Raw genomic sequence first — 60,948 nt, forward strand, 5'->3', positions numbered from 1 at the left:
CATCAGGAAGTTAGAGATGTAACAGATTTTATGCAAGTATAGAGACACAGAAAGGGGAGGAATGACGAATTTATTCTCCTCTCCTCTCCCACTCTGACCTTTTCATCCTCAGCCTCCGACACTTTAGTTTAGTTTAGTTTAGTTTAGAGATACAGCACTGAAACAGGCCCTTCGGCCCACCGAGTCTGTGCCGACCATCAACCACCCATTTATACGAATCCTACACTAATTCCATATTCCTACCACATCCCCACCTGTCTCTATATTTCCCTATCTATACTAGGGGCAATTTATAATGGCCAATTAACCTATCAACCTGCAAGTCTTTTGGCATGTGGGAGGAAACCGGAACACCCGGAGGAAACCCACGCAGACACTGGGAGAACTTGCAAACTCCACACAGGCAGTACCCGGAATTGAACCCGGGTCGCTGGAGCTGTGAGGCTGCGGTGCTAACCACTGCGGTGCTAACCACAGATGAGTCTAGAGGAGCAGTAAGTGGGAACCACAGAATCATCGACAGCTACAGTCTGAAGAAAATGGCAGCAGTAGTTATGATCTGAAATTGCTGAACTCAGTGTTCAGTTTGAAGGACTGCAAAGTGCCCAATTGAATGATGACATGATGTTCCCCGAGCTAACTTTGAGCTTCATCTGAACAGCTGATGCAACAGCTGATGTATGCGCGCACACTTCTGGCATACGTTGTGGTATGCAATGACATTTTCACACGCATGCACAAATTGGTCCTGGCAAGCCGGGTGCTGACATAAGCTGTGCATGCGCAGCACCGTACTGGCAGCAAGAGTCCGTTCTGCCCATTTTTCAAAGCTAGGAGCGCTCCAATGACGTTGGCACTGGGTTGTGTTGTCAGGAGTCACTTTGTTTTACTTAATGTGCCCCGGTGATCGGAGGGGTGAACTCTCCAGTAGCAGCATTGGAGCTGTGAGGCAACCATTGCCTCTGGGGTCCCCTCCGTGGGCCATGGAGCAGCATCAAGAAAAGCCCCGTCCCGGAATCCGTTGGAAGACCGCCATAGTTTACCTGCTGGTCTCCCCACATGGTGGATGCCTGTCCCAACACTGGTAGAATGCAAGTAGTGAGTAGGAATTGGCCTATTAATTTGTTTCATTGACCCACTGCCTCTGGTTGGCGGGCAGTCGTGCCACTGCCTTTACCACCGTTCAGAATATCCCGTGGTGGGAGTTGGGGGAGTGGTAGTGGAGACATCAGCCTCCCCTCCCGATGCCTTCCAGCACCATTTTACAAGGCCTCCCACCTCCCTGCCCATCTTCAGAGAGCTGGTAAAATCCAGTTGTACTGTTTATCTCTCTAAAGATGCTGCCTGACTGTCCAGCATTTTCTGTTTTCATTTCAAATTTCTAACTTTGTGCAGCTTCAAAATCCAGCCAAATATTCTATCATTTCTTTTTAAGACCTGGGGATTTAAAAAAAAAATCCACAAGGGTAAATAACTTCATGCCATTAGCTTATCTGCTGGAGTATTAGTGATATAGTAACAGATTACAGAGCTTTAACATTATGCCTCTTTTTTACTCAATGTGGGTGGCACTTGTGTTGTCACTGTGAGCTGTTTTAGTTCTTTATATGTATGTCCAACTATACCTGAAAAGTTATGCAGAGGTGACACCCAATAAGGAGTAATGCAAACCTTGTTTCTCAGCCTTAGTATTTCTGGGTGTGGAAGAGGAAAATCAACTAAGTTTTCTTACCTAATCATACCCACTGACACTTGCTGGAAGTGCTCATTTGTGGACGTTAGATGAAGACTGAGTCATGCTCAGCTAGAGTGGCTCCTTAAGAATATTAGGGCTCACACATGAAGAATGGCCTCTTGGCAAGGTTGTAGAGGGTTGTTGATTGTAGCCTAACGTGATTCCTGATCTTCAGCAAAGGAGATGGAAAAGAGAGGGAAAAAATTGGACAACTGAGTAAAACTTTCTGTCCTGTGTCAGCTTGGTGGCACTTTCACTTCAGTCAGGAAGTTGAGAGTTCTAACAGCTGCTTTCTGAATCTGAGAACTCTCAATTGTTCAATACAATTGAGAGAAGGCTGCATTGTCAGAATGCGATCTTTCACATGAGACACTAAAATGAAAGCCTCTCAATCTTTTCAGATGGGTATAAAAGATCCCATGGCACAATTAAAACAAAAAGCAGGCATTTCCCTTGGTCCTTGCTAAATCATCATAAAACTAGTTATCAGGTTATGCATTCGTTATTGGTAGGTCTTAGCTATGTGAAAATTGCTTGCCGTGTTTGCCGACATAACAACAGCAGTTCAAGAAATCATCTATTGGTTGTAAACTCCATTGGGTTGCAATAAGGCAAAGTCATTTCTTTCTGTATTAGGATTCAATTCAAATCCAAGCCCAGCAATTTAGAAGATGGTATTCAAACCTATCATTTTACCAGTGTTCTTATATCTATATCTCTTTATTGGTATTTGATTCAGAATTCCTATATCCCACCATTTAAGAGCATAAAAAAAGTTGGAGACAAGATCACTGAATGCATCTTGAAATGCCATATTTTCCCAACTACACCACTAGCCTCACACACTGCTCCAATCACCACACCCGCAACCACCAAACAACAATCTGTATCAATCGGGGCTCATACCTGACGTTCATATGCTTCACTGCATCCTCACACACTTAGCACTGCTACAAGCCTCACACCCACATCTCACAGCTTGCACACGCTGCCAGCTATTTAACCATGACAGCGACATCACCCAAACACATTGCACCAGACTCATTGACACACTCCCTTCTCTCTTTGCAGGATAAGCTGGTGCAGAACCAGAGGTAGCAGGAGCTAACCAGAGGGATCAGACACACCTGCATGTCCAACCAGCCCCCTCCCCCACCTGCCAGAGGAGACAGTGCTGTCATTTATTGGAACAGCCATTGATGAGGCCAAGGCTGAAACCATCAAAGATGATGCTATGCGGATACCTAATCCTCCTTCTCACATTCCACTTGCCCCTCATCACACACTCTCTTCTGATTTACAAGCTTCAGATGGTGTCAGCATGGACCCCTCACTTCCCCCACAACTCTCAACACAACTTTACCCTCGTGACTTTCTCCTTTCAGATACTCAAGAAGTGCAACCTGACCAGGCAGTGGAGGAACACAAACAAGTGAGCGTTGAGCACATAGCACTGTCACTTGATTTCACAATCACATCCACTAGTTCAGGTACTGATTCCGGACATAACTTAGAGGATTGATTATAGGCGAGATTGGAGACACCGAGCATGAGTGCACTGTAACCAGGGCACTATCCTGGTTAGTGAAGATCCCATCTCTCTGGAGAACAAGATGGCACGCAGATACTGCTGCAGAGGATTCAGATAAGGACTCCAGTACGGCAGCCCACAGAAGAAGCCTGATGGGTCTGCACAACAAAATGCTTGGTGCATTGGGAAGCCTGCAGTCAATGTCAAGGAGCTTAGAGGGGTCCAGCACCAACTTGGCACAGGGCTTAATCCAGAGTTTGGAGCCCATCCTTTCCAGCATGGAAGTGATGACCAAATCCATTAGCACACTTGTGGACCCAACCATGGAAGCTCAGGCTGCTGCCATGCAAGGTCATAGCTCTGGTGTTCAATCTGTCCGCCAACAGGTCACTAGGATTGCTGAGGCACTGCCCCTGGGGGAGCGGCAGCAGCTCAGGATGGGCAGAATCTCGACACCTTTAAATATAATCGCGAGGCCGCTCTAATGGGAGATGGCCACATCTGTGTCCACTGTCCAATTCAGGATGGTGGCGGGTTCCTCAGGTGCAGGCTCAATCAGAAGGCCAGCAGCCTTGGCCAGACGGCAGCCCCACTGGCAGAGGTGGGTACTGCCACTGTAGGTGGGGGACCAGGAGGACACCCCATCTTGACGTGCCCTTGGAAGAGGTTTGTAATTTTTTTTTAAATGAACTGTGTCCACAATTGCCAGGCCACCCCTATGGAGGTGAAGTCCCTCCACAGGATGGCCTGCGGCAGCAGCTATAGCCTGCTGAGCCATGCTGCTCTGGGTTGGTGGATGGCAGGGGGAAGGGTAGGAGTCTTTACAGGCCCCCGGGCAGACGCTGGCAAGCTGCCTCCAGGCACCTGCCGGGCTTTGGCCTCAGTGGGGGAAGTTCCCGGTGGTGTCCCCAATCTGCCCCTGTAGCTGCCTGGTGGGCAGCTGCTGCAGCCACTGGGGTAGTACTGCATAGGAACATTAGGACAGACAAAGGCACATGGAAAAGGCACAGGTACTAAGAGAATGCACAAGGGTGATTAGTTGACTTTTGTATGCAGTACAAATGATTTCATTTATAAATTTGGTTTGGAATGGTTATTTTGTGGTCGCTTTTATTTTTGCATTGTGGCCAACCAGATGCTGTGATGGTCAGTGACAGAGGGAAGGTAAGGCATGGGACTGTGGGAGAATCGTGAAGTGTGGTTGCAGCTACTGGTATCCTGCTCAAATTAATGTTTCACGCACAGTCTGCCCAAAAAGGTGCTATCTAGGTTGCCTCCTCCCTTTCTCTTCCTCCTCCTCTTCTTCCTCCTCAACTGCTCACTGGTGGCAAGGGCTGTAGGGCTGTCCCCTCATGATGGCCAAGTTGTGCAGCATACAACACCCACCACAAGTGTCACACCCATTCCACCAAGTACTGCAGGGCTCCTCCAGAGTGGTCCAGGCACCAGAAGCATCATTTCAGCAAACCAACCATCTCCTCTATCATATTTACGTGTGGCATCATGGCTTTTAATGTATGCATGCTGCACCTGTACATGAGCTGTGCACCAGAGTACAAGCCATGTGGTCAGCAGATAGCCCTTGTCTTCCAGTAGCCACCCTATCACTTGCCGTGGTGGCTCGAATGCAGATAGCACATTACCTGCCACAGAATGAAGACATCATGACTGCTGCCGGGATACAGCATTCACTTGCATGATTTGCTGCCTCCGATCACACACCAGATGAATGTTGAGAGAGTGAAATTCCTTTCAGTTCCAGTACACAGCAGAGTTGACATGCGGCGCTCACAAAGTGCAGTCAATGGCACCCTGCACCATGGGGAAACCTGCAATCCTAGCTGGTCTCTGGCAAGGGAGAATGAAATGTAGTTAAGTCTCTGTGAATAGAGAACCTCAGTGTGGGAGCAACTTTATGCAGAAGGCTTGAAATCAGGAAAAATTCCTTAAGCACCTGCTTCACCTCTTCCTGTAGACTTTTGCAAATTGAAAGAACTATGGAAAGCACCAGACTCGTGCAAACTTAGCAACAGCCAGAATATATCAACCAGCAACTAACAGGAAGTAGTTGATGATCCCTTTAAATTGTGCTGGTGAGTGGGTCCTTCCTACTGCTTAACATGTGTTCAGCTGTGCAAGATTAAGAGAAGGCATTGAGCTCCAAAATTGCACTACTGGCATCAAACCAACTTTGCACGCTGATTGGCGTCATGATCAGCCTGCTTGTGGCAAACATTGTCTACATGTGCACTAATGCCCTCACCAAGGTGCCATCCAGCACAATTTGTGCCAGAAGTGTGCACGCACGCATCAGATGCCAATTTGGTCCCTGAACGGCACCAATAGCCCCCAAACAATGGGCACTATCGAGCCTAATTTTATGTTATGTGTGTCTCAGTAAGGATTTTGCAAGCTGATTGGTTAAGGTGACAACATTGCTTGTTCTGTTCACATATCCTCTGTAGAGGGAGCCGCACAGTTCTGACTCCCTATTAACAGCAAGTTCACATGCAAAGGTCCACAAAAAATCATTGAGCAAGTGTAAGTGTAATGAATGCTGAGTGCCATTTGTTCGCCACTAACCGCAAAATCCAGGCCGCCCTGCTTGGCTGAATATTTAAGTTATTTTAAATTTACTTTTTTATGTACTTAATTTGCATTTTTCACTAGTAACATCACAAACTTAGTTTTCTGACATGGACTCAACAAACAGGAGCAGCAAAAACAAAACTCTACATTCTCAGCTTTTAATAATGGTAACAATGATTAGTAATTTAGTTCTCTGTGGGACTGGTGCAAAAATAGCCGAGGTTTTCTGCAACCTCCTCCCTCCCTGTTCTAGATTGCACCTCAGGTGCTGCTGTAGCAGCAGGAAGGAACAGTCTTTAAAAATATTAGCTAAAAATCATACTTTACCATATGGGACCAGTGCACAGGCCAATCCTCTCCTGTTGATCTGGTCATATGTCTCCCCAAATATGGCAGGTGTATTGTGGAACCAGCCCCCCCAGAAAAGAAAAGATGAGAATATGGTAGAGCAATTTTTAAAAATTCATTCTCTGGACATGGAGGTTGGTGGCAAGGCGGACATTTATTGCCTATTCCCTAGTTACCCTAAGAAGGTGGTGGTGGGTCTTCATAGCAGTTTGATACAACTGAGCGACCTGCTAGGCCACTTTCAGAGGACAGATAAGAATCAAGCATGTAGTTCTTGGACTGGAGTCACGTGTAGGTCAAACCCAGGTAAGGACAGCAGGTTTGCTTCCCTAAAAGGCATGAGTCAACCAGTTGGATTTTCTTTTAGCAATCCAACAGCTTCGCACTCACTTTACTGATACCAGCTACTTGTCTCCTCGAGCATCATTCCAGCTGCATCCAAACAGATTTGCTAAAAAAAAAAATCCGTGGGAGGGGAGAGGATTGTAATGCCTAGGCTAATGCACAGCAAAGGATAACAGCTTTCAGCACGGTGCAGTGCTCATTTTAAAAGAAGCATTCCTCATCAATCTTGCCTACATAGTGGTGAGAAAGAGCAAATCTTCATGCAAGTTATTTGATCCAGTGCTAACCTACCGGTCAGATAGTCTGAGCTAAAATGGCATTCTCGGCTGCTTAGGTGACAGCAGTAACCCCAGGTTAATGGAGTTCACCAACTCGTGTTTACACCCAGAAGGTTCTGAAGTATAAATTAGCAGACAGATCATTCCTGCTATGCAAACCGTTGAACAGTGCAAAGTGGAATTGATGCAAACTCTGCAGAAATCTGTGGTGCAGAACCAACTTACTTTCTCAGCTTTGGGAAATAGTACGAGAAAGCGCATATAAATGACAAGAGTGTTTCTCTCTTCCAAAATTGACACAGTTGGAAAGTCATGATATTTTGTTTGATTCATTATTCGACTCTATCCCCTACTCGGACTAACCACCTCAAACTCCCACAAACACAGGACTCTTTGGCTGATTTAAACATATCAAAAACAGCATTCAATCCAAATTCTATTCTTTTCCCCCCAACAGCAAAATACTGCAGATGCTGGAACTCTTAAATAAAAACTGAAAAAGCTGGAAACAGTCAGCAGGTCAGGCAATATCTCTGGAGAAAGGAAGGCAGGATGAACCTTTCAAACCTGACAGAAAGTAATTGACTTGAAATAGCAAACCCATCTTCTTCTCTCCATAGATACTGCCTGTCCTGCTGAGTGGTTCTATTATTTGTAATACATATTTGACATTAAAAGGTGTTCTGGCCGAGCCTCAAAGTTTGGGGTTCTGTCATGTAATATTAGATATGACCCTGCCAGAAATGAATTAATGTTTACTGGTTCATCCTACATGATCAAATATAAAAGACAAATATATATTGTTTTGGCACCAATGATTGTAAAATAAAAAAAGTCAATGAAAAACATAGCAGGTGATCTTATTGCTGAAACTTTTAATCTCTATATTTACTAGGATTCGTTGTTGATTCAAAGCTAGATGATAGAGGGAAACAGATCAAACAACAGTAGGCTGATAATTTTACTTTAAAAAATCAGCCACAAGATAACAGCATCTATTTAACTAATTAAGGTAGAAAGCTTATTAAAGAAGACAGCTGCAAAAATTGTTTCTGGACAGCTTTCAACTGGAACTGTCTCACTCTTACTAATGTGTTCCTTATTATCCTGACTGAAACTACAGCAAATTGCTAATTACAGTTACCATCACAATGATTAGTAGGGTGCAGAATCACTTTGATGAGAATGAAAATTGCATCATTAAGTAACAGACTCAAATTCAAATTGACAATCAATTAATATTCAGTCCATGCATAAGGAACCAGAGGACAGAAGACAGTTCTGATCTGAGGAAAATTCTCACTTATCAGCTTCATTACACATTTCTGTTACGCTATTAAGTAGATATAAACGAGCTAGAAGGTTCATTTTTTATGATTCAGGTAAATTTTTTCTGTTTGTTGCCATGACAGAAGTCTGATGTGGAATGGAGCACATTTCCATGTTTAGCATATTTTCCATTATGTAGTCCAGACTAATAGAATCAACTGAAAGAGTCACAGATGAAATTGGTTCAGGCAACTCTTGGAGAGCATATGATGGCAGCACAGTAATGTGCCCAACTCAACACAAATTAGCATAAAATTCCCAATTTCACTCAGTAGAGTCATCAATATCAAAGAAACATTTTACTCCACCCAACACAAATCAATCTAAAGCCTTTCATTAGTTATCATATTTTGGAAAGAACATAAAACATGATTATGTTTCACTGTATTGGGTAGCATTTGGAGCTACAACATTGTAACCCTGATTCTCCAACCCATGCTCACTGTGAGCACAGCTCCCTCCAGGAGTGTAAAGTCATGGAATGTACTTTTAAATCCACTTAGAAAAACCTTTTGAGGGCATCTGATACAGTCGACGTGTCATATTTGTTTCAGTTATGATTGTCAGTGTTTTTTTACAAAGTAATAAACGTATACAAAAAGAGAAAGAAATCCAGTTAATTGCTTCTGCTTTTTTTCTGACCTTGAGATAACCTATAAAGGTTGTGGAGCCATCAAGCAGCTGCTCACCTGGAGAAACATCCAACAGTAATTAGCCTTGAATTGACCTCATGATCTACTTATAAAGTTGTGGTGGACCTTCTTTGTGAGCCAGTTGTACCTTCAGGAGCATTAAGAGCCAAGTATCTAGTGTGGGGCAACAGTCACATATAGGCCATGCCATGTAAAAGTGGCAGATTCCCTTCTCTGTTGGATATTATTGCATCATTTGAGTTATAACAACAAAACAGTAGCTTTAGTCATTTGCTGGGGCCAATCCACCAATTTTGTTAAATTCCATTTCCGATTTGTGGGAATTGAATTCACTGTTACTGGAAGTATCAGCTGAAGACTAGCTGGGTGATTTCCTTGCAGAGTTTTATATCGGTTTACATTTTGGTGAAGTGATAGTACATTTTGCATGTACAATACGTGCAGGAGGTACACTTTTTTTTTTAGAGATGCAGCACTGAAACAGGCCCTTCGGCCCACCGAGTCTGTGCCGAACATCAACCACCCATTTATACTAATCCTACACTAATCCCATATTCCTACCAAACATCCCCACCTGTCCCTATATTTCCCTACCACCTACCTATACTAGTGGCAATTTATAATGGCCAATTTACCTATCAAACCTGCAAGTCTTTTGGCTTGTGGGAGGAAACCGGAGCACCCGGAGAAAACCCACGCAGACACAGGGAGAACTTGCAAACTCCACACAGGCAGTACCCGGAATCGAACCCGGGTCCCTGGAGCTGTGAGGCTGCGGTGCTAACCACTGCGCCTCTGTGCCGCCCAATGCAACTTATGCAATTAGGTTCTGAGTGTTATGTCTTTCACTGCATGAATTTTTATTCCCAGCACTTTCAGAAGTATAAATTAGTCCAACAAAAAATGCCTGCATTCAAAGTATAAGATAGCACACATTAAGAATCTTAAATAACATGTTTGCGCTTCTAGCTACAGAAAGTTTATGTAAAACAATTTTTTTTTTTAAGAGACCTCTCTGGACTTCCTTTCATGCTTTGTATAGCTCAGTGGATAAATACACAGTTTGGTGTAGTATTAAACAATACTGGCGAGGAAAGTTAGTGTTTTTTTTTCAAAAATGTACTTTATTCATAAAATTTGTAAAGTACATTACATAACAGTTTAAATTTGACATTATATAAAGTGCAAGACAGATCAGTTTCTTTCAATACAGTACATCAGGTGCCTCACTACACTTGCCGTTCCAAGTTATATTTACAATGTACATTTATATTTCATGTGAAACATTATCTGCTGCATACAGCTCAAGGGCTTTTACACTGGTTCCAGACTCTCCGGGTACTATGACCCATTAAACAGTGGCGTTTCCACATTGAGCCTTTGCAGCTGCTGCCCCAAGTTCCATCTCTGTTCTCTGGAAGGAGCATATCTTAGTTGAGATGAATAATCTGTTTCTGTGCTGCAAGCCCTATGTAACTCTGTATGAATCAATGTAGCCGCTTTAACTGATCTTTGCCAGGGAGCAGAAAGGTGCTTCATATTTGTCCTACTTAGAAGTAGTTTGGCATTCACGGTAGTAGTATCAGAATCCCTAATCACAACTGTCTATGGTGGTTTTGGCAGAGCACAAGATGAAGTCACATTGACCTTTGGGTGCTTCAATAGCAAAAGGTAAATGTGTGGATCATTCATGTATTACTTACAGCTTCTTTGCTTCTTACGTCCGATATCCAGATAGGATCCTCAATGTTTAGTCTTGGTAGTTTCATAGCACTCAGTCATGAATTGAAATTTCCATCTTGGCATTTTTACATTCATCCTCTTTTTCCCTTTAGGTGTGATACGAACTTGCCTAGTTGGTTCACTATACCTAGGAATCGAAGCTCAGGGATAATAATTGACAGAGACATGATATTAATTGTTTACTTTCTCAGAGTCCATCTTAATTCCTGGCAAGTCGATCACATCTCATCAGAACTGTACATTGGCCTTTGAGAATTCACACTTGTCATTAATTTTGAAGATTACCACGGCTTGACTTGATTCAGCAATCAAGTTTAACTTTAATCTCCCCTTAGGCCAGAATATCATCCTTTAGACAGTGTCTTCCAATTCTTTGACCGCTGCTGTGTGCAGTTTGGCCGCTGCATTTCCCTAAATTACAACAGTAACTAAACTTGAAAAATATTTCATTTGCTGTGAAGCATTTTGGGATGAACTGAGGTCATGAAATGCACTATATAAATGCAATTTTTCCCTCCTATTTCTACTGAATCTGTATTACATGTAATTACATAGCATCATTTGGATTCAAATGGCTGAAAGCGCTTTGTAAAATGAACCATTTTAAGTGCAGTGACTATTATATATGCAGACCTGGTGACCATTTTGCACCAACAATGTCTCATGAGATGATTCATCATATTGATTTTTAAAGGAATATTGTCCAAGTGAACTTGTTGGGCACCTATCCAAGGACTTGAATCATTGGGAAGCTTAACAGTGTTACTTGGCAATCACACACAGCATAGATTTCTTCTTCTATCATTTGCTCTTTAAACACATATTCAACTTACCATTTACATCCAGTGAATTATGTCTTGATCCAGATAGGACTTTGGTCACTTTCTGTAGCAAAACTTTTTATAATGTAGTCACTAGCTTTTCCAAGCTTTGTGAAATGAGTGACAAATCCACTTGCGTCATTGTTGAAATTCTTTACACAGACAGTAGTTAGAATGTGGAACTTGCTACCACATGGAGATGTTGAGGAGTCCATCATAGATGCATTTAAGGGGAAACTAGATAAGTACCTGAGGGAGAAAGGGATAGAAGGATATGCTGATAGGGTTAGATGTAGACTGGGAGGAAGTGTGTGTGGAGTCTAATCACCAGCAGAAACCAGTTGGACAGAATGGACTGTTTCAGGGCTGTAAATTCTAAGTAATTGAGACATTATTAAGAAGGACCCTCACTGTCCAGGGATTCTGTTTTTTTGTTGTTCTTCAGTCAGAAACATATATCATATTTTCATTCCCTTCAATGATGGCAACAGCTTTCTGTCTCTGAAGACTGATTGGAAATGTTCCTACTGTGCAATATGTGACACCTGCTATTTCCATCTGGGGACACACCTCTAAGATTTGGGTTGAATGTGAATAGCCTTTGCAGGCTTTTATGAACTTCTCTCTCAAACGTGGCTTTAGTTCAGAATAAATTTTCGCTGGATGCTTATTAAGCTGCTGATATTTTCTCTAAGCTTTCAGCTTGTTTTTCATTTAGCAGGTTTCTAAATCCCAGCTTCACTTGGTCTTGTTTGTTGCAATACATTGTTAAACAATAAAGGATGGTTACAAAATAGTCTAAAGCATTCCTCCCTATTTATATTGTTTACATTTCAACTCCATTCTCAAAAGTTATATTTCTGCACACCACAAAATGCTTCTCAAATCTTTTGATATGTGTCTTTTGGTCTGTCATCTTTCTCGATTAAATGAATGGAGAATAGTTTCTGCTTCCTCCCTGCCCGCCCAGCTAGATATCTATTACTGAGCAGATATAAATCACTTCATCCCTTTCACATAAACAAGAAGTATTATCCTGTTTCTCTCCTGTTCAAATCTTTGAATAAAAGTTGCCTATTCCTTCGACTTTTTGAAATGAATAGCGTGATTATAAAATCCTCTTTCCTGGGATCAGATTGAATCACAATGCATATTTTGCCAGGAAACCACATGTAGTTTTATGACATTAAAACAATTTTGCACACTCACTGTGCTTATTGGCCCAGGTGCAAGGAGCAATGGGGGACCAAGATACGCAGCAAACCGCATGCTCTTAAAGGACACTGCTTGATTTAAAGGGAAGCTGTTATGAACACCTGGAAAAGTGGATTTAAGTTACAGGGGAATGAGGGGAGACGTCAAAGCAGCACTAACCCATTTGAGAACGCTTCCTAGACATGTTGCTCTAAAGGAACTTTGATATTTTCAGAGCCATGGGTATCCTCCTATCAGGGGAAGTTGTGCAAAATGCCTAGATGGAAATAGCTAAGTAAATGAATGCAATCTCCATAAACCATAGGTTGTGGGAGCTAATGCAGAAAAAGGGTTCAGGAAAATTTCCAGAACAGAGGTAGCAAGAATTTGGCTACTGTAAATAGTCTCCAGGAAGCAAAAAGCCCTCTCTTAACATACTACAGTTGCATTGAGTCAACATGCAAATCAGGCAACCTTTCAGCAATTTCAGGCGTGCACAACCACGTCCCTTTCCCTACACAGCAAACTTTGTTGGGACACTGAAGTAGCCTTCAAATGTTGCACATAGATATTAGAAATTGAGAACACCTAGTACACAGTCAACAAAAACTACTTGCATGCTGCATTTTCATGGAATCAACCCACTGGGTGACACTGGGGATGAATTTCTTCAGAGCTTCTCCCACTCTCATCCCCAATGTCACTGCTCCTCCAAATTCCAAAATTGCGCATTTTCTAGCTACTTACATGAAACTGCCAGCCGGCCCGTATTCATGTGGGAAATCAGTTATTCCAGTCCCAATAAACACGTGGTACCCTGGGAAACAGCTGTTTTAAGGATTGATTGCAGTCACTCCATAATACACAGCAGAGCACCTCTTCTGAGACATGATGAAACATTCATTCCAGTCCAATTTCCAAAATGGCTGAATTTGGCTTCAACGATTTAAGTTGTTCAGTGCATTCTTGGAAAATGGCACAGGCAAGTGTGTATTCACATAAATTGTGACAGTTCAATAAGGACATTGCACAGATCATCTCAGTCAGTGGACAATACACTCTCTGTTCATCAGGTGAGAAACAGATCTGGGCAAACCGGAGTCCAAGCTAGAGATCGGCACAAGCCCTGGATAGATGTTTACATGAGGTTTCCACCAACCTTCTGCCGAAGTTACTGCAAGAGATTGGGAAAACCCCCAAGGAACCTCTTGGTACATGTTTCAATCTTTATCTTACTTGATAAAATAAGGAAGAAGCCACTTAGAGCCAAGATGAGAAGAAATTTCTTTACTCAGAGGGTTGTGAATCTTTGGATTCTCTATCTCAGAAGGCTGTGGGAGCTCAGTCATTGAGCATGTTTAAAAGCAGAGATTGACAGATTTCTAAATACCAATGACATAAAGGGATATGGGGATAGTGTGGGAAAAAGGCATTGAAGTGGATGATCAGCCATGATTGTATTGAATGGCAGAGCAGGCTCAATGGGCTGAATGGCCTACTCCTGCTCCTATGTTCCAATGAAGCCTCTTATACTAGGCTTCCATCCTGTGGGGATTTCCTGATCTTTGTTCTCTGTTTCCCACGCCTATTCCCTTATCCAGAAGGTTCAGTGCTCGGACCTCAGCTATTACAATCGATATTCATGACTCAGGCAAAGAGACGAAAAATAATATTTCTACATTTGCTGACAATGCAAAGGTAGGTGGGAATGTAAGCTGTGAGGAGGACACAAAGAGGCTGCAAAGAGATTATAGACAGATTAAGTGAGTGGGCAACAAAGTGGCAGATAGAGTATAATGTGGGGAAGTAGGAGGTTATTCACTTCATAGTAAGAATAGAAAAGTAGAATATTTTTTAAAAGGCATGAAACTTTTAAATGTTGATGTTCAGAGAGATTTGGGTGTACTCATGCAAGGAACACAGAATGCTAGCATGCAATTTGGAAGGCAAATAGCATGTTGGTCTTCATTGCAAAGGGGTTGGAATACAAGTATAAGGAATTCCACGAGGTTGTTTCCCCTGGCTGGAGAATCTAGAACAAAGGAACACAGCCTCAAGATAAAGGGTCACTTATTTAGGATTTATTTATATTCAAGGCTGAGATTTTGATCTCTCAGGGAATCAAGGGACATGGGGAGTGGTCGGGAAAGTGGAGTTGAGGCACAAGAGCAGCCATGATTGTATTGAATGGTGGAGGAGCCTCAAGGGGCTGAATGGTCTACTCCTGCCCTTATTAAAAAATTAAATCTTAAACCTAAATTGTGGGGAATCAGGAGCATGACCCCACACCCTTGCTTTTCATACCTGAATATATCAGAAGTTTTCCAGTGCTCTTCTAGGCAAGAACACACAGTTCCAATGCGGAGTTCTATTTACCAAACTGCTTCTTCACCAACCCATCATACACATGCCTTTTATGAGTAGCAAGAGAGCAATGTCATTTAAGAAAAATAATGCACTGCTGGAGTTTTTTTTGAAGTAACGCTTACTTTAATATCGCACCTCGCCATGCTCAGAAACATCTCAAAGTGAAATGAAAATAAAATACTTTGAAGATTACATGACGATTACATAGACAAATGTTACCAAATGTATAAAAACTTTATAAATGTGTTTATAATTTCACTGCACTTTGCGACTGGAGGAAATGCTCACCTCAATCTTTAATAATCTTGGGCTAAATTCAATGGCCCCCCCAAAAGACAGGTTCAGATGCTGGGGGGCCCATAGAATTGCGGCAGGAGGCAGAGGGCAGAGGGTCTGCCGCCTTCCCATAACATCATAATTTAGTTGGGGGCAGGATAGGCTGATGACGACTTTCCTGCCCAGAGGCCAGTTGAGGCTCTTAAGTGGCCTATTACCATCCACTTAAGGGCCTCTTCCTGCCGCCACTGAGATTTAACCAATGGCGGAGGGGGGCCTCCACCATGCCGAGGTTGCCCAGTAAAACGAGGTGACCTCCCTTTCGGCTTGGGGGTGCCCTCCTCCATGGGCAATCTGTGGCCTATGGAGGGCCCCCACTGGGAAACACCATCTACGTGAACTACCCCCCCCCCCCTCCCCGGGGCCTGCCAGTCTGGCCCCACTGAACCCGCCTCATTTACCTTGGGTCAGGATCTTATGATTGGCTGGCGGCTCTTGGAAGTGAGTTCCCCATCCTTAAAGGGGCAGGAACCATGGTTCCAGGCAGTTAATTGCCCGAGTGCTGTTAATTAGAGCAGGGGGGTGTCTCTAAAGGGCCAAGATGGGTTTCGCTTCCCCTTTTAGGCCCAGCTTAGGGAACCCCACCGGCTCCATTAAATTCAAGTCTGTGACCTTTCCCCACAGATGCTGCCAGACCTGCTGAGTGTCTCTGGCATTTTCTGTTTTTATTTCAGATTTCCAGCATCCGCAGTATTTTGCTTTAGTATTTTCAATAACTGGTGCATTAATGTCTAGCACAAATGTACAAAAGGGAGGTTTCATGAAATCTTATACAGCATATTGTTCTCCAATATTTTCTTTCTCTGATCAGTCCCCAGACTTTGCAACAGATAGCTTACTATATCAAGAAAATTACCTCCTATATTTTATCACCCAATGGCCTAATACCACATCCACATAATAACTTCTTTGATGTTCAGAATGGGTTAAAACCACCATTAAAATAAAACCAGTTGAAAAAACTATGCTCTTGGTATTTTAAACATTCACTTTGATAAACAAGTTGCTGCTTGTTCTTTCTTGTTTGCTACCATTGACTGCCTTTTAATTCCAATACAATCCTACCCAAAATAACCACCAAATCCCTTTCTTTGTTCTACATAGTTGAGATTCAAATTAATACAAATATGTAAATCAGATCATTAGACTTCCCTCGTTATCATTCAAACCAGTTGACTTTCCAGTGCCTTATGTAAATCAGTTTGTTGCAGTCTCCTGACTGCCCTGTCTGGTTCACCACCCCACCGTCTGGTTCACCACCCCACTGTCTGATTCACCACCCCAGCGTCTGGTTCACCACCCCACTGTCTGATTCACCACCCCACCGTCTGGTTCACCACCCCACTGTCTGATTCACCACCCCACCGTCTGGTTCACCACCCCACTGTCTGGTTCACTACCCACTGTTGCTTATAGAGATATCACTAAATTCTACAGGCAAAGTTGACAAATGATTTGACAAGTCTCAAGCCCAAATTAACTCAGAAATCATATATTGAAGCTGGTAAACCACAATTTAAGCCCATAATTAAATATCACTGTATTACCTAGATTAGATGAGATACACTCAAGAATCATAGAAACAGTCAAGGCTGTAGTCAGCAGGGTAGCCACTGATGGACCTCAAACACTGGAGACCCCTGCCAGCTCCCAAGCACATATGCATTTGTGCACTTTTTTAATTAAAATAAATTAATAATGGTAACTAGTGATTTGAATCTTTTGCTGAAACAAGTGAGAATGTCAGCATGCAGGTGAAGCAAGCAATTAGGAAGACAAATGGAATGTTGACCTTTATTGCAAGGGAGATGGAGTATGAGAGCAGGAAAGTCATGTTAACAACTGTATAGGGCATTGATGAGACAGCATCTAGAGTACTGTGTACAGTTTTGGTCTCCTTATTTAAAGAGAGACATACTTGCACTGGAAGCAGTTCAGAGAAGGTTCACTAGGTTGATTCCTGAGATGAGGGGTTTGTCTTATGAGGAAAAGTTGAGCAGGTTGAGCCTATACTCATTGGAGTTTAGAAGAATGAGAGGTAATCTTATTGAAACGTATAAGTTTCTGAGGGGGCTTGACAGGGTAGATGCTGAGAGGATGTTTCCCCTCATGCAGGAATCTAGAACTAGGGGGCACAGTTTCAAATTAAGGGGTCTCCCATTTAAGATGGAGATGAAGAGGAATTTTTCCTCTCAGAGGGTCATTAGTGTTTGGAATTCTCTTCCCCAGTGGGTAGTGGTGGCTAGGTCATTGAATATACTTCAGGCTGAGTTAGACAGATTTTAATTGACAAGGGGGTCAAGGGTTATGGGGGGGGCAGGCAAGAAAGTGGAGTTAAGGCCACAATCAGATCAGCCATCAGGCTCGAGGGGCCGAATGACTGACTCCTGCTCCTATTGCTTATGATTTTACCTTACATAATGAACCCAGGGTCTTATAGTGAGCTGAATTTGGGGAGCTTGTACATTTCCAGCTTATAATGAACTTTGGAGGAGCTAAAGCAAGTTAAAAAATAATTGAATGATGCTGTTAATCAGGAACTTGTGTAAAAAATGTTGACACTGCCTAGTTACCTGATCCATTTTTTGGGCAGCAATATCCAGGTTGAGAATAGGAGCAAGGCACAAACAGACCTTGAGAGTTTTTAACCAGGCTGTTCCCTCATGGCAGCTACTCAAGAGCAGCGTGCATCAGTGTGGCTCTACGTCCATGTTAATCACAGTGCAAGTGATGTAGCAATGTAGCACGACGGTGGCATAAGCCTGCACACACAGATAGGCCTGATAGGATCTTTGTGGGGCTGCTACAGTGGCCATGGGCCAGGCCTTCACAGGCATAGGCAGGACCAATAATTACAATTTTAAATGCTTCCCTTGAGGCTGGATGTTTCAAACTAAAAATACCGACAATAAGGCATCTGGTTCAAATCAGATACTGGACAGGGGCCAGACCACCTGAAAACTGGACTGTCTGGTATAAAGCCAGATAAATGGCCTTCTTAGTGGTCAGCATTTTTAGAAGCTTCACAAATAAATATATAATTAACAAGTCACTTGGATCTATTGAAGCCAAATACTACTGTTGGAATCAAACGAAAAGATTCCACTGAGCAAAGCCCTTAAAACCTAACTTTTAAAAATCAAGATATCCCTTCATGGCCTCCTCCCTCGCTTGCTCGCTTGATAACCAGGATGGTTAATGTAATCCCAAGATTTGAATTATTTTCCCGTTACTTCAAAATTAATAGTGCAGAAAATGCAAGTATTTTACGGATGCTATAAATTTTTGTCTGAAGAAAAAGACCAAAAAGTGAAGTTTCTGTGCTGGAAATACTATGTAATTTTGGGTATTTTACAATTAAAGTTGAATTTAACCCCTAAGAAGCTTTGACAAACGCAAGAATGATTCGAGAATCTGGATCTCCAAGTTAAGAAGGGAAGTAGGTTATCAAAAGTAGTTAATGCCAAGTAACTCCTTTAAAAAGGAGATGGATAAATATCTGCTTAAGAACAGGATTCAGTCTCTAACACAATGGTCCCAGACCCATTGGGACCATGGCAATATTAATAGGGAAAAATAATGTAGATCGTAGCATTAAATAACTCAGGATTTAAAATGTATCCTCATTCAGGATTAAGGAGAATGTTCAGACTTTTACCTATGGTTCCTTATCTTCCACAAAAAATGTAATAAATTGGAATTGTGCATATGGTCTATCAGAAGGAATACACTCAATAGCTAAATAGCATTTCTTCATCCCATTCTTTCTTATGCGGTATCCTTTCTCTAGTGGCTTGGCCATGTGAGCCGCATGGAAGATGGCAGGATCCCCAAAGACACATTGTACAGCGAGCTCGCCACTGGTATCAGACCCACCGGCCGTCCATGTCTCCGCTTTAAAGACGTCTGCAAACGCGACATGAAGTCCTGTGACATTGATCACAAGTCGTGGAAGTCAGTTGCCAGCGTTCGCCAGAGCTGGCGGGCAGCCATAAAGGTGGGGCTAAAGTGTGGCAAGTCGAAGAGACTTAGCAGTTGGCAGGAAAAAAGACAGAGGCGCATGGGGAGAGCCAACTGTGTAACAGCCCCGACAAACAAATTTCTCTGCAGCACCTGTGGAAGAGCCTGTCACTCTAGAATTGGCCTTTATAGCCACTCCAGGCGTTGCTCCACACACTACTGACCACCTCCAGGTACTTACCCATTGTCTCTCGAGATAAGGAGGCCAAAGAAGATCCTTTCTCTAGTGGTCTAAAGATGGTTGGACATCTAACTAGCCTTTGCTCTGAAAATATGTGAGTAGTATTCATTGGTAGGATAGGCAACTTTTTCTGGTGCTTTGTGTTTTTCTCTGTTCAAACCCTTGTGCAGTAACAAAAGCAATTTCCAATATTGGACTGAGATGATTTCTCTGTTGGAGAAATAGATGCCAGTTGGCTGAATTTCAATCTCAGGCTAAAATTATTCTCTGTCTTTGTCTACACTGCAAGAATAAACATTGTTTTCTATGTGTACATTTTAACTAGATGTAGCAATTTTTATGCTGTATAATTAACAAGTCACTTGGATCTATTGAACCCAAATAATAGTGTCATGCAGAACATCCCCCCCCCCCCAAACCTGCCAAGAATGAGGCATATTAATTTTGTCACATGAATATTGATTTTAAACTGTTGCTGGAGCGAGGAAATGACTTGTTAAACAGATCAGCCGTGGCTGGAAAAAAAAACATTTGCAGACTAGCAGACCATGCTTGGAGGAACAAAGGGGCTATTCCCTGCTCCAGTTTAACCCACAATGGACTTTGAGCACCAGGTATTGTGCGTAAGAAGAGACATTCCAGGGTCAGTTAAGACAAGAGAATCCACAAACAGACATGCTCAGACCAGCTAGTCACATGACTAACCTGCTTGGCAACCTGGGTTTTCCTGAATTGTACAAAGAGTTTGAACTAGAGAGACTGCAGAATGCTCCTGGATTGGGAAGACCTCTCCTGTCTGCTCCCATCTCTTTCTCGCAAGTCTCTGGACCCAGTGAGGACACACGAACTTCAAGAGAGAAAAGTCTCCTACATCGTACAAGGTTTACGAAGAATACTGGGCCCCAGCAAAAAGCAAGACCTGCAATCAAAGACTTTACAGCGAGCTCAAAGAACAGTAACCAAAACCATCTTCAGATATTGCCTCAAACTTTTTCACTTTATTTCTTCTGCTCTTTTCTGCCTCTATCTGCATGTGTGTATCGCGTATGCATGCTAGCATGGGTGCGTCATGTATCTGTAGGCGTTAACCGAATTAGAGGTTAAGTTTAATAAAGTTCAACCTTTTTTCGTTAAACCTAAGAAAACCTGTTTGGCTAGTTTATTTGCCTTATAATTGGAAGTTAGTGAACAAGGATTCACTAAGGGGGAGCTAAAAAAAATGGTGTGTTTAAAATAAAACCCTGTTACGGTAAAACCAGGTGAAGGCTGAAAGGGAAGCCTAGACCCCTTTCTCACCGGGTTGCAACAATTGCTTGAATCAAACAAAAAGATTCCAATAAGCAAAGCCATTAAACCCTAACTTTTAAAAGTCAAGATATCTTAACTTTGGTTTATTTCTTCATATTCAAGTCTCTTCGTGGCCTCCTCCCTCACTATCTCTATAACCTCCTGCAACCCTACAATCCTCAAAGAACTCTTCCAACTCTGACCTCTTATGAATCTCCCACTGTTTGTCCCAACACTGGCAGGCACACCTTCTTTTGTCTGGGCTTTAAGATCTGCAATTCCCTTGCTAAACCTCTCTGCCTCGCCAACTCTCGTACCTTTAAGATGGTTCTTAAAATCTCTGACTCTTTGACCAAGATTTTAGTCCCCTATCCTTATATCTCCTCCTTTGGCTTAATGTCAGTTATTGTCACATTTCCTTCCTATGACTTGCCTTGGGATGTTATCCTGCATTAAAGGCACCATATAAATGCAAGATGTTATTGGTATGCTGGTGCTTGCAAGTGTTGGTGAGAGTGATCTAGGGTGCTGTCCTTTCCTGGCTGTGCTGGCAGGCTGCTCCTCCAGGACTGCAATGACAGAAAAATAATAAATGTTATAATGCCGATTCCGAGAGACACTCTCCAACACAGCTCGTATTACAGTATATTAACCGAGTGCTGCTTGTGTAATTGTGTATTTGCCTGTGTGATAGTAAATGAGAAGCAGGCCAATACTTATGACACCAGTTGCAGCTTATATTTGGCCAATGCTGCAATATAACAATAAACATTTAAAGAGTTTTAAGGTTGTTTGAAGCTTTGGATCGCAATTAATCTGTGATAGGTTATGATGAAATAATTTGGGGTATGCATGCCATTGGGAACAAATGGCAATGAAACAATAGCTTGACAGCTTTCTTCAAATCTTCCATCCTTTGCACATTTGAAGCCAAGTTCTTTCAGTTGTTGTTAGCATTCAGTGTTAGTTATCTCCTGCTAGGTTTGCTGCACTAGATGGTTTGTGGCTGAATGCCCTTCAGTTCCAAATAAGACACCTTACTTCCCCTCACATCCTGCAGCATGAGCTACATTGCAGCAAGACTGAAAGAAAAAAAAACTGCAAAGGCTGGAAATCTGAAATGTAAAAGAAAAATATTGGAAATGCACATGTAAAGGAGAAGGTACATTACTGTTTCACAAGTCTATACTTCTTCTGACTCTTTCTCCAGTTCTGAAGAAGTTTATACACCTGAAACATTAATTTGTCTTTTGTCTTACAAATTCTGATGGACCTGCTATGAATTTGCTGCGTTTTCTGTTTTTAGTCAGTTTGAGTAGAGCGTTGCCATCATATCTCCATTGGCCACAAATTTTGAAGCTGAAAGCCTTTCATGTTTGCAGGCAAGATTGCAGCATTGCAATCGGCTGCTGGAGCCCAGAAGATGGGCCTCTGCTGCTGACCTCATGTGAAGACTCCTTTAAGCTGTGTAAGGGGAAGCTAGCACTGAATAGGAAAAATATATGCTAACCCCCAAATATCAGGAATGACCAATTGTGTCAGTGCAATCACGGGAGCATTTCCAATACACCATTTAATCCAAATTTGTACCCCACCAAGTTCATTTCCAGGCTCACCTGAGAGTCTCAGACACACACAAGGACAAAGAAGCATAGACGCACACAGGGCAGGCAAACATGCACACAGGACAAACTGAACCACGGAGACAGACAGGACAGAGACAGAATCATAGGCATACACAGCAGTGGGAAAATTACAGACACATACACAGAATCAGAGAGAAAATCTCAGACACAGAGACTGAGAGAAAACCACACCCATCTATAGGGACGGAGAGAGAATCACAGACACAGAGTGACAGGGTTTTTGTCATTCATTGTCAAGGATGGACGTCATCTGAATGAACTGGCCGGGGGTGGGCTTACAAAATATTTTAAAATCATTTTGACCCAACAAAATTAAGAGTGTTCACCAGCGTTACAGCTTTTAGGACAATGGAGCCAGTCAGTTCTCCCTACCTTCCCTTCACAACTGCAATTTATTTATACACATGATTCTACCTTCAACAAATGACATTATTCAGAAAAGAGGAATGGCACCGCATTACTGGCAACTTGATGATGTGCAGCCTCTGAACATCTGCCTGGCTCAGGCCACTGGGAAGTGATAAAGGTGTGATGTGAGAGCGGAGATATTGCAGTCTCACCACCGCATCTGTTGAAAGCTTCACATCCTCTCAGCAGTATTACAGAATTAACCGGAGCCAAACTTTAAAACGTCTTCACATGAATCCATTCTTAAACTGAAAATTCTGGAACATGCACAACCAATTACAAGTCCGTGCGATATTTGGATTCGTGTGAGCACTCGAGAAGCTTTTATTTAATTGAGGATAGCATCGACGATCTTTACAACATTTTCAATACCTGGGAGAATATTTTTGGCATTCTGTAGTATTCCAGTATTGGATGACATTCTCCTTGTAAGAACGTGGGCGAGCATTATAACAGGTAATACAATTCATTGCTTATACTAGAATAAAAACTGACTTGGATTAATATAACACAGGGGGTTACAGTTTAATAACATGCTTTCCCGGGTATTCTGTGAATGTCCACGCTTCTAAACCGAATTAAAATTCGTAATTCTTGCCGGGAATGTATTTCCAGTCATCAAAGGGAACGTATATATTTAACTTAAATTTTAACACATTGCAATACAATCGTTACTTAAAGTTAATGTTAAATTGTGTCTGCTGAAACGTTGGTTAAAATAGGGAAATTTCTATAATTTTTTGGTATAATGACTCCAATTAATTCCCAATGGTTAACTGATCGGTTCCTTGGGATATTTTGCAGAAACGAAGACTTACAGGAACCTGCTATAAACAGCAAGAAAACTCCAGTAGTCAGTGTTATGGCCTGTGCGCTTAAACTCTCAAACACAGGCGTTTTACCAGATTCCCCAAAGAACAACTTCAGAGCATCAATTACGGGACAGAAATAAAAGTGCAATTTTTTATCGCTCCCAGGACCTTAAATGTTAAATACAAGTCAGAAGACCAGCAACTACAACCACCCCCCCCCCCCACCTTTTTCAGGGACTACTCGGTTTAAGTAAAGAGATTTTAATCCATATTTAATCTCCGAATAAAAAAGCTATTGGATATGATCAAATGAAAACCCTGCGGAATTTGCAACCATCTAAATAAATCCTACTGGGAACCATTTTAAACTGACTGCAATAGGAACACCCAAAAAATGGTTGTGAGGTTTTGATTGACACTTGGGAAGTGTCAATCACAGGTAGTACAAAGTGATGAGTTCCATTAACTGAGGTTAATATATAAACTGCTCAGCCCTGGGAGAAGAGGATGGGTGCAATTCAGAGTGCGCTGTCATTTTGGGAAGAGCTTTGAAATATTGCACCGTTTTCTGAAAGTTTCCATTTGTCTTTTAGTTAAAATAAAAGCAAAATGCTGCGGATCAGTTAAAGTCACTTGAGCCAATGAAGCTGGAAGTTGCAGAACATTGGAAAAGGTGGAAATAACATTTGGAATGAAAACAATTTAAAAGATAAAATACAGCAAATTATTGCATGTGTTCTGATGAAAGGTCACAGACCTGAAGCATTAACTCTGTTTCACTCTCCACAGACGCTGCCAGCCCTGCTGAGTATTTCCAGCATCTTCTGTTTTTATTTGTAAGGTACAAGCTGTCGGAAAGTTTAGATCAAGAAAAGTGCAGAGCTGAAGAAGACTCTAAGTTAGATGTAGGAGTTGCAGCTGATGCAGTCCTTACCCACTGGCAAGGACTGAACAGTTAACCTCAAAGTATGAAATTGCTATTTCTGCCTCTCTACTTCTCTCCTCTCACCACCTGCCCCCCTTTACCTGCCTTTAAAATACTCCGTATGTCCAAGCTTTTGGTTATCTGTCCTAGTATCTCCTTATATGGCTCTGTATTAAAATTTCTTTGATCACACTCTTGAAAAGCACCTTTGGACATTTTACTGCTTTGAAGGCGCTACATAAATGCATAAGAACATAGGAATTAGGAGCAAGAGTAGGCCATTCGGCCCCTCAAGCCTGCCCCACCATTCAATAACATCATGGCTGATCTGCCCCAGACCTCAACTCCTCTTTCGTGCCAGCTCCTCATAGCACTCAACTCCCCGATATTTTAAAAATCTATCTACCTCCTCTTGAAATACTTTCAGTGATTTGGCCTCCACAACTCGTTGGGTAGAGAATTCCAGACATTCACTACCCTCAGAGAAGAAATTCCTTCGCATCTCAGTTTTAAATCAGTGTCCCCTTATTCTATAACTATTTCCCCTAGTTTGAGACTCCCCCAGTAGTGGGAACATCTTCTCAACATCTACCCTGTCAAGCCTCCTCAGAATCTCGTACGTTTCAATAAGATCACCCCTCATTCTTCTAAACTCTAATGAATAAAGGCCTAACCTGTTTAGCCGTTCTTGATAAATCAACCCCTTCATCCCAGGAATCAGCCTCGTGAATCTTTTTTGAACTGCCTCCAATGCCAGTATACCCTTATGCAAGATGTGAATTGAATCATTTGACCCCTTCCTGAGGAGCACAGCTGTCAGGGTTGATTCATTAGACAGATTACAGCCAAGGTTCTATGCTCAACAGTCATTAGTACCTTTAACTACCCTTTATCCTACAGGATCAAGACACAGACAGACATTATTGCCTTCAGGAAACTCGGCCATAATGTATATTCTCTGCAACCAGTAGATGCAGATGGAGGTAACCCGGTTTAAACCTGTTTATGATGTGACCAGAAAGAAATAATGCAGCATGAACAAAAATGCTTCACTTTCGTCACACTTTAATATAATGAAACATGTGAAACAGTAATAGGTGTAGACGCAGCCAGGAAGACTACCTGCACCATAATCAATTTGACCACAACTCTCAAAGGAACTGTAACATAACCAACCATCTCACTTCTAGCCAAAGTTCTAAAGATGTACTGCACAATAGACTTTCCAGCTGTTTGTACTGTGCAACTGCTATGGCAACACAGCAACCCCAGTAATAAGTATTTAGGTCAAATACCTATAGTTACTGCATATATTTGTTAAAGAGGACAATATCTGGGCAATTTGAGCTTCATTTATTTCTAGTTTCACACCTATGCTTACTTTTTTTTTACTCGTTTGTAGGATGTGGGTGTCGCTGGCTAGGGCAGCATTTATTGCCCATCCCTAATTGCTCTTGAACTGAGTGGCTTGCTAGGCCATTTCAGAGAGCATTTTTTAAAGAGTCAACCACATTGCTATGGGTCTGGAGCCACATGTAGCCCAGACCAGGTAAGGACAGCAGATTTCCTTCCCTAAAGGACATTGGTGAACCAGATGGGTTTTTATAGCAATTGACAATGGTTTCGTGGTCACCATTAGACTAGCTTTTAATTCCAGATTTATCAATTGAATTCTAATTTCTCCATCTGCCGTGGTGGGAATCGAACCCACATCCCCAGATCATTAGCCTGGGCTCTGGATTACCATTCTAGTGACATTACATTGTACAAGGTAGATGGTTTTCTATCCTCCAGATTACAAGTGATAGTTCAATTAACCTCCTCTGGATTGAGATCCAAACTTTATTCTGGCCTATATAACACACATAGAGTCATGTGTTGTACCTGTTTTCTACATTTCTGTCGGTGCCATCTTTTGTGTGGTTCAATTCTATATACTAGAAAGCTTTACCTAGACATCATATCGTTATATATAAATATATGCATATATATTTACAAACATATGTTGCTTATAATGAAAAATTGTGTTTTTAAAAATCAAATATGATGCATTTTGCAGCCCAATTCTAGGCTCTGACTGCCTTTGTCATCAGAATAACAAGATTGGAATTGTCTTAATGTTATTAAATAAAACTGTAAATTCACTTTTAAATTTCTGTTTACTCCTGTGGCAGTTTTTATTTTTATTGTACATCAAATATATTAAAATCTCTTATTTCAAATTGTTTAGCACTGTCAGTATTATGATGCAGGATTTGTAATATTACCAGGTTAATTTTTTTAATGTCAATGGAAGCAAAATAGAAATCTTTGCGACATCATATAAATGCACAAGAGTATGTGTTTAACATACAGAGATTCATTGAAACAATTGCCTTTTACCCACGTTTAGTATTGAGGTCAATGTTCAGCTTGAATTCCAGTGACTATCATTGAAATCAAATTTTCACATTCAATTAGAAGTTTTAATTGCAAAGTATTCTCCAACATTTACAATGTGAATTATATTAGAGATACTGATGTTGCATCTGTGGTTACCAATGCTGAATTAGCTGTAGCCCATCCTGTAGTTTTAGGAACTGTCCCAACTTATATATTTATATTTCAGACACTCATGTTTGACATTCTGAAAGCTATTAAGCGCTGGGCACAAAAAATAGCCAGTTTCTCCACAGGGTTGAACAAACCCAAATAAACTGTAACAGCTACATTATAGAGAAAAGGGTAGTGCAGAGTGGTGGGATATAGGCTTGATCCAATACTGAGAGCCTGATTTTGCTAGATTGAAGACCCCAAGCACAGAGGAAAACAGACAGCAGATAAACCTGCATAGGTCTTCTGCCATCCATATGTTGTGACAAAAGCACAGTGTAATTGACATAAATGCCTGCAAATCCTTCTGGTCAGAAAATGGTGCTTATCCTAAGAAACCCAAAGATGAAATAAAAATGTAGTCTAAATCATTTGACATTCTATGTGGTACAATTACCAGAGACAGAATATAAGGTACAATTGATAGCATTTATTTTCAAGCCCAGACAACGATGACAGATTCAATAGGTACTGTGCAATGAATATTGCAAAGCAAATTGAAATAGTCTCGTAGTGTGCAGGTCAGGGTCAAACTAAGAGCTGAAGCTGAAATGAGATTGCAGTGAATTTGTTCAGTGTATTATGTACGCAGGATTGAAATTCCATTGTGACAATTAGTTGAAATTTAGACATGAATGGCATAACCATGAAGGTTAGAAAGTGGAAAATAATGAAAGTTTATAATTTGGGGCAATTCTTCTTCAAGAATTTAGGTTTAAATTAAGTCATGTTCTCAACTATGTTAGATAACTTAGAAAAGTGCAAAAAAGTGAGCATCACCATTAGTGATAGCAAAATATCTCTCAGTAAATGAAGGTTTATATTATATTGCTGGAAATAGAGACATGTTGTTGAAGCTTTTCATCTTGCACTCATCAGGACAATCGCAAGAATAACCAATGTAAGGGAAAACAACAACTTATACTGCATGAGAAGAGAGTGCTGATTGGTAGAGACGTTGCCAAAAAGACGTTCTGCCTAGCACACAAATGAGTAACATGAGATATAAATTTCAATGCCAGTGTGATGCTAGGTATATAGGCCGTACGTCCCAAAGACTGGTGGATCATATCAAACAATATGTCCCTTCTGCTGTTCACAACAGGCAAGGTACGGGCCGTACCCAATCAGCCCATGCTTGCAAAACTCAAAGCACAGTGTCCAACATTAGATGTGATTCTACGATTGGACAACATTTGCTAAATATTCCACAGTGAGCTAAAAATTATGCTGACAATCAATTTATGATTGTCAGCAGGGCTCGCAGTGTGGCACATTTGCACATACTGGAAGCTACGTATATTAATACACAGGGCCCTGTTCTTTGCAGACAGCAAGAATATGTACAAACATTGAGCCTGTTTCAGCTGAATAAAATAAGTGACAACCATTCACTGGTTCATTCCTCAGGACAATGCCTTGACCAATCAGAGTCAAGCTGCCTGATTTAAATTTTAAACAAAGCTTGGCATTTAACTTTCAGTCACCATAAACTGGTGCACTCACCATGGCAACACCTCTACCAATCAGAGTTCACTTGACAACTAATCAGCACTCTCTTCTCCATGTCTATATTTTCAGCAATACTACTAAACGCCTATTTGCTTATTCTTTTGGGCCTCCTTATCTCGAGAGACAATGGATACGCGCCTGGAGGTGGTCAGTGGTTTGTGAAGCAGCGCCTGGAGTGGCTATAAAGGCCAATTCTGGAGTGACAGGCTCTTCCACAGGTGCTGCAGAGAAATTTGTTTGTCGGGGCTGTTGCACAGTTGGCTCTCCCCTTGCGCCTCTGTCTTTTTTCCTGCCAACTACTAAGTCTCTTCGACTCGCCACAATTTAGCCCTGTCTTTATGGCTGCCCGCCAGCTCTGGCGAATGCTGGCAACTGACTCCCACGACTTGTGATCAATGTCACACGATTTCATGTCGCGTTTGCAGACGTCTTTATAGCGGAGACATGGACATTTGCTTATATTATAACTGATTTATGCAGTAGCTTGCAGTTAACATTGTAGAAGATGTGGACTTAGCACTCACAGTAGAACAGAAATATTTTTAGATTCATATATTGTCCTGGATTTAGGGGTCAGCGGTGAAAGAACAGCGCTCGTTTTTCATTCCACTTAGAGCTGCCGACCCAACATTTTGTGGGTTTTTGAGTGACAACTTATGGTTACTAGCATGGCGCCCTCTCCAGGGGGTCTGTGGTGGGGGTGAGCAGGACAAACAACAGTGTGCCTCTTCAACCGATCAGATTGAAGAATCCACTGAGAAACGTGGGCTGCAAAATTCGGTTATGTAGCGACCATACTTTCGGCATTACGGGTGGTGTTTTGGGACTAAAATGGTTTTAGCGGTGCACATGAACAGTCCTCATGCTGCCATGTCAGCTGCCATTTTGGGAAGGGTGTTAGCACGGGTGCAGGGAGCATGTGCTGAAAGTATGTAGTGTAGGCAGAATGTGACGTCAGTCAGCGTGTAGCATTGATGTGATGCCAGCGTGCGATTTTTGAACTGAAAACTCCAGCTAATGCCCTCTCTTAAACTTGCACAGCTGGAGATGCGTTCAGGAGCAGGAAGGGCCACTGCTATTTAAGAGGATCATCAACTACATTCAGGTTAGATGCTGATTGATTTCTACTGGCTATTGCTATGTTAGTAGAAATGTTTGGTGGTTTGTACTACTATTTAAAGTTGTTGACATCTACAGGGAGCAGTGTAGCACATGCTGAAGGCCTTAGTTCTGAGTTCAAGGGTTCTGCTCAGACCACTTGCTCTCAGACACGAGTGCAGTGGTTTATGTTCTGTTTGTTCTGGTTTGTTGGGTCTGCAAGTGTTCCCATGGAGTTGGCCAGCACTTCCATGCTGGAGAGAATAGCCCCCAAGCTCTGCCACAAAGCCCTGTACAGAGTTGATGCCAGACTCCTCCATGCTCCATGACATTGACCACAGGATTTCCGGCAGACCTGCCAATGCACCAAGCATTTCATTCTGCATAACCATCAGCCTTTTTCTCCAGCTGAACTCGTGTGACTTTGCCCTCTGGTGAGCTGCGACCTGTGCTGCCATTGTCCCCTGCCCAGATTCGGGGAAGGTTCCATTAGATTGGAAAATAGAGAATGTAACTCGTTTAATCAAAAAGGGAGACAGAAAGCAGGAAACTACAAGCCAGTTAGCTTAACATCTGTCTTAGGGAAAATGTTAGAAGCTATTATTAAAGATGTTATAGCAGGGTATTTAGAAAAATTCAAGGTAACCAGGCAGTCAACATGGTTTTGTGAAAGAGAAATCATGTTTAACCAATTTATTGGCGTTCTTTGAGGGAGTCACATGTGCTGTGGATAAAGGGGAACTGGTGATGTATTGTACTTAGATTTCCAGAAGGCATTTGATAAGGTGCCACATCAAAGATTATTGCAGAAAATAAAAGCTTATGGTGTGGGGGTAACAAATTGGCATGGATAGAAAATAGAATGTAGAACAGTACAGCACAGTACAGGCCCTTCGGCCCACGATGTTGTGCCGACCCTTTAACCTACTCTAAGATCAAACTACCTACATACCCTTCATTCTACTATCATCCATGTACCTATCCAAGAGTCACTTAAATGTCCCTAATGTATCTGCTTCTGCTACCACCGCTGGCAGTGCATTCCACGCACCCACCACTCTCTGTGTAAAGAACCTACCTCTGACATCTCCCCGAAACCTTCCTCCAATCACCTTAAAATTATGCCCCCTGGTGATAGCCCTTTCCGCCCTGGGAAAAATTCTCTGGCTATCCACTCTATCTATGCCTCTCATCATCTTGTACCCCTCTATCAAGTCACCTCTCATCCTTCTTCGCTCCAATGAAAAAGCCCTAGCTCCCTCAACCTTTCTTCGTAAGACATGCCCTCCAGTCCAGGCAGCATCCTGGTAAATCTCCTCTGCACCCTCTCTAAAGCTTCCACATCCTTCCTATAATGAGGCGACCAGAACTGAACACAATATTCCAAGTGTGGTCTAACCAGGGCTTTATAGAGCTGCAGCATAACCTCGCGGCTCTTAAACTCAATACCCCTGTTAATGAAAGCCAACACCCCATATGCCTTCTTAACAACCCTATCAACTTGGGTGGCAACTTTGAGGGATCTATGGACGTGGACCCCAAGATCCCTCTGTTCCTCACACTGCCAAGAAGCCTGTCTTTAAGCCTGTATTCTGCATTCAAATTCAACCTTCCAAAATGAATCACTTCACACTTTTCCAGGTTGAACTCCATCCGCCACTTCTCAGCCCAGCTCTGCATCCTGTCGATGTCCCGTTGCAACCTACAACAGCCCTCCACACTATCCACAACTCCAGCAACCTTTGTGTCATCGGCAAACTTACTAACCCAGCCTTCCACTTCCTCATCCAAGTCATTTATAAAAATCACAAAGAGCAGAGGTCCCAGAACAGATCCCTGCGGAACACCACTGGTCACCGAGCTCCAGGCTGAATACTTTCCATCTACTATCACCCTCTGTCTTCTATGGGCCAGCCAATTCTGTATCCAAACAGCCAAATTTCCCTGTATCCCATGCCTCCTTACTTTCTGAATGAGCCTACCATGGGGAACCTTATCAAACGCCTTGCTAAAATCCATATACACCACATCCACCGCTCTTCCTTCATCAATGTGTTTTGTCACATCCTCAAAGAATTCAATAAGGCTTGTGAGGTATGACCTGCCCCTCACAAAGCCATGCTGACTATCTGTAATCAAACTATGCTTTTCCAAATAATCTTCCAAAGAAGATTGACTAGCTAACAGGAAACAGAGAGTAGGCATAAATGGGTCATTTTCTGGTTGTCAAGATGTAACGAGTGGTGTACTACAGGGATCAGTGCTGGGACCGCAACTTTTTACAATTTATATAAATGACTTAGATGAAGGGACCGAAGGTATGGCTGCTAAATTTGTTGATGACACGATGATAGGTAGGAAAGTAACTTGTGAAGAGGACATAAGGAGGCTACATAGGGATATAGATAGGCTAAGTGAGTGGGCAAAGACCTGGCAAATGGAGTATAATGTGGGAACGTGTGAAATTGTCCACTTTGGCAGGAAGAATAAAAAAAGAAGCATATTATCTGAATGGTGAGAGATTGCAGAGCTCCGAGATGCAGAGGGATCTGGGTGTCCTAGTGCATGAATCACAAAAGGTTAGTATGCAGGTACAGCACATAATTAGGAAAGCTAACAGAATATTATTGTTTATCGTGAGAAGAATTGAATACAAAAGTAGGGAGGTTATGCTTCCGCTATACAGAGCATTGGTGAGCCCACATCTGGAGTACTGTGTATAGTGCTGGTCTCCTTATTTAAGGAAAGATGTAAATGCGTTGGAGGCAGTACAGAGAAGGTTTACTAGACTAATACCTGGAATGGACGGGCTGGCTTACGAAGAAAGATTGGACAGGCTAGGCTTGTATCCGCTGGAATTTAGAAGAATAAGAGGCGACTTGATTGAAACATATAAGATCCTGAGGGGTCTTGACAGGGTGGATGAGGAAAGGATGTTTCTCCTTGTGGGAGAATCTAGAACTAGGGGTCACTGTTTAAAAATAAGGGGTCGCCCATTTAAGACAGAGATGAGGATAAATTTTTCTCTCAGAGGGTCATGAGTCTTTCTCAAAAGGCGGTGGAAGCAGAGTTTTTGAATATTTTTAATGCAGAGGTAGATGGATTCTTGATAAGCAAGGGGTTGGAAGTTTATCGTCGGTAGGTGGAAATGTGGAGTAATCAGTTCAGCCATTAACTTATTGAATGGCGCTGCAGGCTCGGAGGGCCGAGTGGCCTACTCCTGCTCCTAATTCGTATGTTCGTATGTTCACCACATGCAGATCCTGCCTCTAAGCCACCCTCTAAAGTACCCACAGTGTCAGTATCTAAGCTGGTGGCTACTGGTGTCAGAGCAAGTGATAGTGTTTCTTCTTCATCATTGTCTTCTTGCTCTTCCATCTCTTGCTATTCCACCATTGCTTGGCTTGGTGGCGGTGCTTGGGTACCTGGAAGGAGAAGAGCACAAGGTTGGGGTTGTGATGGGAGGAGGGAGGAAAAGCAAGAGGTGCAAACTTACACCATCTACAACTTGTAAATCAGGAAAGATTGTGGGGTGAGAGGGGAATTGGGATGAGAGATTAGGTTTGAGGGTACCATTATCTTCAATGGTTTCAGCCGCGCCATTGGCCATGGCCTCAGTCATGGTTGCTCCAATGAAAGGGAGCACCATCTCCTCTATGGGGGTGAGGACATGATGCCGTGTCTGTCCCCTGCCGGTTAAGTGTTGCTGCCTCTGCTTGTGCACCACGTTGGCCAAACTTTATGTGGCAGCGGAGGCCCCACCCACCAGCTTAAAAGTCGGGGGCAAGCATGCCTTCACCAGGCCTGGAAGCTACGTAGCAATTTTGTATATCCCAGGCTCTTAATTGGGCTCAGGCAGGACTTCTGCAGGGAGTCCCATCTCTAAGAGCTGCTGGACAATTAGCAGGCCACAGCTCCACAGTCCCAGCAGCACCACTGGGAGGGTTCTAACCAGAAGTCACAGACGTAAAACATTAATTCTGTTTCTCTCTCCACAGATGCTGCCAGACCTGCTGAGTATTTCCAGCACTTTCTGTTTTTATTTCAGTTTTGCAGCATCTGTAGTATTTTGCAGTTAGCTTTCAGTAGTGCTAGCCTCGCATGAATCTGGTCCCTGCTGAGATGTACAGCAGTGCGTTTAGTGCTGGGCTGCACACAGCTATCATGAAAAATCAGTAGACAGGGTGCTGCCTGCTTCAGAAGGACCGGGCATGGTTTAATAGCGCATCGCAATCCTCACTCCCATTTTCAGGTGCTATCGAATTTTGCTCCTGCAGAGTCTAAACCAAGAAGTATAAATTAGATTATTTAATTCAATGGAAAATTATGTACAGAAAGTGAAAAAAAACTGAGGGAAATAAAGATGGGATTAAGAGAGATAAAAGAGACAGAAAGGAAAAGTTTAAAAAGTGAATTTTTAAAATCTCCAACAATAATTAAAATCTGAAGAAGCAAGACTTTACACTTGTAAAATTAAATTTTCAGGGCCAGAGAGGTTATTTGTCAGTAATTAAGACTTATCACGCTGTTAAAAATTCATTTGCACCTGAATGCACAAGCCCCAACTTTTGCTGGCGTATTTAGTGTATAACTAGTGGGCAAGTACCACAGATTGATGCCGCTCATGTATTTTAATGCCAGATCTATCAGCACGATACCATTGAAGCAAAGCTTGTGGAGGAGCAGAGAAAATCAACAGCAACTTCCTAATTTAACTGCTCATATGCAGACATTGTTGTCTGATTTTATCCATAATAAAGGTGAGCGCTGTTTCTCCACTATTATTTCTACCACAAAATCTGGGCCATTGATAGCCAAAACTACAATGAATTTAGACACAATGCCATCTGCATACTGGGAAATATTGGACTAGATGAGCTTTATGAGCTTCTAAGACTCCAAGAGTTGACAAATACAAACAAAAAAATTATAACTATCTTCACAGCAAACAGAGATGTAACATTTCAAACCCTCAGAATATTCTGTTGTACAAGTGTTAGATTTCCACTGACAAATTTCATTCACATGGTGACACAGTGCTCTACAGATCAAGTCCAAAGAATGACTTAATTCATCATTTTAAAGTAGAGGCTTGAAATATCAGACCGCTTTGTCAGAAAGCTGGCTGTAAATAGCTCCACAACATAGGGAATACTGAGTCCCAAATATTCATATGCTGACATTTTCAGTGTATAGTTGTTATTATCTTCACATTCTGTTATGCTATGTGTTTAGGAAATTGATTTGTTAAATCCATCAGTCCCATTTCACCAGAAGCAATAAGGCTGTATCACCTACATTTTCAATCATTATTCATTGCCTAAAATATCTATATAAAATCATATTTCACTGCATTTTACCTACTTTGATCTCAAAATAGTACATCCAGGTACAGGTTAATTTTACCTAACATGATACTTTTTTTAGTTGAAGAAAGCCAGACCTACAGAATCTCTGAATAATATGTGCACTTCATATTAGCATCTGACCTAAGTGTCTTCCCTCTGCTCTGGTTGTTGTGTGCTGACTTTTTCTTGTGATTCTTCCAATCATCGGATTCACAATTAATGACCCATTAGTAAGATTGCATTCAACATTGCTGACAAAGTTGTGTAAAGGTTAAATTTCAGCTCGTCCTAAAACATTAGAAACCTGCAAATGGCCATCGTAACATTAATACTCACAATATCCAGTGACTCTAGCCAGTCAGGGTGACAATGACCAGGAATTTCATATTTACGACAAATCTTGATCATAGCTTGTTTTATGAAGCTGATTATAATGCTGTATTGGTTGTTTTAAGGGCTACTCGGAAATGGATTCCAGTTTGATGGTATAGTCCAAAATATATTGATTCTAGAAATTCTTCCTAATTTTCTTTCTTTTAGGTTTTTGTGGAGTCTATCTAAGTAATTCTCTCACTGACACCATAATATTGGAGACGAGTTGTGCTGATATGTTCACCAATACCAGGGATACAAATGGATATTTTAATGGGACTTTCTATGTGTCTAATCTGACTGCTCCGATCTCTAATGTGACACACATAGTAAGAGCCAGCGCAGACAATGATGATGAATTTCTGCAGTACATATGGAGAGAGTATCTATATCCCAAACAGTACGAGTGGGTCTTTATTATCGGATACATTATCGTCTTTATGGTGGCGCTCGTTGGAAATATTTTAGGTAGGTCAAAGACTTTTAAATAAAATAAATCCACATGTCTTCGAAAAGCTGAGGAATTTTACTGCTGCTAAACTGAACCTTACTTTCCAAATTTTGACCTAGTGACGATATCACCCGCACCAGGTTTTCGCAACTTAACCGGACTTCAGGTGTGTGCACATTCCCCAGCATAACCGTATTTCCTACACTCACTGCCTTTATAAACTGTCTTGCCAAGATTGTTGAAAGTGAACCGACGAACGTCAGACCTCATGTTTTAGTCAAACAACATCTGGATTCCGTAGATCTGCTTAGAAACATCAATATTTTCTGCATTGTAAGGCGACTTGGTTACAATCTGATACCACAATCCCACTGAACGCTGAGCTAGGTGGAGCTCATACCACTGAACGATAGAGAGTGAATCATACTCATTGCCATTTCCAACTTAGTTTCTTCCTCTGAAATCATCCAGATCCGCAAATGAGTCATATGTACAGTGGGTCTGTGCAACGACTGCCAGAGATTTATTCAGGATTCCTGCTCAATCATTTTGCACTGAAAATGTTATTTTAATTCACCAAATATGTAGGCGTATATTTATTTTATTTATTTAGAGATACAGCACTGAAACAGGCCCTTCGGCCCACCGAGTCTGTGCCGACCATCAACCACCCATTTACACTAATCCTACACTAATCCGATATTCCTACCACATCCCCACCTTCCCTCAATTCCCCTATATATTCTTCCTTTAGAAATAATTCATAAATTACACCAGTGTTCCGCATGAATACTTCTGTGACAGAAAGATGAGGTTGCTAAATGTATTAGTCATGATTTTGATTGTCACACTCGGCAAAAAGTGGACAAAAATATTTCTGCAACGAACACTTGTCCAGTACTTCTGACCAACCATTTTCCTATGGAATTTCCTACATCGTCACCACCTGATTTTCCTGTATTCGCAGCCAATCCAATATGCCCCTGAATGTATGTCCATCAGTAAGAAATTTAGCAATTATAAAAATCATTTGCAAGGAACTGTTAGAAATATGTTGCTTCTAATTTGCCTTTGTTGTGATTCATGGAAATCACCACGTCTCTGCACAACTTGACAAGGCTCATAGTCCCAGAGAGATGCTGAAACCTATAGGCTGGCAACGTCCCATTCACCACCGCTTCCGTATCGCTGCTATTCTGCCGAGGACACAAACTTAGAGGGGAACTTTATCAAAATATCAAAATAGTTAAGAAGCAACAAGCTGAAATATTTAAAATAAGCAAAAGGCAATCTGAAGCTGAAGATATTCAGATGGCTTCCACATAGTTGTCTGTCAAAAATAAACTTTGTTTGAGCTGATTCAACATTTTGAGAAAATGCTGAAAGAGCCATCTAGACAAGGGTGCACTGGTTAAAAATCTGCTGCCCCTTTCCCATCCCCAATAACAATAACATTCATTATTTGCCCTTTTCTCCCCCAACCCCGAAGCACTTAACTTCCCCACTTGACCTTCCCCCTCCCCCCGCCGCCAAACTGAACAAAGTGCACAGGTCACCCCTTCCCACCAGCCCCAACACTAATGATGTGAATTTGACTCCGTTTCCCTCCCCCTTTCCCCACCACTGCGGCACCTGCTTTCCCCCCAGTCAGGAAGGTGCATGAGTGCCGGCCGCCGCTCAGAAGATCACGGCCCAACGGTATAATTGGAGTCAATTTTATTTCAATGTATGCTTTCTGCTAATTTCAATATTTTAATCCGGGACCCGTCACCCAGCAGCGGGGGTCACCACGGAGCCTCGCCGCCGCCAGGAGAATCGGGCCTGGCCCTCCCGGCATCGGGCTCCATGGCGGGCTGCTGCCAGAACGATCTTCCAGCCACCTCATCCCAGCCACGCAACCCGACGTCGGGAGCTTTGTAAAATCCCGGCCTAAGTTTGTATAAAGAATCGAGTGTTCCCATAGTTTTAGACTGCTGACTGATTGCTGCAAGGTTTGATTGCCTTCTTGTGGTAGAACTGGGTTATGAACCTGACAACATTCAGAAATATTATTGTACCCACTTCCCACTAAAAAGTTCCTGTTCTCAATGAATGGAATGTGGCCAAAATAAATGATTGATGAACACGATTAGACAAATTCAAAACTCACATACTATTCTTCATTTGAAAATCGCTGGTTCGACAAAGACACTAATATAATACTTTAGCAGTGAATTTCCTATGCATCGCCCAATCTATTACTTCAGCAAAGGAGCCACAGAAATTCATCCCTTTTATTTCTCACCATTTTCATATGCTACTCCATCATTTACCATGCTAATGCAGAATGGTACTGTTTCTCATGCTGATCCACTGCAGAATTCTCATTTGCACATTTCAAAAGAGGCATTTATTCCTGTTCTGTAAAATGTGAGCATCCATTTCTATTTACAATCAGAAAGAAAATGCCCCAATCCTGATCTTTATAATATCTTTACTTGTCCTGCTCTTATCGCTTTAAGAGAACTAAGCTCCAGTTATGAAACTTATTTTTGAGAGAAATCTGGCAGTTATCATTCATTATGCAGTATTAAGGACTTAACTATAACAGATATTTGTAATAAAATTAATGGAGTAGGGCTGGTAAAAGTTATGATTGACTGTATAAATCGTGGTTGTCTTGTTCTCTGGCGTTAGTTTAATTCTCCATATTTGATAACTCTACTTGATTTTGTAAATAAGTTTGATCGGGTGTTTTCTCCCGCTGATTATTTCCTCACTACCTGAAGGAGCAGAACACATATAATTAACACAGCAGCAGCGTAACAAATGAGATCACTGCTACACACCATTCACTCTGGTCCAGACATTGATGGTGGAGAAAGCAAAACATGTAGATTTCAGGTTGTAAGTGCCAAAAATTCTAGGCAGACTTTAATAAGGTACGTAAAAGAATCTGAAACTCAAAATGCTGAAAATACAAAATAGGCCAATCAGCATCAGAGAGAGGAACATTGATTAATATTTTGGATGGAATTCTTTTGTACTGACTGACCTTTACTGTGTTCTAGTGTGCTTTGCAGTGTGGAAGAATCATCACATGCAGACTGTGACAAACTACTTCATTGTGAACCTATCACTAGCAGACGTGCTGGTCACTACTATCTGTCTTCCTGCCAGCCTGGTGGTGGATATCACTGAGACCTGGTTTTTTGGTCAAACCCTTTGCAAAGTGATACCCTATTTACAGGTAAGGCTCTCTCGACTCAATTACAGCTATTTAACATTTAACCTCTCTGTCCTTGACATTACAAGTGTGTGAAGACATTTCAACAGAGGCATTAAACCATTTAAAATAAATGAAATATTACCTCCATTAAAATAGCACAGAAAAGAATTTCCTTTAAATGTGCCTGTATCCTACAGCTTAATTTGAGGCTTCGGACTTTCATTTAACACTAACTATCAGTTGACTATGTAAAAATAAATTATAATCACCACTCCTTCCCCTTCTAGGTCCTTTTTACTTTCTTCTACATGGAATGTATGGGATGGTTCAGGCTGTAGGCTCTTTACAGCTGTTTTCTGACTGACAGTTGTCTGTCCATCTCAGCACATGGCTCTCCCACTTGACTCAACCTCAGCAGCTTAAAAGACAACTTGGAAAATGACAGTTTGTCAGTCAAAATGGAGCCTTGAACTCCCACTCTTTAAATGGAGAGTCAAATCTCCACTCCAGTGTTGCATGTGAAAAGGCCTGCAAACCAAATCCAGTCAACTACATCATTTAATCTGTCTTTCAGAATTTTTTAAAATATATTTTGCAACACTGTCCAATCAATGGCTCTTTCAGGTCAACTAGAAGCAATTCAAGCCTGAGGCCAGCCCAACTGAACTGCCTGTTCAGATAGGTTTGAGTTTTAAATTACAGTCCAATACTCATCCCTTCATCTGACTCTGACTGCAACATTCCCAATGTAAACTGAGGAAAACCACTTTACGCCAACTATCTTGTTGCTAGATCAGCGAATGGAGCAGCATATATCCTGATAATCTAAATATGGCCTTACCACTGAGCTCAAGGGTAAAACCTCGCCAGTGGATATCAATAATTAAAGTTTTGATTTAAAGCTGCTTTTCCATTCGTTGTGGAGGGGAGTTGCCATCACTGGTTGCCATCAAGTGGGGCCCACATGTTCAATAGCAGCCCCAATATAAATTTGTCAGATTCACTGAAACCAATTAACATCAATGCAATAGTCATCTTATAACAAGAATGCAACTTAATAAAAACATATATTTTTAAAAAAAATTTTACAGAAAAGCTCACAAAATAGGATTAATGTAAATTACTGCTACTAAAGCAGATTGAAGTGGTTTCAGATTTACAACAGGACAATTGTGTATTGGTTTAATTCTGATGATCTTTCTTTTTCAGACAGTGTCAGTGTGTGTGTCAGCCCTGACTCTCAGCTTCATAGCTCTTGATCGCTGGTATGCAATTTGCCACCCCTTAATGTTCAAAAGCACAGCAAAGCGGGCTCGGAACAGTGTCATTGTTATCTGGATCATATCCTTTGTGATAATGATTCCTCAAGCTATTGTAATGGAATACAGCAGCATGATCCCAGAACTAGCCAACAAAACCCTGCTTTTCACAGTCTGTGATGAGCGCTGGGGAGGTGAGTACAGAATCCACCATTGGACTGTATTGTATGATAGTGGAATTGTACAGGCTTTCAGGTCTAAAAGACTTCTGTATGTTTGAAGAGGAAGCACATGGTTTAGTTAACCATTATCTCCTGTCCAAGTAACCACACTAAAATGAGCAGCATCTTTCACCCACATTGCTATCCTTTTTTATATTTGTGACCGTAACTATGAGCAGAAAGTCAAAATTACTTTATAAACTCATTAAAAAATTGCCTTAATTTGAGAGAAAGGTTTCACTTTCGGGTAAAAAAGAAATTCTGGCCTCCCAGGCTAGATAGCACAGATCTGTTGTGCAATCCTGGCAGAGGGTGGCACATTTTGGGCAGAGCCTGGATAGGTTGGGTTTCTATCCCCAACATTGCTCCAACACAATTATAGTCCAGGGCGCCACTTCTTTGGAGCATCCCCATTACAGGAAGATCCAGCGTTGGACATGCTTGCAGACCTGGGAATTCAGCCCACTCACCCTGATAGACACAGCAGATTCTATGCCAGCAATGGGTTCTTGGCCTTCTAAAGGACCCAATCAGCCAGATGATGCCTTTTGGGTGCCCCCTTCAGACTGGAAGGGTGCCACTCTGACTGCTGCCTTTTCAGCAGGTGAGGTGGACGGTTTCTTCTACATTGCAGGTGCAGGTGCCCACCCTGAGTATTCAAATGACCCCCACCTCGAACTTTAAAATGGGATAGATGCAACGGTGTAGTGGCAGACAGAAACCTGCCTCATCTCACCACATCTTGTCCCCTTCAGAGACACTGAGGGATCACCAGGCTTGGAATTCAAATGTAGTTTTACAAAGCAAATTCACATTAGTTCAGACACTGTACATAGTAGCAGCTGCTATAAAACATTTGGTTGGTGGAAATCAAGTTCAGAGATCAGGGGATGTGGTACATTTGTAAACATGCACTGGGAGCGAATCTTAGAAGTAAGGTCTGTTGCCCATAAATGTTTGATATGAAGGGGAGGTTAGGTTTGCATTTATTATAATGAGAGATTGGTACAGTATCAGATTAATTGGGTTAAACAATTAAACACAGCTGAATTAAATAGGCACCACATTTATTTATTTTTAGTGAAAATTCAATGCTCTAACTGAAGGAGAAATATAGGCAGGAGGACATTTAAGGCTTATCTTTTATTTCATCCATTCGGAAAAGCAGACATAACCAACCCCTTTTTCCCACTCCCTTGGCAAATAATACCCTCGCCTGTCCCTGCCATTTGGAGCTAGCCTGCATGTCATTGTGTCATTATGACACAGGCAGAGGCCAGTCAGCCCATCGAGTCCATGCCGCTTCTGTCGAGCAATCCAGTCAGCCCTTTTCATTAATCAAAAAAGAAGAAAATAAACATTTTTACTTTTTTGGGGGGGAAAGTTTAATTTCTATGGCAAGGTATGTCAATAATGGGAAATGAAACATTTTCTCATTTTGGGCACTCAGTGTCGCTATCAAACACTTCCAAATCAAGTATAGGAGAATCAGCTGAATATTAAAAGTCCCTCTACTCTGTCCCAACAGCATGACTTAATCTGACCATCAAAGGAGCACCTCCTCCTGCACCAATGTGAGTTTTTTGATTTCCGGCACAAGCCATCTCTTTGATTTGGATTATTAATTAGTCCTTTTACTCACATGAAATTTTTTTTTAAACTATTCGAACAGATTTCTCTTTCAGCATGACAAGGCACTGAGTACATTGTTACTTATTTCTCAAAGAGAGACTGCTGCTCTGTTAAGGAGCGCTTAGGCAGGCTTAGTATTGGGTCAGTCCGCTATGAAAACACGACCACATGTTGAACATTGCAACATGTTTACACAATATATGTTGGAGGACAAACATTTCCACGTATTTTTATGAATAAAATGGTAGCAAGAAGTATCATCAGCAATCACCTCACTGGACCTCTATAGTATCTAAGCCACAGTGAAGTATCTTGTAAGATATTTTATTATAATAAAACTGCCCATTTAAGTGTATCAATGCAAGTTGGTATTTCTCATCCAACAAATGCACCCCTTTCCTGATGACTGTGATCTAAACCTAATGGTTTGCCTTTTGCACAAGTGTTCCATTCAAATAATTCTGTGTGCATCAGAAAAGTAACAACAGCAGCAAAATTTTTTGTAAAGTGAAAACTGGTGACTTCTTTTAGAGTAATGGATGGATGGAGCTTTAAAGCAATCTACAACAAATATATAAAACTTGTCAGTCATAAATAGCAGCCAACAAGAAGGAAAGTTTAAATTTTGTTTCCGAGCAATTGATGTCCTTTAGAGGTCATCGTGAGCATCCTGCATCTAGCTGTAGGAAGGTCTACCACCCCACAGGAAAGCATTGATTGAACAAGGAGCATTAATTTCTTATTGAGATCCTGGATGAAGGATGAAGGCCTGCAGTGCAGGACAGGCTTAGAGCTCAGGACATCACCAAGGCTGTAAAGGCCAATGAAGATAGTGTAAATGTAGAAGTAGTAGTTAGATGATGCCAAGCCAGAGCTTTAAAATTCTGTCAACTAGAGGAGGAAGCAAAGACTGAAGAAGTAAAAGTTCCCTAGTTACATAAACAATAATGTTACCCATTGACAGTAACATCTGTATTTTTCTATTTCCAGATGACGTCTACCCCAAGGTCTATCACATTTGCTTTTGTATCGTAACCTACATGGCTCCTTTATGTTTGATGTTTCTGGCATATTTTCAAATATTTAGAAAGCTTTGGAGTAGACAGGTAAGTGCCTGAACAGCATTTGGAAAGTCAGCATTTTAACATCTACAAAAAAAGGAACAGATCATTTTCTAAGTAAAGCAATGAAAACTGGTGTAAACTGTGAAAACGTTATGATGCGTGTTCCACAAAAAGCACTAAGAAAGAAAACTATTTGTACAAACGGAGCTAAGTATTTATTACGAAATTTGATGTTACTTTGGTGAAGTGCATAGATGTCAAAATCTGTTCGTTCGTTCCAAAAATGGCCAATTCCTCGAGTTTAGTAAGAACTTCAGCCACCAAAAATATTTGTCAAAACAACAACTTGTATTTATACAAAAGAAAAATACTGCAGACGCTGGAAGTCTAAAACAAAAACAGAAAATGCTGTAAAAACCCAGCAGGGCAGGCAGCATCTGTGGAGAGAGAAACAGAGTTAATGTTTCACACAGACCTGAAACATTAACTCTGTTTTTTTCTTTCCACTTGTACTTATATAGTGGGCTGAAATTTATACTTCTGCCACCGATTACGGTGGCGGACCACCTGTATGGGCCGCACATCACGGAGCCGCGGCGATATTAAGTATGGTGGCTCATTTAAATAGCTGGGGTGGATCGCCCACTCCAGTGACATGGAGGGGGCAGACTGTCTGTCCCCAGCAATGGCATCAGCCGCCTTTGCGCAGGCGTTGACGCCATTTTTAAAGGGCTCCGAGCCCTACATTTCAATTTAAATATTTAAAGCTGGATTGATTTAAAAAAATAAAATAAATTGATCTTGACCCTCTCCCACCTCCCCCCCGCAAAATAACCATAGAATTAATTTCTTGCCCTGTCCCCCCACCCCAAAGTTCATAAACTGTGCACTGTAACCCTTTCCACCATCCCCTACACCAATGAGATGAGTTTGACCCCACTCCTCCACTCCCGCACTGAAAATCTTACCCACTCCCTCCTTCCCACCAGTGTTCCACCTTGGATCTCCAGTTGGGGATCTGAAGGCACAGGAATGCTGGCCACCAGCACGAATATCGCTCTGGGACAAAGGCAGGAGCACGACAGCAATTAATTCATTTATTTAAATTAATTTACATATTTAAATTGGGCTCCCGTTGCTGAGCGACCGGGGGGTCGGGGGGGGGCCGCCATGAGGCCTTGCCAGTAATATGGGGCCGGACCTTCCCAGAGGCATTTTCTGCCCCCCCCCCCCACGCCACAACCCCTGACACTGGGGGGTCTGTAAAATTCAGCCCAGTGCCTTTAACAACGGAAAAACATTCCCAAACATTTCACAGGGGTATTATTAATAAAAATGGATGGAAGCCATAGAATGAGATATTAAGAAGAGTGACCAAAAGCTTGATCAAAAACTGCCTGCTTTCACCTCCATAACATTAGCCACCTCCACCTCTAACTCATCCCATCTACTGGTCAAACCTTCATCCATGCCGTTATCACCTTCAGACTCAGCATTTCTAAGCTTCACTCACCTCTCCCTCTTTCTGTAACCTCCTCCAGACCTACAAGACCCCCAAACCTTCCATTCCTGTGGTTCTGGCCTCTTGTGATGAGAAGGAAAGGTTTACAGAGGAAATTGGAGATCCTGGGGCTTAGATATCTGAAGGCATGACCACCAGTCATGGGGTGAAGAGTGGGGGCAGTGGGACCTGATGCTGGTTAGGATGCGGGGAGCAGAGCTTTGGATGAGTTGGAGTTTGGGCAGGAGAGCATTGAAATAGTTGAGGATTCAGATTAGCAGTGAGCAATGCCACAGGAGAGTTACCAGTCACGTAAAAGGATTAACAAATAAACCATAAATAATCTGTTCCATAATGAGAAGAAAGGCATTTGGAAATAAGTGATAACGACAAAAGAGGGCTTTAATAGAAAATTAAGAGTAAAAGCCGCACTCCCAGAGTATCTGGAAATGGAACTATTGATGCAGGGAAAGACATAAAACAGTCTCCAGCAAACACCATGCAATAAAAGTGTACAATGGCTTTATAAAATATATATGCAAATGTGTAGTTTCATAGAATATGTGTGGATATATACCTACATAGTCAGTGACTTCATAAAATATTTACATGCACATGTTTCTTGAGAATCTGATTTTTAATAATTGACAAATGGAAATAAATTAAAAATTGATCCAATAAAGGATTTTGTCTCTCTATTGGTCCTGTTTGATACAAAACAGTAACTCAATTTTTTTTTCAAAAATCCTCTTTTCTCTCTGATATTGTTCCCTGTTTTTTTCCGTTTTCTTCCCTTACCTCTCCCGAAAATGCTGACTTATGCTGTGATGTGGTTCATACGAACATACGAATTAGGAGCAACAGTAGGCCACTCGGCCCCTCGAACCTGCTCCGTCATTCAATAAGTTCAGGGCTGAACTGATTTGTCCACATTACCACCTACCCCCGATAACCTTTCACCCCCTTGATTATCAAGAATCTATCTACCTCTGTCTTAAACATATTAAAGGACTACTTCCACTGCCTTCTGAGGATGAGAGTTCCAAAGACTCATAACCTTCAGAGAAAAAATTTCTCCTCATCTCTGTTTTAAATGGGCGACCCCTTATTTTTAAAAAGGTGACCCCTGGTTCTAGATTCTCCCACAAGGGGAAACATCCTTTCCACATCCATCCTGTCAAGACCCCTCAGGATCTTATATGTTTCAATCAAGTCACCTCTTACGCTTCTAAATTCCAGCGAATACAAGCCTAGCCTGTCCAATCTTTCCTCATACGATTGCCCGCCCATTCCAGTTATCAGTCTAGTAAACCTTCTTTGAACTGCTTCCAACGCATTTACATCCTTCCTTAAATAAGGAGACCAGTACTGTACACAGTACTCCAGATGTGGTCTCACCAATGCCCTGTATAGCTGAAGCATAACCTCCCTACTTTTGTATTCAGTTCCCCTCCTGATAAACGATAACATTCTATTAGCTTTCCGAATTACGTGCTGTACCTTTTGCGATTCATGGACTAGGACATCCAGTTCTCTCTGCATCTCAGAGCTCTGCAATCTCTCACCATTTAGATAATATGCTTCTTTGTTATTCTTCCTGCCAAAATGGTCAACTTCGCATTTTGCAACATTATACTCCATCTGCCAGATTTTTGCCCACTCACTTAACCTATCGAGATCCCTTTGTAGCCTCTTTATGTCCTCTTCACAACCTATTTTCCTACCTATCATTGTGTCATCAGCAAATTTAGCAGCCATCTAATGACTTCATCTAAGTCATTTATATAAATTGTAAAAAGTTGAGGCCCCAGCACAGATCCCTGTAGCACACCACTCATTACATCCCGCCAAACAGAAAATGACCCATTTATGTTTACTCTCTGTTTCCTGTTAGCTAGCCAATCTTCTATCCATGCCAATATGTTTCCCCCCTACACCATAAGCTTTTATTTTTTGCAATAACCTTTGATGTGGCACCTTATCAAATGCCTTCTGGAAATGTAAGTACAATACATCTTTCTTTTCATCCACAGCATATGTAACTCCCTCAAAGAACTCCGATAAATTGGTTAAACATTATTTCCCTTTAACAAAACCATGTTGACTCTGCCTGATTATGTTCAATTTTTCTAAGTGCCCTGCTATAAGTCTTTAATAATAGCTTCTAACATTTTCCCTAAGACAAATGTTAAGCTAACTGGCCTGCAGTTTCCTGTTTTCTGTCTCCCTCCCTTTTTGAATAAAGGAGTTACATTCACTATTTTCCAGTCTAGCGGAACCTTCCCTGAATCTAGGGAATTTTGGAAAATTAAAACTAACGCATCATCTATCTCACTAGCCACTTCTTTTATGACCCTAGGATGAAGTCCATCAGGACCCGGGGACTTGTCAGCCCGCAGCTCCAACAATTTGTTCAGTACCACTTCCCTGGTGATTGTAATTTTCTTGAGTTCCTCCCTCCCTTCCATTTTCTGACTTACTGCTAATTCTGGGATGTTACTTGTATCCTCTGTAGTGAAGACTGATGCAAAATATCTGTTCAATTCATCTGTCATCTCCTTATTATCTATTATTAATTCCCCAGACTCACTTTCTATAGGAGCAACGTTCACTTTGTTAACTATTTTCTTTTTAAAATATCGACAGAAACTCTTATTATCTGTCTTTATATTTCTAACTAGTTTTCTCTTGTACTCTAATGTTACCTTCCTTATCAATCTTTTAGTCAATCTTTGCTGTTTTTTATACTCTGTCCAATCTTCTGATCTGCCTCCCATCTTTGCACAATTATAGGCTTTTTCTTTAACTTTGATACTATCTTTGACTGTTTTCATTAACCACGGATGGCGGGACAACCCCCTCCCCCCCCCCCCCAACCTTGGAATTTTTCTTTCTCATTGGAATGCATCTATTCTGTGTATTCTGAAATATCCCCTTAAAATGTCTGCCACTGCATCTCTACTGACCTATCCCTTAACCTAATTTGCCAGTTCACTTTAGCTAGCTCTGTTTTCATGCCCTCATAATGGCCCTTATTTAAGTTTAAAATACTAGTCTTGGACCCACTCTGCTTTCCCTCAAACTGAATGTAAAATTCAACATATTATGATCGCTGCTACCTAGGAGCGCCTTAACTATGAGCTCATTAATTAATCCTATCTTGTTGCACAATACCAGGTCTAGTATAGCCTGCTCTCTGGTTGGCTCCAGAACGTACTATTCCAAGAAATTATCCCGAAAACATTCTATGTGCTCCTCATCGAGGCTACCTCTGCCCATCTGATTTTTCCAGTCTATAGGTAGGTTAAAATCCCCCATGATTATCGCCATACCTTTCTGACAAGCTGCCATTATTTCTTCCTTTATACCCTGTCCTACAGTGTGGTTAACATTAGGTGGCCTGTACATCACTCCCACAAGTGACTTCTTGCCTTTATGATTTCTCATCTCTACCGCTTCTGCATCCTGGTCTCCTGAGCTTAGGTCATCCCTCTCTATTGCGCTAATACCATCATTAAGTAACAGAACTACCCCTCCAACTTTTCCCAGCTTCCTGTCCTTCCTAAATGCCATATACTGTTCAATATTCAGGTCCCAATCTATGTCGTCCTGCAACCATGACTCTGTAATGGCTATCAGATTGTACTTCTTTATTTCTATTTGCGCTCTCAGTTCGTCTGTTTTGTTTCGAATGCTAAGTGCATTCAGATACAGAGCCTTTAGTTTTATCCTTTTATTATTTTTGTAACCTCTAGCCTTATGTGTTGATTTACTCTTAGATTTGTACGCTCTGTCCCTTCCTGTCGTAGTCTGTTTATCATTTCCCATATTAACACCTTTCTCTCTTGCCTTGTCTCTGTTCCTTGATTTACCATATCTTCCCAAATTTGATCCCTTGCCCCCATTATTCAGTTTAAAACCCTCTCCACTTCCCTAGTTAGTCAGCTCGCTAGAACACTGGCCCCAGCACAGTTCAGGTGTAGACCATCCCAACGGTACGGCCACCACTTTTTCCAAGACTGGTGCCAGTGCCCCACGAACTGGAACCCACTTCTACCACACCTGTCTTTGAGCCACGCATTAATTTCTCTAATCTTATTTGCCCTATGCCAATTTGCACATGGCTCAGGTAATAATCCAGAGATTATTACCTTTGAGGTTCTGTTTCTTAATTTAGTGCCTAATTCATCATACTAACTGTGCAGAACCTCTTTCCTTGTCCTGCCTATGTTGTTGGTACCTACATGGACCACGATGACTGGATCCTCCCCCTCCCACTGTAAGTTCCTCTCCAGCCCTGAGCAGATGTCCCGAACCCTGGCACCGGGCAGGCAACACAGCCGTCTGGACTCTCGCTCTTTGCTGCAGAGAACAGTGTCAATCCCCCTAACTATACTGTCCCCTACTACCACTGCATTTCTTTTTTCTCCCTCCACTTGAATGCCTTCCTGTACCATGGTGCCATGATCAGGTTGCTCATCCACCCTGCAGATCCCATTCTCATCCAAACAAGCTGAAAGAACCTCAAACCTGTTGGACATCACAAAGGCTGAGGCTCCGCACTCCTGCTCTCTGGGTCCCCTTACCTGCCTCAGCTGCAGCCACATTCTCCTGTCCCTGACCACTGACCATATCAGAAGACCCTATCCGAAGGGGTATGACCACCTCCTGGTACAAAGTGTCCAGGTAACTTTCCCCCTCCCTGATGTGTCGCAGTGTCTGCAGCTCAGCCTCTAGTTCAATGACTCTGAGCCGAAGCTTTTTGAGCCGCAAACACTTACTGCAGCCGTGTTTGCCCTGAATCACACTGGCATCCAGGAGCTCCCACATGCTGCAGCCATGACACATCACCTGTCTTGCCATCCTTAAAGTTTTTTAATTAACTACTTAATTATTTTATTCAATTTTTTTTTATATATATATTTTATTAAGCTTACCACTAGTTCCTTCACTATTTTAAACATTAGGATTTGAATAAACCTTAATCACTTAACAGATACTCACCAAACAGGTAGCTTCTTCCCCAACCAATTGCCTGCCTGCTTGCCTGTGATGTCACACTTGATTTTCTTTGAAGGGCTCGTTCCACTGAACTGGAGTGGATAGAGGATAGGATCGAGGATAGGACAGAGGATAGGACAGAGGATAGGATAGAGGATAGGACAGAGGATAGGACAGAGGATAGGACAGAGGATAGGATAGAGGATAGGACAGAGGATAGGACAGAGGATAGGACAGAGGATAGGATAGACGATAGGACAGAGGATAGGACAGAGGATAGGACAGAGGATAGGATAGAGGATAGGACAGAGGATAGGACAGAGGATAGGATAGAGGATAGGATCGAGGATAGGACAGAGGATAGGACAGAGGATAGGACAGAGGATAGGACAGAGGATAGGACAGAGGATAGGATAGAGGATAGGACAGAGGATAGGACAGAGGATAGGATAGAGGATAGGACAGAGGATAGGATAGAGGATAGGATAGAGGATAGGATAGAGGATAGGACAGAGGATAGGATAGAGGATAGGATAGAGGATAGGATAGAGGATAGGACAGAGGATAGGACAGAGGATAGGACAGAGGAAAGGATAGAGGATAGGACAGAGGATAGGATAGAGGATAGGATAGAGGATAGGACAGAGGATAGGACAGAGGATAGGATAGAGGATAGGACAGAGGATAGGACAGAGGATAGGACAGAGGATAGGACAGAGGATAGGACAGAGGATAGGATAGAGGATAGGATAGAGGATAGGACAGAGGATAGGACAGAGGATAGGATAGAGGATAGGACAGAGGATAGGACAGAGGATAGGACAGAGGATAGGATAGAGGATAGGATAGAGGATAGGATCGAGGATAGGACAGAGGATAGGACAGAGGATAGGACAGAGGATAGGACAGAGGATAGGATAGAGGATAGGATCGAGGATAGGACAGAGGATAGGATAGAGGATAGGATCGAGGATAGGACAGAGGATAGGACAGAGGATAGGACAGAGGATAGGACAGAGGATAGGATAGAGGATAGGACAGAGGATAGGACAGAGGATAGGACAGAGGATAGGACAGAGGATAGGACAGAGGATAGGACAGAGGATAGGATAGAGGATAGGACCGATAGGACAGAGGATAGGATAGAGGATAGGATCGAGGATAGGACAGAGGATAGGATAGAGGATAGGATCGAGGATAGGATCGAGGATAGGACAGAGGATAGGACAGAGGATAGGACAGAGGATAGGATAGAAGATAGGACAGAGGATAGGATAGAGGATAGGATCGAGGATAGGACAGAGGATAGGATAGAGGATAGGACAGAGGATAGGATAGAGGATAGGATCGAGGATAGGATCGAGGATAGGATCGAGGATAGGATAGAGGATAGGATCGAGGATAGGACAGAGGATAGGATCGAGGATAGGACAGAGGATAGGACAGAGGATAGGACAGAGGATAGGACAGAGGATAGGACAGAGGATAGGATAGAGGATAGGACAGAGGATAGGATAGAGGATAGGATCGAGGATAGGACAGAGGATAGGATAGAGGATAGGACAGAGGATAGGATAGAGGATAGGATCGAGGATAGGACCGAGGATAGGACAGAGGATAGGACAGAGGATAGGACAGAGGATAGGATAGAGGATAGGACAGAGGATAGGATAGAGGATAGGATCGAGGATAGGACAGAGGATAGGATAGAGGATAGGACAGAGGATAGGACAGAGGATAGGACAGAGGATAGGACAGAGGATAGGATAGAGGATAGGACAGAGGATAGGATCGAGGATAGGATCGAGGATAGGACAGAGGATAGGATAGAGGATAGGATCGAGGATAGGACAGAGGATAGGATCGAGGATAGGATCGAGGATAGGACAGAGGATAGGATAGAGGATAGGACAGAGGATAGGATCGAGGATAGGACAGAGGATAGGATCGAGGATAGGACAGAGGATAGGATAGAGGATAGGATAGAGGATAGGACAGAGGATAGGACAGAGGATAGGATAGAGGATAGGACAGAGGATAGGATAGAGGATAGGACAGAGGATAGGACAGAGGATAGGATAGAGGATAGGATCGAGGATAGGATCGAGGATAGGATCGAGGATAGGACAGAGGATAGGATAGAGGATAGGATCGAGGATAGGACAGAGGATAGGATCGAGGATAGGATCGAGGATAGGACAGAGGATAGGATAGAGGATAGGATAGAGGATAGGACAGAGGATAGGATAGAGGATAGGATAGAGGATAGGACAGAGGATAGGACAGAGGATAGGATCGAGGATAGGATAGAGGATAGGACAGAGGATAGGACAGAGGATAGGATCGAGGATAGGATCGAGGATAGGACAGAGGATAGGACAGAGGATAGGACAGAGGATAGGACAGAGGATAGGATAGAGGATAGGATCGAGGATAGGACAGAGGATAGGACAGAGGATAGGATCGAGGATAGGACAGAGGATAGGATAGAGGATAGGACAGAGGATAGGACAGAGGATAGGATAGAGGATAGGACAGAGGATAGGATCGAGGATAGGACAGAGGATAGGACCGAGGATAGGACAGAGGATAGGATAGAGGATAGGATAGAGGATAGGACAGAGGATAGGATAGAGGATAGGACAGAGGATAGGATCGAGGATAGGACAGAGGATAGGACAGAGGATAGGACAGAGGATAGGACAGAGGATAGGACAGAGGATAGGATCGAGGATAGGACAGAGGATAGGATAGAGGATAGGACAGAGGATAGGACAGAGGATAGGATAGAGGATAGGACAGAGGATAGGACAGAGGATAGGACAGAGGATAGGATAGAGGATAGGATAGAGGATAGGACAGAGGATAGGAGCGAGGATAGGACAGAGGATAGGACAGAGGATAGGACAGAGGATAGGACAGAGGATAGGATAGAGGATAGGACAGAGGATAGGACAGAGGATAGGATAGAGGATAGGATAGAGGATAGGATAGAGGATAGGACAGAGGATAGGATAGAGGATAGGACAGAGGATAGGACAGAGGATAGGATAGAGGATAGGACAGAGGATAGGATAGAGGATAGGACAGAGGATAGGACAGAGGATAGGACAGAGGATAGGACAGAGGATAGGACAGAGGATAGGACAGAGGATAGGATAGAGGATAGGACAGAGGATAGGACAGAGGATAGGATAGAGGATAGGATAGAGGATAGGACAGAGGATCGGATAGAGGATAGGATAGAGGATAGGATAGAGGATAGGACATAGGATAGAGGATAGGACAGAGGATAGGATAGAGGATAGGACAGAGGATAGGACAGAGGATAGGACAGAGGATAGGACAGAGGATAGGATAGAGGATAGGATAGAGGATAGGACAGAGGATAGGACAGAGGATAGGATAGAGGATAGGACAGAGGATAGGATAGAGGATAGGACAGAGGATGGGATAGAGGATAGGATAGAGGATAGGACAGAGGATAGGACAGAGGATAGGACAGAGGATAGGATAGAGGATAGGACAGAGGATAGGACAGAGGATAGGATAGAGGATAGGATAGAGGATAGGACATAGGATAGAGGATAGGATAGAGGATAGGACAGAGGATAGGATAGAGGATAGGACAGAGGATAGGATAGAGGATAGCATAGAGGATCGGACAGAGGATAGGATAGAGGATAGGACAGAGGATAGGATAGAGGATAGGACAGAGGATAGGATCGAGGATAGGACAGAGGATAGGATAGAGGATAGGACAGTGGATAGGACAGAGGATAGGACAGAGGATAGGATAGAGGATAGGACAGAGGATAGGACAGAGGATAGGATAGAGGATAGGCTCAAGGATAGGACAGAGGATAGGACAGAGGATAGGATAGAGGATAGGATAGAGGATAGGATAGAGGATAGGACATAGGATAGAGGATAGGATAGAGGATAGGATAGAGGATAGGCTCAAGGATAGGACAGAGGAGAGGATAGAGGATTGGACAGAGGCTATAGCGTTTCCCCACTCTCAGCGCTCTTTTTGAAATGAAGCCTCTCCCAGCTCTACGCGGTCTATTTTTTTAAAAAATAAAAAACAAAATTTTCACAGGCTTTGGCATCCCTCTGATACCAGTGTAAATGTGTGAGCCTCAGACAGTGAGGGTGGGTGGGTGGACCAGAAGAGTCATCACGGTTAAGCCAATTCCTGTCAATCTTTCTGCTCAATCACTTAGGATGCCAACATTCCCACAGTAGCTGGGATTAATGAATTCTGCACAGCCAGAGGTATGACGTGTGACCCACATAGGATTGCCAAAGCTCCAGAATTGTCCTGGAGTCTCCGGGAATTAAAGATTGATCTCCTCATTCTAAAAGATTGTGTTTTTTTCCATTTTCTTTGACCACTTTTGTTCATTAGTTATCAAAATATTGGAGCTAGGAAAAGGGCCGTTTGATTGCGTGGGGCGGAAGGTCAAATGATGAAATCTCCAGGAATGCATCCAGCCAGAGTTGGTAACCCATTTGATGCGTGTGGCACAATGTCACACATTGCACTCTTTTTAACTAGTCATGAAAGCCCTCAGAAAATTCTTCTTCCTCTGTGTTCACTTTTCTCAGATCCCTGGAACTTCGTCAGTTACACTTGCATGTAAGTGGAAACCACACTCAGCACATTGTTCAACTCATTCACTAGAAGGCACAGCACAAAGGACATTTGCTGCAGAGATCAAGCAGATGAGAGCACGGAGAAAGACAGCTCGCATGCTAATGGTGGTGCTGCTTGTATTCGCATTGTGCTACCTTCCAATCAGTATCCTCAATATCTTGAAGAGGTGAGCTCTCACACCACTGAGAATATACTCTTAGAATTATACAAAACTGCACTGAATCTACAACATAGAAACAGGCCATTCGACCCAATATTGTGCCAGTGTTCATGCTCCACACCAGCTCAATCCCAAGTGTTATATATTATATGAGATCTTATACCAATCTCAGTTCCTGAATCAACTAGGGGCAGCCTGCTCTAAAAGGTCTCCACAGCTCCTGTATTGACTCTGGGAATGTTCACTTTGTAATCACATGTGATGTAATGTGGCTTTCATGGGGAACGTTTCATCTCGTTTTTTCGAAGCTCCTGTTGTGGATTACGTTAAAGATCTCTGTTGTATTGGTGAATATTTGCATTGTGCTAGCTGAATGGAAAATGTTTTCAGTAGCAACAATAGCAGAATTGGGCGTCAAAACTGATCGAAAACAAACAGAGAACTTGAAACTGCCCTACCCACTGTTAGAAGCCACATCGAAAAAAGGACACAGCATTGCTAATTACAGTTTTTAAAAATATCTGCTATTGCTTGTTTTGTTATGGCCTTGATAATAAGCTTCCTAAGAAAAGTGTGGCAATTTTGCAGTTGGAGGGGTGGGGGAATTAAAACAAGGTAGGAATTAGCTGCTGACATGGTATTAATTGGATGCAGCAACTATAAATTCTGGCAGAGCATCTGACCAACATGGATTTTGCTCCAACAGTTATATTAGTTCGTTCAGTGTCAGCATTGGTAGGAAAAGGCTTCCCAGGAGTGACAGATCCAGCAGATGCTAAGCGCCCACACTACCATTTCATTTTAAACAGTCTTCTGCACTGCGCTCACCGGTACTTTAATCAGCCCGGCAGTGTTGGCCTCAAAGACACTTACAACAGATAAGTAATAAATTATTGAGAAGCTGTGATGTGCTGCTCAGCTGTTTAGTTTATTCTCCCTCATTGGAAACTAAAAATCACAAAAATTGCGATGCTTAACAAAATCAGTACAAGTACCAAGAAGGTTCAAACTAACCAAGAGAATACTATTTCAATATGGCTTTCTATGCAAATAACATAAGTAGACAATGCACACATTTTGGGGCCAATTTTAACTTTGTTTAAATGGATGGGTTTTGAATGAGTTAAAATCTCACCCAAAGTTGCTAAAACTTGATTTGTAGTTTACTCTTTTACAAATTTCAATGTTCAGTGGTTTATTTTACACATTAAAGCAAATAATTTAATTCTGCTGCCAGAGATCTCTAATCCTTCAAAATCTGGAAATGGTCATGTAGAGAACCAGGCTCTGTAGCTTCTCTGCTTAAATCAATGCAGCTTCTCACTCTCCAGTAGTGGTTCACTTTCCTTAGCTAGTACTTGACTAGTTAACACACAGTTAAGTTGCTTAACCACTCAAGTAATAACCAAAGAGGTTGCCAGCCAAGTTCTGGTTAGTCAGGCTTCTGTTGGTACAGCTGGTGAAATCTTATTGAACAAATTTACTGAATGTCTGTACTTTGCATTTCTATTTGTTGCCAATAATCTGGTGAGAGGGACACGTCACAAAAGTGGGAAAAGTCTCACATTGTGATCAAATTGGAATAAATAACAAAATGGGCAGTTAAATAATATAACAGCAATGCTATCAAAAGAGATTTGCTGAGTTTTAAATTTACTTGTTCTTCAGGGTCTTTGGGATGTTTGAAAACTCTGACGACAGGGATGCCATCTATGCCTGGTTCACCTTCTCTCACTGGCTTGTGTATGCAAACAGTGCTGTCAATCCCATAATCTACAACTTTTTAAGTGGTAAGTTTCTATAGACTTTTTTGGGGTGCTAAGAGCAGGGGAGAGTATTACTGTTCCAACAGAGCAAAATTCTTCTTCCAATGATATGTCTATAATTACCAGCAAAAAGATCACAATCTTACCAAGAAGAAAAACCGAAACAGACAATTTAAAATAATTCATTAAATTTCCTGAGTTTCAATGGGGGCTGATTTTCACATTTGACGGGAGCAGATCGGTCACCTGTTATATATCCCACTCAATTTTCCTTATTGGGGTGAGTGTGTATAACGGGTGGGCAAACCACTACCACTAGTTTTCCACCCTCACTTCTTTCTTCTTTGGCCTCCTTGTCTCAAGAGACAATGGGTAAGCGCCTGGAGGTGGTCAGTGGATCGTGAAGCAGCGCCTGGAGTGGCTATAAAGGCCAATTCTAGAGTGACAGACTGTTCCACAGGTGCTGCAGATAAAATTGGTTGTTGGGACTATTACACAGTTGGCTCTCTCCTTGCGCTTCTGTCTTTTTTCCTGCCAACTGCTAAGTCTCTTCGACTCGCCACTCTTTAGCCCAGCTTTTATGGCTGTCCACCAGCTGTGGCGATCACTGGCAACTGACTCCCACGACTTGTGATCAATGTCACAGGACTTCATGTCGTGTTTGCAGACGTCTTTAAAGTGGAGACATGGACGGCCGGTGGGTCTGATACCAGTGACTAGCTCACTGTACAATGCATCCTTGGGGATCCTGCCATCTTCCATGCGGCTCACGTGGCCAAGCCATCTCAAGCGCCGCTGGCTCAGTAGGGTGTATATGCTGGGGATGTTGGCTGCCTCGAGGACTTCTGCATTGGAGATACGGTCCTGCCACCTGATGCCAAGGATTCTCCGGAGGCAGCAAAGATGGAATGAGTTGAGACGTCGCTCTTGGCTGACATACGTTGTCCAGGCCTCACTGCCATAGAGCAAGGTACTGAGGACACAGGCTTGATACACTCGGACTTTTGTCCACCATCACTAAAAGAGAAAATTGGCATCATTACCTCCCAAAATATTGTATTTTAAATGGTCATAAGGCGTTATATCAGTGATTTTGTTTGGAATCACATCTCTGATGGATGGGGAAATATTTACAGGGCACAGACTGAAATGATGTACCTAACATCGATGTTATCTACATGCAACCAAAAAGAATACTAAGGTCACCATAGAGTGACCAAATACACGTTTGACCTGGCATTGTGACAGGTTCCCAGTCTCTGTCAGGCTGCCATGGGGAGACAAAAGCAAGGGAAGACTTGACCCAGCCTTCCCTGAAGCATCAAGTGGTTGGTTCAGACCACTACTGACTGAGACCTGAGATCCGCCTGCCACCTTGGGCACAGCCTTTATGTGGTCTGGCAAAGATAAAGGGAAGTGGGGAGGGAAGGCATTAAAAAGAGTCTAGAACTAGCGGGGTTATAGCTTCAGGATAAGGGGTCAGCCATTTTGCACTGCGAGATGAGAAATTTCTTCAATCAGAGAGTTGTGAATCATTAGAACTCGCTACCCCAGAAGGCTATGGATGCTCAGTCATTGAGTATATTCAAGATCAGGATTGGTAAGTTTTTGGACACTAAGGGAAACAAGTGATGTGGAGATGGAGGCGGTGGGGGGTGGGAATAGAGTTTCGGTAGAAAATCAGCCATTATCTTATTGAATGATGGAGTAGGTCTTATTTCTTATGTTCTTATTAAAGGGGTTTCATGTCCTCCAAAAACAGGAAGCTATGTCTACAAATTATACCTTGGAAAGTGAACTCTCAGTTGTAAAGAGATGTAACTCTTTGGGGCCCTGAACAACTTCTTGTACTTAGATAGTAGCTTTAGCGTAGACAACAGTTCCAAATAACTCTACAGTGGCAGAAGGGAAAACATTCAATAAACATTCTTGAGAAGTAAATAGGATTTTTTGACAAATTTGATATTAAAGGAATACGCCAGAATAAGGCCTTACGGTTTGCCCGTATCTGTGTGCAATTGAAAATAAAATTTAAAAGTTAAACTTACGATGAATTTTCCAAAACACGCTTGCCTCAGAACGAAGGCTCCACAATCTCCACTGATATCCATGGCCTGGTGACAAAACACTCCTGGGCCAAGTTTTCAATCAAGTGAGGTGAGTGCAGGAAGGGATGCTGGGAGCAAAACCTAGATCAAAAATGGGCTTTAGCAGGAGGAGGGCAGAAAAATTCTTTTGCAAAACAAGTACTTTTTAAAGTATTTTTTAAAGAATATTTTATTCAAATACACCTAGGAGTCACTTTACAGAGAAATACTTGAGGGTTAAGCGATGGTAAGATTTTTTCCTAGAGTCTTCCTCTTATCTTACAAGAATTTTACTTTTCTACCTTTTTTTTAGCTCAAAGTTCAACATGTGGTAGTAATATGTCAGGTATGGCTCAGTTGTTGCACTCTAGTCTTAAAGCCATGAGTTGTGAGTTCAAGTTTTGCTGTAGCAGTTGAATAATAAATATCTAGACTAAAACTCTGGTGCAGTACTGAAGGAGTGCTGTACTGTTGGAGGTGCTGTTTTTTTGGATGAGACATTAAGCCACAGCACTGTCTGCTCCCTCAGGTGGAAGTAAAAGACCCTGTGGTTATATTTCGAAGAAGAGCAGGGAAGTTATTCATGGTGTCCTGGCCAAAATTTGTCCTTTAAGCAACATCACTAAAAAAACAGGTTATCTGGTCATTATCACATTACTGTTTGTGGGAGCTTGCTGTGTGCAAATTAACAGCTGCATTACAACAGTGACTATACTCCAAAAGCACTTCATTGACTGTACAGTGCTTTGGGACGTGCCGAGATCGTGAAAGGTGTTATATAAATGCAGTCTTTTCTCTTTTTTAAATACTGATGCTCAATTTGTTCCTGCAATGAAGTAGCATTTTCTTCTGTTTATCAGATTAACAATAAGTTAGTATATTATGATTACAATCGGTGTTGTCACTAGGTTTATTTACCATTTTAGGGCCAGTATACATAGACAAAATGATCACATTCACACACTTTAATACTTTGTGGTACTATTATTGCCAGTATTTCATTCTAGTGCTGCTCAGTTCAAAATGATCTCTCACAATTCATAAATCAAGGAGGACAGAGACCGTAATTGTACTGCTGAATGTTTTTTACACCTCAAGTGCACATAGTATGAAAATCTATTAACCCCAATAACCTTAATCACACCACTGACACTGTTAGTAAATGCTTGTTTTGCTTGTGTTCCTTCCAAATGTTACCAATAAAATGAAATAAGGACACAAATGAGGTTAATGGTAAGTAAAAATGTTTGAGCCCTAAATTAATAATCTGGGAGGTGTTTTAGCCAAATGAACTGTCTCTTGTTTTAGGAAAGTTTCGGGAGGAATTTAAGGCAGCATTTTCATGCTGTTTCTCTGGAGCTCAGTCACGCAAGAACTTCAAAGACCAAACAAGTGCAAGGAGCCAAAAATCTATCACTTCGAAGAGTGGCAAGTTCGACACTTTATCCAGAGTTTCTGAGCATCTTGTTCTGACGAGTGTCACCACTGTGCTCTCATAGATCATTCAAACTCAAGAACCTCAAAAGATATAATGTTTCTGAATAGAAGGTCATAAGAGAGAATATGGAACCGAACCTACCTGATAGCTGGTTCAGTGTCAATTGAAAGATTGGCTTTTTAGCCTTGGAATAAACAGGATGAAGGTTAACTTTCAGGAGTACTGAAATATTTAAATACCAGAACAAAGCTTGTGCTACAATTATGTCAAATTAGCAGATACTGCATATTGATAATTATTCCATATATTGTATGACATACTCCATCAGGTGTGTAAATTTGTAATTTTTGCTGATATTGGCAGGAAATGATCAGCTTGTGAAAGCTACATGACATAATCTGTCTCAAAGAATTAATTGAATCAGGAAAAGGTCATGATTTTTCATAAGACTTCTTTTCGTAGACTTTGCCAGATGATCCATAACCAAACAAACTTTTATTCTCATGAAAGGTCACAGACCTGAAACGTTAACTCTGTTTTTCTCTCCACAGATGCTGCCTGACGTGCTATTTTCAGCATTTTCTGTTTTTCTTTCAAACCTTTATTCTATGTCATCATGCAATTAAGTTAATATTTTGATCACTTAATCAGCTGATAAACCAGAGCTCCTCCATGTTAAACACTACTTGGAAGAAGCACTGAGGGTAGCAAGGGCATAGAATAAACTCTGGATGGGGGATTACAATGTCTATCACCAAGAGTGGCTTGGTAGTAGCACTACTGACCGAGCTGGCCGAGTCCAGAAGGACAAATCTGCCAGACTGGGCCTGCTGCAGGTGGTGAGGGAACCAACAAGAGGGAAAAACCTACTTGACCTGGCCCTCGCTAATCTACCTGTCACAGATGCATCTGGCCATGACAGCATTGGTAGGAGTGACCACCAAACAGTCTTTGTGGAGACAAAATCCTATCTTCAAACTGAGGAGACCCTCCATCGTGTTGTGTGGCACTACCACCATGCTAAATGGGA

General features: G+C 42.1%; 1 protein-coding gene across 1 annotated transcript; it reads left to right on the forward strand.

Annotated features, from left to right (window-relative positions):
- The first annotated feature begins 29,483 nt into the window (after positions 1-29,483).
- Positions 29,484-59,979, forward strand: LOC137347041 (orexin receptor type 2-like). Its single transcript, XM_068011046.1, has 9 exons — positions 29,484-29,580; positions 29,850-29,945; positions 35,639-35,938; positions 38,972-39,150; positions 40,339-40,582; positions 43,232-43,347; positions 54,419-54,633; positions 56,296-56,417; positions 59,789-59,979. Exons 1-9 carry the CDS (start codon positions 29,484-29,486, stop codon positions 59,977-59,979), a joined length of 1,560 nt encoding a protein of 519 aa, XP_067867147.1.
- The last annotated feature ends 969 nt before the right edge of the window (positions 59,980-60,948 follow it).

This window comes from Heterodontus francisci, chromosome 31, assembly GCF_036365525.1.
Source record: "Heterodontus francisci isolate sHetFra1 chromosome 31, sHetFra1.hap1, whole genome shotgun sequence".
Taxonomy (NCBI): Eukaryota; Metazoa; Chordata; class Chondrichthyes; order Heterodontiformes; family Heterodontidae; genus Heterodontus; species Heterodontus francisci.

Excerpts from the sequence above, each read along its gene's own strand:
- LOC137347041 (XM_068011046.1), top strand. The coding sequence starts at position 29,484 with ATGGTTTTAGCGGTGCACATGAACAGTCCTCATGCTGCCATGTCAGCT. Across the intron at positions 29,581-29,849 it reads GCAGGGAGCATGTGCTGAAA|GGAGCAGTGTAGCACATGCT; the intron begins GTATGTAGTGTA and ends TGACATCTACAG. Across the intron at positions 56,418-59,788 it reads AATCTACAACTTTTTAAGTG|GAAAGTTTCGGGAGGAATTT; the intron begins GTAAGTTTCTAT and ends CTCTTGTTTTAG.